Consider the following 70,752-nt stretch of genomic DNA (forward strand, 5'->3'; position numbering starts at 1 on the left):
TAAACTTTTACTCCCCAAAAAATCTACAAAGAAGAAATATTCAGGATCTTGACAATTTATTTATGACATTTTTTTATTACTAGTTCTGTTTATATTATCATTGTTAATATTATTATTAACATTAATAATATTTCTTCTTCGTAAAAATCTTCTTTCTGTTTTTTAATTTTTAATTCAGGAATGAAGATGGGCAAAACCAGCACAGCATGAACAGGAGGCAACTTCCAGTCCCTTCAAAAAGGAAAAGTAGGATTATCTTTGAAAAAAATCCAGTAACATAAAAAAAAACCCTCTAAAATGTTCCTAAATAAAATAAAAAAATTTGGGCCCTCCCAGGCCCTGGTACCCTGTTGTGTTGGAATTTCTCCTATTGCGCCTCCAGCTTATTCTTTACAAGTGGATTCATTTGGAATTTTATTCCTCTTTTTCCCCTTTTTTCCTTCTTAAAATTTTTTTTCCAGTTCCTTTGTGCTTGTTTCCACTGAGTTATCCTCATTTCCAGTGCTATATGGGATTTTTCCGGATCTGGATTGTGTCCTGCTCTCTCCTCCTGTCCCAGCCCCCTGAAATCCCCAAAAAATATCCCAAAAAACCTCAGAAGACTGAATCACCACATCAGCACTGTCATTAGAGTGTTCCTAGACAAATGGGCAGAAAATTTGGGATGAACATTCGCTATCCAGCAGAACCATGAATTCCTGCAACGTGGAGGTTGGAAAAGCTGCTAAAATCTGGATCTTGGCTTTCCAGGAGCATTTTTGAACCTGGTTTTATTCATTCTCTCGTTGATGTGCACAACAGGGGACCAAATTTGGCAGGGCCTTAGACACGACTTTGGTCCCTGACACACACATGCTCCTTGTCCCACTGCTGGCCTTCAGTGTGCTCAGCAAGATGTGGAACTGCACAGTGCTGTGGAGCTGCACCTTCAGCACAGGGACCTTTCCAGCCTGACCTGCCCCAGTTCCTCTGGGTCTGTGCACAAAACACGGCGTGGCAGAGAACGGCAGCAGGGGCCTGTGTGTCCCAGGGCCCCGGATTTGCTTCAGCTCCAGAGAGATGCAGGCAAAGTGAAGATGCCAAACTGTTTATTAATGAAAGGCGAAGCAAAGGGATGAGCTGGGAGGTAAGAAAAGGCAATGGGCAGGGTCTGAGGGCTGGAGGGAGGGAGCTGTCAACAGGCAGGGTGACGGCAGGAGCTACGGGAGCTTCTCACAGGCTCAGCTGTGCCAGTCATCAGCTGTGCCTGGAGCTCCAGTGGCAGTGGGAGATGGTTTGCTCTTCAGTGTCTCCTGGTGCTGTTCTTGGGAAACTGGTTCACCGGATCCTGAAGAGGCACCTAATTCTTCAGCTCTTCTGGCAAATTGGGTGTGAATATCCAGGTTACAGTGGGATGGACTAGTGTCTTTCCTTGGGACTTAAATGGCTGGAACAGAGAGGAAGAGAGCCACAGTCAGCACCCACGTCTGCAGGAATCCTAGGAGACGCTCCTGCCACTGTGTGCTGGGTTGTGCATCACAGACATGATGTTTTGGGAGAGGCTGCTGGCAGGTTCCTCCGTGTCTGATAGGAAACCAATCAAGGGTTGGTTTTGGGAATTGATAATCTGGAAAGCTGTACATGAAAGCCTCTGTGAAAAAAAAACATGCTACAAACAAAATAAACTTGGGAACTTTCTCTTTTCCCTTCTGGCTGACAAAGAGGTAACACAGCTGCCCCAGCCTAGGCCTGGCTGAGGTCAGTGAAGAAGTCAAGTCCCAGATGGGAGGGATGAGGAGATGCCTTTAGTTTTAGGCTGAAATCCTCTTGTAAATATAGGGAGAAGGACACTTTTTTCCCTTTAACACATGAAGGTATGATTCTATGACAAGTTTGAACAGAGACGGAGAGAAGAGTGATGAAGATCCTGTGCCCCCAGGAACAGAAGATCGCTCTTGCTAGAGATGGAAGATGATTTTAGAGATAGATAAAGAGAACCTTTGCCTTTGAACAGCTCATCTTTAGAACAGTACCCCATAAGTTGACACGGCACAGAAACACAGCTGTGGGAAAAGCTTGTGGAAAATGGGAGCGATTTCAGAATTGCAGATTTCCCTGCAGTGTGGCTGCTGTTCATGGAAATTGAGAGCCACGAGAGAACTGCTTTCTTGTGGAAAATCTCCATAACATTAACAAGAGGGACTTTTCTCCTTAAGTGAGCAGAAGAAAGACTATTCTAGAGGTAGTAAAGTGACTCAAAATGTTGGTTTTGTCCCTTTACATTGTCAGTGGGAAAGAAAAAGTTGTAGGGGGAGGAGAAGTGTTCTGAAGGTTTTGTTCTGATTCTTATTACTCCTTCTTTTAGTTACGGTTAATAAATTTTTCTTCATACCCTTTTAAAGTTTGGAGCCTGCTTTGCCTTTCTCCTAATCCTATCTCAAACAGAAAATTATTAACTACATTCTACTGGATGAACTGGTGATTAAACAGCACGGAACTTACCACACCAATTGGAACAGTGGCCAGGAAATCATCAATTAGCGAACCAAAACCACTACACAGGGGTGTCCCACTCAGCTCTCGCATCGGCCAGAAGAGAGGAGGGGGCAAACGGGATCAGCCGCAAGACGCTGGCCACGAATCCCCCCACCACTGTTCCTGACATCGCTCGCTGTGCTCTGCCCAGGCCACCCCTCATCCACACAGGGAGGGAAGGCAATGCAGCTCTCCCGGGCAGTCCCCGCTGTCAGCCCGGTGTCCTCACTCACCCTGACTGTGGGCCCGGAGCTCTTCCCTCTTCCCCCTGCGGCACCGCCCGGCGCTGCCTGTGAACACAGAGCCTGTCACGGCCCCAGCGGCACAGCTCCCTGCCGGCGGCGCTGCCGGGGCAGCAGGCGGGGCTGGGGCCGAGCTGCGGCGGGCCGGGCCGGGGAGGGAGCCCGGGCCCGGGGCTCACCGATGATCCTGACGGCCGCCTCCCGTACGGACTCCTGTGGGCTATCCAGGAACCGCAGGGCCCACTGCATGTGCTGGGCCGCTCTGTTCCTGTCCTCTGCCAGCTGCAGAGAGCGGCAGGAGCGAAGGGTTGGCGCGGGCCGGGCCGGGGCTCCATGGGCACCCGGCTGGGGCCCACGGGAGCCTGGAGCAGAGCCCGCGCGGCCTCTGGCTGCAGCAGCGGGCAGGGGCACAGCTGCCAGCCCCGCACACTGAGCACCGCCCTCAGGGGCCTTCTCCGGGCGGAGCCTGAGGCTTCCAGGCCCTTCTTACCAGGCACTCATCAATTTTCAATGTCTGCTCCGTCTTCAGCACCCTCTGGAGATCCGTCTTCTCCAAGAACCCGGCCGCATAATGCAGCGTTTCCCGAGAGGCCTGGAGAGCAGCAGAGACCCAGAGATGGCCCCACAGCCCAGGGCACCAGAATCACATCCCAGTGCCAAGGCCTGGAGGAGGCTGCAGTCCATGAGGTGCCAGGGCAGGAGGCAGCCAAGCCCCCTGCCAGGGATCCAGCAGCATCACAGAAAACCTCACCTCTGCCACGTGTTGGTTCTCCTCATGGCAGTGCAAGAAGAGGGGGAGCAGGCTCTGGTTCACAATTGTCTTCAAGGGCTTTTTTCCCTCATCCACTACCAACTCCATCATCTTGCGGAAGAGGTAAATGGAGAGCAACTGCACTTGGCTGTTGTCCTGGAGGAAAGGAGGAGGAAAATACTTAAGCATCAAATCTCCTGTACTCCTGGGCAAACAGCTGAAGATCCAGAGAGCACAAAATTTCTTGTCAGCAGCAAGTGCCCATGGCTGGGGGCACAGACTTACATTGTCAAAGAGTGGCAGGAGTGCCTCAGCCAGCTTTGGGGCAGAAGTGCTAGATATCACGAGATGTTTTTTCTGGAGCATCTTCTTGAACAGAGAGAGGGACATGCTGACCACCTCTCCATCTGCATCACCCAGAAGCTTCAGAAGGCTTCGAGACACGCTGCGTAGAGGTTTGGCCTGTGTGGAACACAAGGCAGTGCTGGGAAGCCATGGACGGCTGTACCGTCACCACTGCCCTGGCACTGCAAGGCCACCCTGCTGCTGCAGGGCCCACAGGCCAAAGGCCTGAGCCAAAGTACTGGGGCAGGTGAGGCAGGAGAGCTGGGAGCAGCTGCCTCAGCTCCTGAAGCCCTGCCAGCCCAAGGGGCAGCTTTCCACAGCACAGCTACAGCCGCTGCCCCCTACTCACCATTGAGGGATCCTTGCTGAGCACCATGAGGCCTCTGAGTGCCAGGCGACGCCGCTCCCTGCACTTGCTCTGCAGGCAACTTGACATGATCTTCACGACAGTGAGAGCACATTTCCTCAAGTCCAGGCACTGGAGGACCTGAAAGGCACAGGGCAGTGACAGGGGAGCCGGCCGGCAGGAGCCCAGAAGCGCACAGGGCTGGGCCCAGGCAGCAGCACAGGGCATGGGCACCGTCGCAGGCAGCTGTGGCTGTGAGAGGGCAGAGAGCTGGGAGGCAGCTCAGCCAGGCAGCGCTGGCCACCAGGCTCACCTCCACAAGGAATGCAAGCAAGGGCAGATCCCACCTTGTCTTTTCACTGCTGAGCAGCAGGAGAAGGCGATATGCGACATGGGAACACAGGGGGCTCAAGGCATAACGCATCTCCCTGGCAGGGGGAAAAAGGCACCAAGACCCTGAGGTGGGGGACAGACCTCTCCCAGGAGTGACTCACAGAGGTCTGGTCTTTCCCCAGCATCCCTGGAGGGCATGTGGGTGCTCTGGGAGGTGGCCCCTTCTGGGCACCCTCCTCTCCCAGCCTTTTCCAGTCTCCTTGGCCGTCCCTCAGTGACGAGGCTCTCTGGCCCATGACCACAGGGACTGAGTGGGGCACAGGGCACAAATGCCGGGGGCAATGGGGACAAGGGGGTCTCACCTGGCCAGCAGACCCATGGCATAGTGCTGGGTGTGAGCACACAGCAGCGTGTCCCAGCCACGCTTGCGCTCCATAGACATCACCTCATTGTCACAGCGCAGTCGGTAGAGCAGAGCCTTCATGGCCTGCACTGCAAACCTGTGTGCAGAGCAAAGCTCAGGTCAAACTGGGAGCACTGGCACTGGCCACAAGGGCATGGGAAGTACAGGAGGCCTGGGACCTGTTAAGCTTGCTGGGCAGGCAATGTTCCTCCTGGCATGCTCTCCAGAAGGTATCAACTTCCTCTGGTGGCATCTGCTGTGTGGTGATGGCAACATGAAAGAGCAGAGCCACAAACAGAGGGTAGAAAGAATGAATCATTGCTTCATGGTACTGAGGCACCTGGATAATCACCCAGATCACCAGAGTTGCCTGCAAAAGAAGCAGCCCAAGCCAGTGCTCAGTGCCGAGGTGTCCATGGGGCAGGGCCCAAGGGCAGATGCAGGAGGAGCAGCGGGCCTGGTGTCCCCTGAGCCTGCCCCTAGCCCAGGGTTCAGCCCAGCGCCTGAGGCATGGAGAGGATGGAGAGCTGCTGGGGAGGTGACTGAGGGGCAAGCGGAGGCCAAATCCAGAAACTCACAGCCAGGGCAAAAATGTCCCTGTCGTCCCCATCAGAGGTGCATGCGCTGTGCACAGGCCAATCCTCCATTACACTGACCAGTGTTGGCAGCACCTTCTCCATTGTTACTCGTGACGAGCCAATGATTCTCCACATCATTGTAGCAGCTCTGTGGGATGAGAGTTCTGTGTCAGGGGCATCTCAGTCACAGTACCATGCCCTGTGCAGCTGTGGGGGCCCAGCTGACAGAGCCCCAGTGCCCTGAGGGGCAGAGAGGGAGCATTGGCAGCAGGCTCAGAAAACAGAGGGGCCCCAGGGTCCTGGACCTCTGTGCCTGTCTGGCAGAGCCCATAGCACAGGCTGTGCAGGGCCATGGGCCCTAAAGGCTGGTGAGCCCTGAGCTGTGCAGGCACGTGGGCCCCGTACCTGTCACACGTTGGGGCACAGCGCAGGAGGGTCAGCACCACGTCCGCAGGGTGTTCTTCAGCCAGCCTCACAATGACACTTTTCAACCTGGCGTCCACAGAGACATGGGACACTAGACTGTGGTGGATGTTCCTTAAAATGGCTGGCACCTGGAGGAGGCATGGGGGAGTTTTTGAGTGCTGTCCAAGGCAGCAACTTGCCCAGCTTCTCCCAAGAAGTGCTTCCCTTCCTGCCACACTGTGCTGGCCTCAAAGGCTGAAGGAGCTGAGTGACCATGGCTTGAGGGGACACACGGTCCTGGCAGGCCTCCAGGCCTGGCCCCAGGCTGCTTACCTGCTGCTGAGAAGGAACAGCACTGTCCTCAAAAAAATCCTTAGTGGGAGCATGAATCATAATGGGAGTGGGCATGGTGCCAGTATTTGAGATGTCCTCAGTCTCTTCATTGTCAGTGTTTGTGATGGCCACATCCTCAGTCACTTCCTTGTCCACATTTGCCCTGTCCTCGTTCATTGCAGCCTCAGAGTCTTGTGAGCACTCAGCCAAATCTGGGCTGACATCAGGCTCTGCCTGGAGCTCGGTCAGGCCCGAGTCAGGCTCGGCTGGGCCCTCAGCTGCTGTGGTACCAGTTTTTCTACGCCGAATGTGCAGGAATTTCCGGAACCTCTGCAGCAGAACAAAGGACAGGGAAGGCAGGGACGTTGCATGGCATGCTCCAAGTGTGGTGCTGTGCTGAGCAGGGACAGCAGGCCCAGCCCAGGTGGGGGTGGCTGCAGGTACCTTCAGGGTTTTGCGGAAGCGGCCAGAGCCGGGTTCCTGCTCTCGTGTCTTGTCCAGGGCTGCACCTGGCAAAGAGCGAGCGCAGCCAGAGCTGAGGGGCTGCGGGAGAGGCCGGAGAACACAGCCCAGCCCTGCGCTCCCCAGGCAGGGAGAGCCCCGGGATGGCCCAGGGGATGGAGCACAGCCACTGCGGGGTGTCTGCCCAGCCCCTCTTCTTTCCATGGGCATGTCCCCAGGGCATGGGATGGGATGGGATGGGATGGGATGGGATGGGATGGGATGGGATGGGATGGGATGGGATGGGGCCAAGCTGGCTGTAGCCATCAGCCGTGTGGCTCAGCTCTGCTACTCACCATCCTGCAGTGTCTGGATCTGCTCCGGATCTTCAAGCTGTTGTGCTGGGGCAGCCCCAGGGTCATTCTTTTTTTTTCCCCTGAACACTTTGAACAAGCTGCGGAATCTGCCTGCCATGCTAGAGTCTGGCCTCGAGGGCACCTTAAAGAGAGATTGCTCCGGATATTGCCAAGTCAACAATTGCAGTTGTGCCTTCAAGGCACCTGCGAGAGGGAAGCCTCAAAAAGGCTGCAGGACAGCAAGTCCTGCACTCTGGTCTTGAGGACTCCTGCCAAAATCACAGGAGACTCCTCGTTAATGATTCAGGTGACCAAATCCCACGGTCTGGACTTGATGGCACTGGCCGCAAGAACGGGAGATGCCTCGGAAAAGCTCCGAGTCACCAAGGCCTGCAGTCTGGCCACGAGGTCACCTGTAGGAACAACGCCGCGGAAAAGCTGTGGGTGGGACACGAACGAGCGTGCTGTGCAGGGGCTCCTCACGGCACCGCTCTGTCCTGTCCTGTCCCGTCGCGTGCTTTGAGCACTGTGGCCTGCTCTTGTCACTGCCGGCTCCTATGTCACCACATGTCACAAAGGACACCATGTTCTGTTCCATGACACGGTCACCGGGCTGGAGCGTGTCACAAAGGGCCCTTGCACACACTGCTGCCTGCCCTGGGGCCACCCCCAGCCCAGCCAAAGTGGCCCAGGCTGGAAGGAATGCCTGGCCCCAGGTGTCTAAGGCAGCCCCACAGGATCTTTAGGAAGGGCTCAGAGCATCAGCAAACGCTGCCCTGCTCTGTGGGCTCAGGGCAGCGGAAGAATCCTCACTTAGGAAAGCTTTACTTCCCATTGCTCAGCTCAAGTAGTTCCAAAATTTGCAAACTTGTCAAATTAACAGCAATGGCCGGAGAATGGCCATTGGTTTTGAAGTTTGTTCCCATCTCAAAGCAGCAACACATACGCCTTAACATCATCCACTAGAAGTCACTTTACCAAACATAACACTACAGAGACCCAAAAAGAAGACCATTCTTTGGTTTGCAAATGGTTTTCGATGAAGGGATTACAATCTCCTAATTCTCTAAAGGAATAAAAGCTCTCAAGGAATGAAGACCACTCAGTGTTACAACAGTAACCCAACTAAATGAGGAGATGGCAAAAGGGCCGATCCTCCCCCAGTACAGATCTCTAAGTGGCCAATAAAGTACATCTCTCCCCTCTTGTTCCCTGCAGGAGAAACAGAACCAGTAAAAGAAATAGTCACAGATATTCCTTCTGCCCTCCAACACCAAAGCTGTGCCAAAGCACAGATGCTCCCTTCAAACTGACTCAAATTCCAGCCCAGACCTCTCACCTTCCAGACAACTCCTTCCCCAACACGCCCACCAACACCAACCTCCCAAACACCCCCACAGAAGCCCTCAACACCCCGCCAGGACCCCCAGCTGTGCCCGTCCCTCTGCAGAGCTTTCCCAGCCTCCAGCAGACGCCCTGGTTTCCTGCACGTGCCGTGGGATGGCACTCAGGAGGATCTGCTCCAAGGCCTTCCCTGGCAGCAAAGCCAGGCTGCCAGGCCTGTGCTTCCTGGATCATCCTTCCCAGCGAGCCTTCCTGTGCACGGCTGCTCCATTGGCACATCTGCGCTCAGCTCGGACTGCTCCACTCAGCCAGGGCTGCTGGGAAAGGATGCAGAGCAGCCTGGCCAGCTCTTTCTCCAGCTCCCTCTTCACTCCGGGGGGAGGCAGAACATCCCACAGGAAAGCAACTGGTGCCACAAGGAGTGGGTGGACTCAGGCAGCTCTGGGGAGGCCCCTCAGGACTGCTGTATCCTGAGGGAACGCTGCTGGCCATCCCCCGTGTGTATCTGCAAAAACTTCAAATCAGCTGCCTCAGCTTCCAGGGCCTCTCTTGGCCAGCATCCTGACGTGGGTGCAGGGCTGCTGCCAGGCACTGCTGGGACCCAGCGGGACAGGACCGGCTGCCTCGTGTCCATGGAGCAGCCCTGACACAGCCAGGGCCATCCCGAAAGCAGACAAACGCTCCCGGCTCAGCAGAGAGGAGCAAGGAGCACTGGGCTGCGCTCAGCGTATCTCAGCTGGGCTCACTCCACCACACGCCCCCATTTTAAGGCTGGCTGATGCCCAGCTGCCAGAAATGCCCACCTTGTTCTCTCCAAGATGCACAGGGAAGGGAGAGCCAATGAGCAGGACACCTTGGGAGGCCTTTTCTGAGGCCAGGGACACACCAAGATCAGCCAAGGCTCTCCACGCTGCCTGGCCCACACATCCCAGCTCTGTGCTGGCCCTGGGACACAGCAGCTGCCACCAAGCAGCAGGCAAATGCATATTGCCAAGAGTTGAAACACAGCAGACAGGAATGATGTGAAAAGTGTGTGTGTAAAGGCCTTTTAATTCACAGCTCGCACAGAGAGCTTTGGGGCTCACGGCTGGACACAGATGCTCCTGCTCACCCTCTGTCCAAAGGGGGTAACACATCCTGCTGCAGGTGCTTGGGTTGGTTTCCACAGGTCCAGGCAGATGCCAAACGTGCTCTTCACTGCCTTCTCCCTTCCCCTGCCCCTCTGCCAAGTGCAACAGGCCTCAAGGACTGAAAGGAGCACAGAGAGCCAAAGGTGACACAACTTCCTCACTGGGAGCTCCCTGGGCAGCACTTCCCTTGAGAAGCAAGCCCCTTTCCTCCAAAGGTGTTTCCCCAAATGTGTGGCTTTCCTGGGGAGCACCAACACACCCTTAGGAAACGCTGGCAAGGCTGAATGACTTCAGGTCCTTTCAGGACAGGCACTCCAGCTCTAGCTCCTATTGCCCCAAGTGAGTTTCCAGGTGCAGGTTCAGAGGTGCAGCCCCAGGCCCTCCACAAACACAAGCTGCCCGCTGCCTCTCCATCTGCCTCAACTCCTGCCTGCGCTCACGGCACCAAAACCAGGCTGTTCCTGGCCAGGGACCAGAGCCCTGTTCCTGCAGGATGCTCTTGCCAGCACCTTCCAGGACTCTCTGCTGTGCACACAGCGCTTTTTATGCCTGCTCCCAACAGGCTTTGGAACGCAGAGCCCAACCTGGCTGGCTCTGCCACCAGCACAGCCCAAACACAGGTGGAGGAAGAAGCTGCAGGGGCTGTTTTCCGGCCATGCCCAAGAGAGACTGGAAGGGTGCCCTCCCTCTGCTCTCCCTTGGTTGGCTTTCTGGCTGGCTCTGAGCCTTGGGCTGCCGTTCCTCACTTGTGGGGAGCAGAAGCACAGCCGGGATCCCGGCACTGCCTGGCAGCGCTGCGGGCACCGGCGCGGCCGCGTGTCCGAGTCTCGGGCACCGTGCTGCTGCTTCATTTGCCCTCAGGCACAGCCAGAGCTCCCTGCTAAGCCTGGATGCTCTCTGCTTCTGCCCTCTTCCTCATCCTGTGCAGGGATGGAGCGCTGCTGTGCTTTCAGGAAGCTATTCTTGAAAGCTTCCAGCATTCCAAGCTCCTTTGCCCTCCATGGATGCTTGCCATGGAATCCCTCTCAGCTGGCTTCAGAGCATACTCCGGTTGGCTCTTCCAAAATTCAGGGGCTCCAGGGTGCTCAGCAAGATGTGGAACTGCACAGTGCTGTGGAGCTGCACCTTCAGCACAGCAACCTTTCGAGCCTGACCTGCCCTCATTCCCCTTTGTCTGTGCACAAAACACGGCGTGGCAGAGAATGGCAGCAGGGGACTGTGTCCCAGGGCCCTGGATTTGCTTCAGCTCCACAGAGATGCAGGCAAAGTGAAGATGCCAAACTTTTATTAATATAAGGCAAAGCAAAGGGATGAGCTGGGAGGGAAAAAAGGGGACGGGCAGGGTCTGAGGGCTGGAGGGAGGGAGCTGTCTACAGGGAAGGAGAGGGGAGGGAGAAGAAGGTGATGGACAGGCTGAGGGCTGGTGGGGCAGAGCCACAGACAGAGAGGTATAGTGGAGAGAAAAACTGGGGATGGGCACTGTATGAGGGCTGGAGGGAGGGAGCCACCTACAGGGAGGAAGCGTGGAGGGACAAAATGGGGATGGACAGGCTGAGGGCTGGAGGGAGGGAGCTACCTACAGGGAGGGAGAGTGGAGGGAAAAAATGGGGATGGGCATTGTATGAGGGCTGGAGGGAGGGAGCTACCTACAGGGAGGGAGAATGGAGGGAAAAAATGGGGATGGACAGTGTCTGAGGGCTGGTGGGGCAGAGCTATCAACAGGCAGGGAGAGCGCTGAAGCCACGAGAACTGTGCCCAGCATCAGCTGTGCCAGGACTTCCAGCAGCGCTGGGAGGCGATGTCTTCTTGGGTGTCTCCTGGTGCTCTTCTTGGGACACTGGTTGAGTGGATCCAGAAGATGTCCCTAATTCTTGAGCTCTTGGGGGAAAGTCGGCTTGATTTTCCAGGTCACGGCAAGATGGGCTGGCACGTTGCCTCCAGGCTTGAAGGGCTGAAAGAGAGAGGAACAGAGCCGTGGCAACAGCCGGGGTCTGTGGGAATCCTACAAGACCTTCTGATCAGAACCATCCCACCCAGAAGGGAGTAGGAGACATTGGAATCAGCTGGGAGGTACTGGCCATGATTCCCCCACGTGTCCCTGAAATCTCTGTGTGCTCTGCCCACATCGCTCCTCGTCCGCACAGGGAGCAGAGCCCTCCAAAGCCGGGGCAGGGCCTGCAGCTCCTTCCCGCTGTCAGCCCCCTGCGCTCACTCACCCTGACAGATGTGCCGGAGCTCTTGCTGCTGCCTCCTCAGGCACCGCCCGGCCATGCCTGTGAACACAGAGCCTGTCAGGGCGCCAGCGGCACAGCTCCCTGCCGGCGGCGCTGCCGGCGCTGTGGCCACACGGGCTGCTGGCCCGGCAGGGCTCAGCCCGGCCCTTGCCGCACGCTGCCGCCCCAGGGCACGGCTGCCAGAGGGCGGCAGCAGCAATGCCCAGGCCGGGCGGGGCTCCACGGCGCCGGGCCCGGCTGGCGCTGCCGGTGCAGCAGGCGGGGCTGGGGCCGAGCTGCGGCGGGCCGGGCCGGGGAGGGAGCCCGGACTCGTGGCTCACCCATGATCCTAACGACCGCCTCTCGCAGGGGCTCCTGTGGGCTCCGCAGGTAGCGCAGGGCCCGGCGCAGGTGCTCGGCCGCTCTGCTCCTGTCCTCTGCCAGCTGCAGAGAGCGGCAGGAGGGAAGGGTTGGTGCGGGCTCAGCCCCCGGGCCGGGCGCTGCCTGCGCCCAGCCCCGGCCTCCCCTGGCCGCACAGGCCTGAGGCGCGGCCAGCAGCCGCTGGCCAAGGGCTCCCGAGGGCAGGGGGCAGAGGGCCGGCTGCTGCCCGGGGAGCCGCTGTGCCGGCCCGCAGCCCCGCCGGGCCGGGGCTCCATGGGCACCCGGCTGGAGCCCACAGGAGCCTGGAGAAGAGCCCGCGCGGCCTCTGGCTGCAGCAGCGGGCAGGGGCACAGCTGCCCAGCCCCGCACACTGAGCACCGCCCTCAGGGGCCTTCTCCAGGCTGAGCTTGGGGCTTCCAGGCCCTCCTTACCAGGCACTCATCGACCTTCAACGGCGGCTGCTCCTTCAACAGCTGTACGAGATTCCTCCTCTTCAGGAACTCGGCCACACGAAGCAGTGTTTCCCGAGCGGCCTGGAGAGCAACAGAGACCCAGAGATGGCCCCAGAGCCAAGGGCACGGGACCCACATCCCTGTGCCAAGGCCTGGAGGAGGTGACAGCCCGCAAGGCACCAGGGCAGGAGGCAACCAAGCCCCCTGCCAGAGATCCACCAGCATCACAGAAAATCTCACCTTTGCCACGTGTTGGTTCTCATCATGACAATAAATTACAAGTGCATACAGGCTCTTGTCCACAATTGTCTTCAGGGGCTTTTTTCCCTCATCCACTACCAATTCCACCACCTTGCTGAAGAGTTGAATGGAGAGCAGCTGCATGTGGCTGTTGTCCTAGAGGAAACAAAAAGACCTACATCAACTATTCCAGTCCCAGCTGGGCAAAGGCCTGCAAATCCAGAAGGCACAAAGTTTCTGGGAAGCACGCGATGCCTGTGGCTCAGGATGCAGAAGCTTACATGGTCAAAGAGCAGCAGGAGTGCCTGAGCCAGCTTTGGGGCAGTGGTGCTGGATACCAGGATGTCTTTGTGCTGCAGCACATTGGTGAAGACAGAGAGGGACATGCTGACCATCTCGCCATCTGCATCATCCAGAAGATCCACAAGCCGTTGAGACAAGATGCAAATTCTCCTGGCCTGTGTGGAACACAAGGCAGTGCTGGGAAGCCACGGACGGCTGCACTGCCACCACCGCCCTGGCACTGCAAGGCCACCCTGCTACTGCAGGGCCCACAGGCCAATGGCCTGAGCCAAAGCACTGGGGCAGGTGAGGCAGGAGAGCTGGGAGCAGCTGCCTCAGCTCCTGAAGCCCTGCCAGCCCAAGGGGCAGCTTTCCACAGTGCAGCTTCAGCTGCTGCCCCCTACTCACCATCAAGAGATCCTTGCTGACCACCACGAGGCCTTTGAGTGCCAGGCGACGCTGCTCACTGCACTTGCTGTGCAGGTACCTTGCCAAAACCTTCAGGACAGTGCCACCATATTTCGTCAAGTCCAGGCACTCGAGGACCTGCAAGGCACAGGGCAGTGACAGGGGAGCCGGCCAGCAGGAGCCCAGAACCACACAGGTCTGGGCCCAGGCAGCAGCGCAGGGCATGGGCACCGTCCTGGCAGCTGTGGCTGTGAGAGGGCAGAGAGCTGGGAGGCAGCTCAGCCAGGCAGCGCTGGCCTTGAGGCTCACCTCCACAAAGAATGCCAGGAAGGGCAGATCCCGGTATGGGTCCTGCCTGTTGAGCTGCCGGAGCAAGTGGAGCGCAATTCGAGAGCACAAAGGGACCAAGTTACGGCGCATCTCCCTGGCAGGGGGAAAAAGGCACCAAGACCCTGAGGTGGGGACAGACCTCTCCCAGGACTGACTCACAGAGGTCTGGTCTTTCCCCAGCATCCCTGGAGGGCATGTGAGTGCTCTGGGAGGTGGCCCCTTCTGGGCACCCTCCTCTCCCAGCCTTTTCCAGTCTCCTTGGCCGTCCCTCAGTGACGAGGCTCTCTGGCCCATGACCACAGGGACTGAGTGGGGCACAGGGCACAAATGCCGGGGGCAATGGGGACAAGGGGGTCTCACCTGGCCAGCAGACCCATGGCATAGTGCTGGGTGTGAGCACACAGCAGCGTGTCCCAGCCACGCTTGCGCTCCATAGACATCACCTCATTGTCACAGCGCAGTCGGTAGAGCAGAGCCTTCATGGCCTGCACTGCAAACCTGTGTGCAGAGCAAAGCCCAGGTCACACTTGGAGCGCTGGCGCTGGCCACAAGGGCATGGGAAGGACAGGAGGACTGGGACCTGTTGGACTTGCTGGGAAGGCGGTGTTCCTCCTGGCATGCTGTCCAGAAATGACCAGCTTCCACTGGTGGCATCTGCTGTGTGGTGATGACAATATGGAAGAGCAGAGCCACAAACAGGCGGGAGGAATAAAGGATCATGGCCTCATGGCACTCGGGCACCTGGACAATCACCCAGAGCACCAGAGTTGCCTGCAAAAGAAGTAGCCCAAGACAGCGCTCAGTGCCGAGGTGTCCATGGGGCAGGGCCCAAGGGCAGATGCAGGAGGAGCAGCGGGCCTGGTGTCCCCTGAGCCTGCCCCTAGCCCAGGGTTCAGCCCAGCGCCTGAGGCATGGAGAGGATGGAGAGCTGCTGGGGAGGTGACTGAGGGGCAAGCGGAGGCCAAATCCAGAAACTCACAGCCAGGGCAAAAATGTCGCTGTCGTCCCCATCAGAGGTGCATGCGCTGTGCACAGGCCAATCCTCCATCACACAGAGCAGTGTTGGCAGCACTTTCTCCACAGCTGGTTGCAGTGATCCTATAGTTCGCCACATCATTGCAGCAGCTCTGTAGGATCAGAGCTCTGTGTCAGGGGCATCTCAGTGCCAGTACCGTGCCCTGTGCAGCTGTGGGGGCCCAGGTGACAGAGCCCCGGTGCCCTGAGGGGCAGGGAGGGAGCATTGGCAGCAGGATCGGGAAACAGAGGGGCCCCAGGGTCCTGGACCTCTGTGCCTGTCTGGCAGAGCCCATAGCACAGGCTGTGCAGGGCCATGGGCCCCAAAGGCTGGTGAGCCCTGAGCTGTGCAGGCACGTGGGCCCCGTACCTGTCACACGTTGGGGCACAGCGCAGGAGGGTCAGCACCACGTCCGCAGGGTGTTTTTCAGCCAGCCTCACAATGTCAATTTGCAGCCTGGCATCCAGAGCGACATGGGACACCAGCCTCTGGTGAATGCTCCATACAATTGTTGGCACCTGGAGGAGCCATGGGGAAGACTTGGAGCGCTGTCCAAGGCAGCAACTTGCCCAGCTTCCCCCAAGAAGTGCTTCCTTTCCTGCCACACTGTGCTGGCCTCAAAGCCTGGCCCCAGGCTGCTTACCTGCTGCTGAGAAGGAACAGCACTGTCTTTGAAAAAATCCTTAGTGGGAGCAGGCATGTTGCCAGTATTTGTGATGCCCTGAGTCATTCTGCTGTCAGTGTTTCTGATGGCCTTGCTCTCAGTGATCGCCATGTGAACCGCCTTCACTCTTTGATAATTCATTGCATCGTTTCCTGAGTGTGCTCTCCATTCGGGGCTGGCGAGAGGCTTTGCCTGGAACTTGGTCAGACTGGAGTCACGCTCAGCTTGGACCTCAGCTGCTTTGGTTCTGGATTTTCTATGCCGAATGCGCAGAAACATCCGGATCATCTGCAGAACAAAGGACAGGGAAGGCAGGGACGTTGCATGGCATGCTCCAAGCATGGTGCTGGGCTGAGCAGGGACAGCAGGCCCAGCCCAGGTGGGGGTGGCTGCAGGTACCTTCAGGGTTTTGCGGAAGCGGCCAGGGCCGGGTTCCTGCTCTCGTGTCTTGTCCAGGGCTGCACCTGGCAAAGAGCGAGCGCAGCCAGAGCTGAGGGGCTGCGGGAGAGGCCGGAGAACACAGCCCGGCCCTGCGCTCCCCAGGCAGGGAGAGCCCCGGGATGGCCCAGGGGATGGAGCACGACCACTGCGGGGTGTCTGCCCAGCCCCTGTTCCATCCTGTCCGTGGGCATGTCCCCAGTGCATGGGATGGGATGGGATGGGATGGGATGGGATGGGATGGGATGGGATGGGATGGGATGGGATGGGATGGGATGGGGCCAAGCTGGCTGTAGCCATCAGCCCTGTGGCCCAGCTCTGTCGCTCACCATCCTTCAGTGGCTGTAACTGCTCCGGTTTTTCAGGCTGTTGTGCTGGGAAATCTTCAGGCCTTCTCTTTTTTTTCGGTCTGAAGACTTTGAAGAGGCTAAGGAATCTACCCGCCATTCCAGAGTCTCGTCTCAAGGGCACCTTCTCGAGAGATGGCTCCGGAAAGCTCTAAGTCCTCAAGGGCACCTGCAAAACACACCCCTCGGGAAGGCCACAGGCCACCAAGGCCCGCAGTCTTGCCACGAGGTCACCTGTAGGAACAATGCCACGGAAAAGCTCCGGGTGGGACACGAACGAGCGCGCTGTGCGGGGGCTCCTCACAGCACCACTCTGTCCTGTCCTGTCCCGTCGCCTGCTCCGAGCACTGTGGCCTGCTCCTGTCACTGCCAGCTCCTATGTCACCACGTGTCACAAAGGGCCCTTGGACACATGGTTCCGTTCCATGCCAGGGTCACCGTGCTGCACTGTGTCACAAAGGGCCCTTGCACACACTGCCACCTACCCCAGGCTATGAAGAGTAGTCCTGTTATCAGTCACTTTATCATTGACTCAGCGATACAACCCGTATGGCAAAAATAGCTATCTCTTTTGATGTATCACTACATGGAGAAAATTTTAATTACTTCTGACAATTCTCCATTATTGGGTGACTGTCTTGCTGCTTTAAAGGTAATGCGTGCCAGCAGAGGCTTATGCATAGCCACCGAAAAAATCCAAACTGAACCTCCCTGGAAACACCTGGGTTTCAAATTTTTGGAGACAACAGTCACCCCCCAGCCAGTGACCCTAAAAACCAATATACACACATTGAATGAGTTGGAAAGTTGTTAGGCACTATTCATTGGATCCACGCTTTATTGGGAATCACCACAAAGGAATTATCCCCCTTATTTCAACTCTTAAAAGGAGACCCAGATCTCCCTTCCCCATGGCACTTGACAAAAACTTTCTAAAAGGCTTTAGAGACTGTAAGTGATGAAATCAGTAACTCCTTTGCCACGCGTCGAAACCCAGATTTGCCTTTGCAAATGTTCGTGATTCTGCAATTGTGGGATTCACATTCTCTGAACCTGAGAGAAGCAGTGAGAGAAGCAGAAAAAAGAATGATCAAAACAATTCTTAGGTCATTTGCAGGGCCTGTGTTGTGCCAAAGTGGAATGCATAGTGGAAGATTGTTTACCTGAAGGCAGGTGGGGATTGGATTCTGGTGTGAGTGTTTGGATTAATTGGCCAATTGAATCCATGCGTGTGTGTCGGGACTGCCGGCTGACAGTCCCGAGATTCTGGGCAGTTGAGTTGAGTGCTTGGCAGATTCAGTTTAGATGTAATGTAATATAGGGTAATAGAATATAGAATAATATAGTATAATAAAGTAATTCATTAGCCTTCTGATAAGATGGAGTCCTCCTCGTCATTCCTCCTGGACGTTGGGCAAAAATATCACCAATATGCAATCTTTCCAACCCTACGCTCTTACTGGTCAATGGGATGTACAGGAGCATCCTCTCTGGATAGTAGAGTGTGTTTTTCTGCCACTCACCTTTTCAAAAACTATAACCATTCAACCTGAGATGCTTATTCAGCTGCTGTCGATGGGACGACTCCAATGCCCGAGCCTGACAGGATATGATCCAGCAGTAATGCATCTGCCAATTACTGCAGCAGAATTAGAGACTCTCTTCAGGGATTCACTGTTATTTCAAATTGCTCTTGCAGACTGTAATGGACAATTTTTTCACACGATGCCTCGGCATGCCCTGCTACAATCCTTCAAGGAACTCCCCTTTCAACAACGGCCACTATAAAAGAAAACTCCAATCCCTGATGCAAAAACTGTTTTCACTGACGCATCGGGAAAGACACACAAAGCGGTGACCCTGTGGAGAAATGATAAGGGACAGTGGGAACATTCGATAACCTTTCCACCTGGATCTGCCCAGCTAGTGAAACTGGCAGCTGTGGTAGAAGCATTTTGCCTTTTATCACAGGAACCTATTAACATTGTTCGTGATTCTCTTGATGTTACAGGAATCATGGAGAGAATTCAGCACTCATTCCTGAAGGAAGTCTCTAACAAAGTTCTTTTTCTGGTATTAACCTCTCTGTACAACTTTTCCCCTCACAGGTCTCAGCAATACAACCTTCTGCACCTTAGATCACACACCCCTCTGCCTGGACCTGTAGTGGAAGGGGATGTCAAGGCGGATGCCCTCGACATGACAGTCACTATACCACAAAAGTTAGGCAGGCCAAACTTTCTCATGATTTCTACCATCAAAATGCCTGAGCACTGGGAAAACAATTCCATCTGACGTTGCCACAAGCATGGGGATGTAGTGAATCCTTGCTCACAGTGTCAGCAGACTCCTTCTGCCACAAATGTTAGGTACAAACTCACAAGGGTTGAAACCTAATGACATCTGGCAAACAGATGTAACACACATTTCCAGCTTCGGGACTTTTAAATATGTCCATGTTTCTCCTGATACCTTTTCTGGATTCATAGTAGCAACAGCACACAAAGGGTGAGAAATCCTTGGAAATTTCTTGGGAATTTCCCATTCCATGGGAATTTGATAGGAATTTGGGACGGGAGCTGAAGGATTCTAAATGCCTGGAATGCTTTCATTCCTTGGGAATTTTGGAGGGGAACTGCAGGATTCAAAATTCCCAATGTCCAGAATGCCAGTATTCCATGGGAGTTCATGGGGAATTTGGGAAGGGAGCTGAAGCTTTTGAAATTCCTGATGCCCAGAATGCAATTATTCCATAGTTTTGGTGGGAATTTGGGAGGAGAACTGGAACATTCTAAATTCCCGACACCGAGAATACCCTTATTCCTTGGGAACTTGGGGGGGGAACTGAAGGATTCTAAATTCCCTGTCGTAGACATCTTCTGTGAAAATCCTTTTTTAGGATTTTTTCCCTTCTGAGAAGCTGAGAGGCCTCAGAAACAAAATGTAAACAATGGTTATCTGCTGCTGTGGAATGCAGCAGGTGGATCCGTGATTGGTCTCGTGTGGATGTTTGGATTTAGTGACCAGTCATGGCAGAGCTGGCTCTCTCTCTCTCTGTCTGAGCCAGCTGCCTTTGTTATCACTCCTTTCCATTCTATTCTTAGCTTACCTAGCCTTCTGAGATGAAACTTTCCCTTCTATTCTTTTTAGTATAGTTTTACTGTAATATATATATCATAAAATAATAAATCAAGCCTTCTGAACATGGAGTCAACATTCTCGTCTCTTCTCTCATCCAAGAACCCCTGTGAACACTGTCACAATTCCCAATGCCCAGAAGGCAATTATTCCATAGTTTGGGGGGAATTTTGCATGGGAACTGGAGGATTTGAAATTCCCAATGCCTGGAATGCAATTATTCCACGGGAATTTGGGAAGGGAACTGAAGGATTCAAACTTCCTGATGCCCAGAATGCCGTTTTTCCATGAGAATTTGGGAGGGGAGCTGGAGGATTTGGAAATTCCTGGTGCCCAGAATGCAGTCATTCTATTTTCCAGTTTTGGTGGGAATATGACAGTGGAGCTGGAGATTCAAACGTCCTGATACTCAGAATGCTGTTATTCCATGGGAATTTGGGAGGGGAATGGGAGATTTGAAATTCCTGACTCCCAGAATACTGTTATTCCATGGGAATTTGGTGGGAATTTGGGAGGGGAACTGGAGCATTCAAAATTTCCAATGCCCGGAATCCTGTTGTTGTATGGGAATTTGGGAGGGGAACTGGAGCATTCAAAATTTCCAATGCCCGGAATGCCATTATTCCATAGTTTTGGGGGGGGGGATTTTGGAGTAGAACTGGAAGATTTGAATTTCCTGACGCCTGGAAAGCCATTATTCCATGGGAATTGGGGAGAGCAGCTGGAGCATTCAAAATTCCCGATGCCTGGAATGCCGTTATTCCATGAGAATTTGGAAGGTAAATGGCAGGATTGAAAATTGCCAACATCTGTGCCTGTCATGTGCCTTTGCAGCTGCCAAAAGGTGCGGTTTTGATCTGTGCCGATCGTGCAACCATTGGCACCAGTGCTTGTGCATTTTGATGGAAAAAAGCTTGACTCAGTTGTGCTTGTTCAAAATGTTTGGCAAAGTGTTTGAAATAACCATTGTCAGTTTGTCTGCTCTCGCATTTCCTTCTGCCATGAATCCTGGAAGCGAGAAATGAGAGACAAAATCTTGGTTAGTTCTGAGTGTCAAAATTGTAGAAAGACAGGAAAGCCAACGATATAATTTGTAACATCCTTTAAAACTGATCCTTTTATTCTTTTAACAATACTAGCAACATAAGATAAATCTGCAATTAAATTCAAAAGTTCTGAAAAGAGCTGAAACGCCCTAAACTACTGCAGCCAGTTCAACAATCTGAGGAGAGCCCTCTCTTGTTTGAATATCTGACTCCCATGTTTTGGTTGTTTGATTTTGCCATACTTTTACTGATTTGTGTGTTTTCCCTGCTCCATCAGTGAAGAGAGTTATAGCACTTAAAGGCCCTTCACTCAGCATGGGATTTTCTCTAAAACTTAATTTTGCTTGTAACAATTTGTGGCTTGAATAATGAATAGAACAAACACCTGAATAATTTAACAATGCAATTTGCAAATCTTCTGAATTTTGAAAAGCCCAATCAACCCTTTTCACAGGTAAATAAATAATTACAAAATCTTGGCCTGCCGTAGATAGCAATCTGGCTCTAATTATGATTTCAGCTGTCATCTCCATGGCTGTAAAAACTGGTTTTGGAGACCTATAAGGGAGAAAAACCCACTGTGTGATTAACAAAGGATCTTTTTCAGAAGCGTTCTATTGAAAAATGAGACCAAAAAGTTGCATTTTTTTCTCCTAGCACTGCAAGGAAAAATTGCTCTTCTGGAGCACAACAATCTGCTTTATCTTTTTTGAAAAGCTTCAGTGACTTTTCAAGGGCTTTTTGAGCTTCAGGTGTTAAAGTTCTAGGAGATTTGATGTCAGTCTCCTCTCAAAAAGTAAAATGTGGAGCAAGTCCCACATCTGTGTGGAGTTCTACAAGATTCCCTCACTTTTATTTCTAGCTTTAAAAGAAAAGAGGAAGATGTGGGAGTCAACCCAAGTAAGACATAGGGTCAGCTGGATTACACACCAAACAAACCAAGTCTAATCTTCAAGGTCTGGGAAACATTAATCTAAATCAGGGCAAGCCTCAGATCTTATGCCAAGGGCCTTTGGAGTAGTTCTGATAATTAGTCCAAGTTCTACTCCCCTATTGGTTACATGTGTGCCATAGATGGTATTGTTTCTAGAATGTTCCACATCCAGGACTATAAATTGGTACCTCTCCCTTGTTTCTGGCTCTTGGAGCTTCTCCCTATATTGTGTTCTATTCCTCAGCATAGTTCCCATTTTTATTTCTCAATAAAAGTAATTTCCTTGTTGGGCACTCCATTGTTCCCTCTCCTTATCTCCTATTTTGCATCACGTTCACCCTGAAGTCAGGGGCCCCAAAGGTTTGCCACAGCCACCCTCACTGCAACAGCCAGTGCCCAGAACGCTGTCAGGCAGTGCCGGGATCCCGGCTGTGCTTCTGCTCCCCACAACTGAGGAACGGCAGCCCCAGGTCAGAGCCAGCCAGAAAGCCAACCAAGGCAGAGCAGAGGGAGGGCACCCTTCCAGTCTCTCTCGGGCATGGCTGCAAAACACTTGGCAGAGGGGCAGGAGAAGGGAGAAGGCAGTGAAGAATGAGAAAATAATTCCAGCATGGAGTAAGAGCTTTGGACATAGACCGAGTGTTGCCAGCAGTTGCTCCAGGTGCTCCGGCCATCAGCCCCCAATGCAGGTGGGCTTTGGCTCCCTGTGGCACAGAAGCCCCCCAGGGGCACAGGTCTCTGGGGCAGGAGACGGGCACCAGCGCTGCCAGGGCTCGGGGGGTGGCAGCTCTGCTTGGGCGGGGACTCTGCCACAGCTGCTGCTGTCAGCGCTGCCTGGGCCCCAGGGCTCAGAGCAGCATTCGTGCCCGGGCCCACACGTTCCCTGTGCGTGTCACACCCGCGGGTTTAGGATGGCCACGGGCCGGGACGTGTCCCAAGGAGGCCGTGCCAGCTTCCCTGGAAGGCCCCGTGCCCTTCCCGGCGCGGCTGCGTGGGCAGCCCTGGGGGCTCCTTCTGCTGCCCTGAGCCCGCAGAGCAGGGCAGCGTTTGCTGATGCTCTGAGCCCTTCCTAAAGATCCTGTGGGGCTGCCTTAGACACCTGGGGCCAGGCATTCCTTCCAGCCTGGGCCACTTTGGCTGGGCTGGGGGCGGCCCCAGGGCAGGCGGCAGTGTGTGCAAGGGCCCTTTGTGACACAGTGCAGCACGGTCACCGTGTCATGGAATGGGACAGGGTGTCCTTTGTGACACAGTGCAGCATGGACACCGTGTCATGGAACGGAACTCGGTGTCCAAGGGCCCTTTGTGACGTGTGGTGACAAAGGAGCCGGCGGTGACAAGAACAGGCCACAGTGCTCGGAGCACGCAACGGGACAGGACGGGACAGAGCGGTGCTGTGAGGAGCCCCCGCACAGCGCGCTCGTTCATGTCCCATCCAGAGCTTTTCCGAGGCATTATTCTGGGAGGTGACCTTGGGGCCCGTCCACAGGACTTGGTGACCCGTGGCCTTCCAGAGGCATTTGTCTTGCCATTAGCCATTATTTCAATCCATGACATGGAGCAGAGACCCCCAAGACTGCCTAAGTTTGCCTGGGTGGAGAAAGAGGAAGAATACCCTGAAACTGACCTAGAACTGCAGACCAAGGAGGTTGTGCCTGTCCAGCTGCTGCAGGAGGGTGAGTGGCAGAGCTTGGCCACAGGCCTGGAACCTGCAGCCAGCTTGGCCCCATCCCATCGCATCCCCTAGGGACATGCCCATGGACAGAACCAAACAGGGATGGCAAGATCATTGAGCAGAGACCCCCGAGAGTTCCCAAGCTGGCCTGGGTGGGGGAGGAGGAAGAAGAGCCTGATCCTGACCCAGAAGTGGAGACCGAGGAGGTTGTCCCGATCCAGCTTCTGCCGGAGGGTGAGTGGCAGTGCTGAGCCACAGGGCTGGTGCCTGCAGCACCATCCCATCCCATCCCATCCCATCCCATCCCATCCCATCCCATCCCATCCCATCCCATCATTTCATCCCCTACCTGGGGATGTGGCCATGGACAGAGTGGAAGAGAGAAGGGAAAGACATGGAGCAGAAATCTCCAAGAGTTCCCAAGCTGGACTGGGTGGAGGAGGAGGAAGAAGAGCCTGAACCTGACCCAGAACTGGAGACCGAGGAGGTTGTGCTGATCCAGCTTCTGCAGGAGGGTGAGTGGCAGAGCTTGGCCACAGGGCTGGTGCTTGCAGCCAACTTGGCCCCATCCCATCCCATCCCATCCCATCCCATCCCATCCCATCCCATCCCACTGGGACATTCCCATGGACAGAACCAAACAGGGATGGCAAGATCATTGAGCAGAGACCCCCGAGAGTTCCCAAGCTGGCCTGGGTGGGGGAGGAGGAAGAAGAGCCTGAACCTGACGCAGCACTGGTGACTGAGGAGGTTGTGCCGATCCAGCTGCTGCAGGAGGGTGAGTGGCAGAGCTTGGCCACAGGGCTGGTGCCTGCAGCCATCCCATCCTGTCCTGTCCTATCCCATCCCATCCCATCCCTGGGAATGTGTCCATGGACAGAATGGGAGAGAGATGGAAAACACATGGAGCAGAGACCTCCAAGTGTGCCCAAGCTTGACCTGCATGGAGGAGGAGGAGGAGGAAGAAGAGCCTGGAGCTGCCCCAGCAGAGGAGACCAAAGAGGTGGTGCCATTCGAGCCACTGCAGGAGGGTGAGTGGCAGATCTGGGCCACAGGGCTGATGGCTGCAGCCAGCTTGGCCCCATCCCATCCCATCCCATCCCATCCCATCCCATCCCATCCCATCCCATCCCATCCCATCCCATCCCATCCCATCCCATCCCGTCCCATCCCTTCCCATCCCTGGTGGTCAAAGTTTGAATTTGAAAGAGTTTGGACTTGAAGGTCCAAAGTTGGATTTGGTGGTGAACAGTTGGATTTATTGGTTAAAATTTGGATTGCATTTGGTGGGCAACACTGGAATACCGTGGAATAACAGCATTCTAGGGCTTGGGAGTTTAGAGTCATTTGCTTCCCCTCACAACTTCCCATCAACATTGGCAATTCATACATTAACAGCATTCCGGGCATGGGGAATTTGGAATCCTCCAGTTCCCCTCACAAATTCCCATGGAATCATGTCATTCTAGGCGTTGGGAATTTATAAAAATGGCACCTTTGGTGCTCCAAAACGGACACATGTGTGATGGCATTGGATACTACAGGTGGGAAGGAAAACTGGGAATGGCTCCGGCAGCTCCACAATCTCCACCAAGCTCAGCATCCTGTCCGGAGAACTCTACAACTCAGGACTGCACCAAAAAACATGGAAAAATCAAGGCACTCAGGCACACATTGGAAACAAAGTGTAACTGTTCTTTTTTTGCTTGCTTTTTATATTTTTAAGAGATGTCCCCCTTGTTTTTTACTTTTTTCCTAACTTTTCCCCCTTTTTTTCTTTTCTCCCCCTTTTGAAAAAATTTTCAACCAGAAAAATTCCCAGCAACTTAAGGGAAGAAACCCAAACAACCCAAGAAACCAAAGCAGTTTTTATCTCCAGGATAACACATAGCAAAATAACATCTTTTAAATAGTAAAATAAAACACTAAACTTTTACTCCCCAAAAAATCTACAAAGAAGAAATATTCAGGATCTTGACAATTTATTTATGACATTTTTTTATTACTAGTTCTGTTTATATTATCATTATTAATATTATTATTAACATTAATAATATTTCTTCTTCGTAAAAATCTTCTTTCTGTTTTTTAATTTTTAATTCAGGAATGAAGATGGGCAAAACCAGCACAGCATGAACAGGAGGCAACTTCCAGTCCCTTCAAAAAGGAAAAGTAGGATTATCTTTGAAAAAAATCCAGTAACATTAAAAAAAAACCTCTAAAATGTTCCTAAATAAAATAAAAAAATTTGGGCCCTCCCAGGCCCTGGTACCCTGTTGTGTTGGAATTTCTCCTATTGCGCCTCCAGCTTATTCTTTACAAGTGGATTCATTTGGAATTTTATTCTTCTTTTTCCCCTTTTTTCCTTCTTAAAATTTTTTTCCAGTTCCTTTGTGCTTGTTTCCACTGAGTTCTCCTCATTTCCAGTGCTATATGGGATTTTTCCAGATCTGGATTGTGTCCTGCTCTCTCCTCCTGTCCCAGCCCCCTGAAATCCCCAAAAAATATCCCAAAAAACCTCAGAAGACTGAATCACCACATCAGCACTGTCATTAGAGTGTTCCTAGACAAATGGGCAGAAAATTTGGGATGAACATTCCCTATCCAGCAGAACCATGAATTCCTGCAACGTGGAGGTGGGAAAAGCTGCTAAAATCTGGATCTTGCCTTTCCAGGAGCATTTTTGAACCTGGGTTTATTCATTCTCTCGTTGATGTGCACAACAGGGGACCAAATTTGGCAGGGCCTTAGACACGACTTTGGTCCCTGACACACACAGGCTCCTTGTCCCACTGCTGGCCTTCAGTGTGCTCAGCAAGATGTGGAACTGCACGGTGCTGTGGAGCTGCACCTTCAGCACAGGGACCTTTCCAGCCTGACCTGCCCCAGTTCCTCTGGGTCTGTGCACAAAACACGGCGTGGCAGAGAACGGCAGCAGGGGCCTGTGTGTCCCAGGGCCCCGGATTTGCTTCAGCTCCAGAGAGATGCAGGCAAAGTGAAGATGCCAAACTGTTTATTAATGAAAGGCGAAGCAAAGGGATGAGCTGGGAGGTAAGAAAAGGCAATGGGCAGGGTCTGAGGGCTGGAGGGAGGGAGCTGTCAACAGGCAGGGTGACGGCAGGAGCTACGGGAGCTTCTCACAGGCTCAGCTGTGCCAGTCATCAGCTGTGCCTGGAGCTCCAGTGGCAGTGGGAGATGGTTTGCTCTTCAGTGTCTCCTGGTGCTGTTCTTGGGAAACTGGTTCACCGGATCCTGAAGAGGCACCTAATTCTTCAGCTCTTCTGGCAAATTGGGTGTGAATATCCAGGTTACAGTGGGATGGACTAGTGTCTTTCCTTGGGACTTAAATGGCTGGAACAGAGAGGAAGAGAGCCACAGTCAGCACCCACGTCTGCAGGAATCCTAGGAGACGCTCCTGCCACTGTGTGCTGGGTTGTGCATCACAGACATGATGTTTTGGGAGAGGCTGCTGGCAGGTTCCTCCGTGTCTGATAGGAAACCAATCAAGGGTTGGTTTTGGGAATTGATAATCTGGAAAGCTGTACATGAAAGCCTCTGTGAAAAAAAAAACATGTTACAAACAAAATAAACTTGGGAACTTTCTCTTTTCCCTTCTGGCTGACAAAGAGGTAACACAGCTGCCCCAGCCTAGGCCTGGCTGAGGTCAGTGAAGAAGTCAAGTCCCAGATGGGAGGGATGAGGAGATGCCTTTAGTTTTAGGCTGAAATCCTCTTGTAAATATAGGGAGAAGGACACTTTTTTCCCTTTAACACATGAAGGTATGATTCTATGACAAGTTTGAACAGAGACGGAGAGAAGAGTGATGAAGATCCTGTGCCCCCAGGAACAGAAGATCGCTCTTGCTAGAGATGGAAGATGATTTTAGAGATAGATAAAGAGAACCTTTGCCTTTGAACAGCTCATCTTTAGAACAGTACCCCATAAGTTGACACGGCACAGAAACACAGCTGTGGGAAAAGCTTGTGGAAAATGGGAGCGATTTCAGAATTGCAGATTTCCCTGCAGTGTGGCTGCTGTTCATGGAAATTGAGAGCCACGAGAGAACTGCTTTCTTGTGGAAAATCTCCATAACATTAACAAGAGGGACTTTTCTCCTTAAGTGAGCAGAAGAAAGACTATTCTAGAGGTAGTAAAGTGACTCAAAATGTTGGTTTTGTCCCTTTACATTGTCAGTGGGAAAGAAAAAGTTGTAGGGGGAGGAGAAGTGTTCTGAAGGTTTTGTTCTGATTCTTATTACTCCTTCTTTTAGTTACGGTTAATAAATTTTTCTTCATACCCTTTTAAAGTTTGGAGCCGGCTTTGCCTTTCTCCTAATCCTATCTCAAACAGAAAATTATTAACTACATTCTACTGGATGAACTGGTGATTAAACAGCACGGAACTTACCACACCAATTGGAACAGTGGCCAGGAAATCATCAATTAGCGAACCAAAACCACTACACAGGGGTGTCCCACTCAGCTCTCGCATCGGCCAGAAGAGAGGAGGGGGCAAACGGGATCAGCCGCAAGACGCTGGCCACGAATCCCCCCACCACTGTCCCTGACATCGCTCGCTGTGCTCTGCCCAGGCCACCCCTCATCCACACAGGGAGGGAAGGCCGCCGCAGCCGGGACAGCGACTGCAGCTCCGTGCCGGGGCAATGCAGCTCTCCCGGGCAGTCCCCGCTGTCAGCCCGGTGTCCTCACTCACCCTGACTGTGGGCCCGGAGCTCTTCCCTCTTCCCCCTGCGGCACCGCCCGGCGCTGCCTGTGAACACAGAGCCTGTCACGGCCCCAGCGGCACAGCTCCCGGCCGGCGGCGCTGCCGGGGCAGCAGGCGGGGCTGGGGCCGAGCTGCGGCGGGCCGGGCCGGGGAGGGAGCCCGGGCCCGGGGCTCACCGATGATCCTGACGGCCGCCTCCCTTACGGACTCCTGTGGGCTATCCAGGAACCGCAGGGCCCACTGCATGTGCTGGGCCGCTCTGTTCCTGTCCTCTGCCAGCTGCAGAGAGCGGCAGGAGCGAAGGGTTGGCGCGGGCCGGGCCGGGGCTCCATGGGCACCAGGCTGGGGCCCACGGGAGCCTGGAGCAGAGCCCGCGCGGCCTCTGGCCGCAGCAGCGGGCAGGGGCACAGCTGCCAGCCCCGCACACTGAGCACCGCCCTCAGGGGCCTTCTCCGGGCTGAGCCTGGGGCTTCCAGGCCCTCCTTACCAGGCACTCATCAATTTTCAATGTCTGCTCCGTCTTCAGCACCCTCTGGAGATCCGTCTTCTCCAAGAACCCGGCCGCACAATGCAGCGTTTCCCGAGAGGCCTGGAGAGCAGCAGAGACCCAGAGATGGCCCCACAGCCCAGGGCACCAGAATCACATCCCAGTGCCAAGGCCTGGAGGAGGCTGCAGTCCATGAGGTGCCAGGGCAGGAGGCAGCCAAGCCCCCTGCCAGGGATCCAGCAGCATCACAGAAAACCTCACCTCTGCCACGTGTTGGTTCTCCTCATGGCAGTGCAAGAAGAGGGGGAGCAGGCTCTGGTTCACAATTGTCTTCAAGGGCTTTTTTCCCTCATCCACTACCAACTCCATCATCTTGCGGAAGAGGTAAATGGAGAGCAACTGCACTTGGCTGTTGTCCTGGAGGAAAAGAGGAGGAAAATACTTAAGCATCAAATCTCCTGTACTCCTGGGCAAACAGCTGAAGATCCAGAGAGCACAAAATTTCTTGTCAGCAGCAAGTGCCCATGGCTGGGGGCACAGAGCCTTACATTGTCAAAGAGTGGCAGGAGTGCCTCAGCCAGCTTTGGGGCAGAAGTGCTAGATATCACGAGATGTTTTTTCTGGAGCATCTTCTTGAACAGAGAGAGGGACATGCTGACCACCTCTCCATCTGCATCACCCAGAAGCTTCAGAAGGCTTCGAGACACGCTGCGTAGAGGTTTGGCCTGTGTGGAACACAAGGCAGTGCTGGGAAGCCACGGACGGCTGCACCGCCACCACCGCCCTGGCACTGCAAGGCCACCCTGCTGCTGCAGGGCCCACAGGCCAAAGGCCTGAGCCAAAGCACTGGGGCAGGTGAGGCAGGAGAGCTGGGAGCAGCTGCCTCAGCTCCTGAAGCCCTGCCAGCCCAAGGGGCAGCTTTCCACAGTGCAGCTACAGCCGCTGCCCCCTACTCACCATCAAGGGATCCTTGCTGAGCACCACGAGGCCTCTGAGTGCCAGGCGACGCCGCTCCCTGCACTTGCTCTGCAGGCAACTTGACATGATCTTCGCGACAGTGAGAGCACATTTCCTCAAGTCCAGGCACTGGAAGACCTGAAAGGCACAGGGCAGTGACAGGGGAGCCGGCCGGCAGGAGCCCAGAACCGCACAGGTCTGGGCCCAGGCAGCAGCACAGGGCGTGGGCACCGTCCTGGGCAGCTGTGGCTGTGAGAGGGCAGAGAGCTGGGAGGCAGCTCAGCCAGGCAGCGCTGGCCACCAGGCTCACCTCCACAAGGAATGCAAGCAAGGGCAGATCCCACCTTGTCTTTTCACTGCTGAGCAGCAGGAGAAGGCGATATGCGACATGGGAACACAGGGGGCTCAAGGCATAACGCATCTCCCTGGCAGGGGGAAAAAGGCACCAAGACCCTGAGGTGGGGGACAGACCTCTCCCAGGACTGACTCACAGAGGTCTGGTCTTTCCCCAGCATCCCTGGAGGGCATGTGGGTGCTCTGGGAGGTGGCCCCTTCTGGGCACCCTCCTCTCCCAGGCTTTTCCAGTCTCCTTGGCCGTCCCTCAGTGACGAGGCTCTCTGGCCCATGACCACAGGGAATGAGTGGGGCACAGGGAACAAATGCCGGGGGCAATGGGGACAAGGGGGTCTCACCTGGCCAGCAGACCCATGGCATAGTGCTGGGTGTGAGCACACAGCAGCGTGTCCCAGCCACGCTTGCGCTCCATAGACATCACCTCATTGTCACAGCGCAGTCGGTAGAGCAGAGCCTTCATGGCCTGCACTGCAAACCTGTGTGCAGAGCAAAGCTCAGGTCAAACTGGGAGCACTGGCACTGGCCACAAGGGCATGGGAAGTACAGGAGACCTGGGACCTGTTAAGCTTGCTGGGCAGGCAATGTTCCTCCTGGCATGCTCTCCAGAAGGTATCAACTTCCTCTGGTGGCATCTGCTGTGTGGTGATGGCAACATGAAAGAGCAGAGCCACAAACAGAGGGTAGAAAGAATGAATCGGTACTTCATGGTACTGAGGCACCTGGATAATCACCCAGATCACCAGAGTTGCCTGCAAAAGAAGCAGCCCAAGCCAGCGCTCAGTGCCGAGGTGTCCATGGGGCAGGGCCCAAGGGCAGATGCAGGAGGAGCAGCGGGCCTGGTGTCCCCTGAGCCTGCCCCTAGCCCAGGGTTCAGCCCAGCGCCTGAGGCATGGAGAGGATGGAGAGCTGCTGGGGAGGTGACTGAGGGGCAAGCGGAGGCCAAATCCAGTAACTCACAGCCAGGGCAAAAATGTCGCTGTCGTCCCCATCAGAGGTGCATGCGCTGTGCACAGGCCAATCCTCCATTACACTGACCAGTGTTGGCAGCACCTTCTCCATTGTTACTCGTGACGAGCCAATGATTCTCCACATCATTGTAGCAGCTCTGTGGGATGAGAGTTCTGTGTCAGGGGCATCTCAGTCACAGTACCATGCCCTGTGCAGCTGTGGGGGCCCAGGTGACAGAGCCCCAGTGCCCTGAGGGGCAGAGAGGGAGCATTGGCAGCAAGCTCAGAAAACAGAGGGGCCCCAGGGTCCTGGACCTCTGTGCCTGTCTGGCAGAGCCCATAGCACAGGCTCTGCAGGGCCATGGGCCCTAAAGGCTGGTGAGCCCTGAGCTGTGCAGGCACGTGGGCCCCGTACCTGTCACACGTTGGGGCACAGCGCAGGAGGGTCAGCACCACGTCCGCAGGGTGTTCTTCAGCCAGCCTCACAATGACACTTTTCAACCTGGCGTCCACAGAGACATGGGACACTAGACTGTGGTGGATGTTCCTTAAAATGGCTGGCACCTGGAGGAGGCATGGGGGAGTTTTTGAGTGCTGTCCAAGGCAGCAACTTGCCCAGCTTCCCCCAAGAAGTGCTTCCCTTCCTGCCACACTGTGCTGGCCTCAAAGGCTGAAGGAGCCGAGTGACCATGGCTTGAGGGGACACACGGTCCTGGCAGGCCTCCAGGCCTGGCCCCAGGCTGCTTACCTGCTGCTGAGAAGGAACAGCACTGTCCTCAAAAAAATCCTTAGTGGGAGCATGAATCATAATGGGAGTGGGCATGGTGCCAGTATTTGAGATGTCCTCAGTCTCTTCATTGTCAGTGTTTGTGATGGCCACATCCTCAGTCACTTCCTTGTCCACATTTGCCCTGTCCTCGTTCATTGCAGCCTCAGAGTCTTGTGAGCACTCAGCCAAATCTGGGCTGACATCAGGCTCTGCCTGGAGCTCGGTCAGGCCCGAGTCAGGCTCGGCTGGGCCCTCAGCTACTGTGGTGCCAGTTTTTCTACGCCGAATGCGCAGGAATTTCCGGAACCTCTGCAGCAGAACAAAGGACAGGGAAGGCAGGGACGTTGCATGGCATGCTCCAAGTGTGGTGCTGGGCTGAGCAGGGACAGCAGGCCCAGCCCAGGTGGGGGTGGCTGCAGGTACCTTCAGGGTTTTGCGGAAGCGGCCAGGGCCGGGTTCCTGCTCTCGTGTCTTGTCCAGGGCTGCACCTGGCAAAGAGCGAGCGCAGCCAGAGCTGAGGGGCTGCGGGAGAGGCCGGAGAACACAGCCCGGCCCTGCGCTCCCCAGGCAGGGAGAGCCCCGGGATGGCCCAGGGGATGGAGCACGGCCACTGCGGGGTGTCTGCCCAGCCCCTCTTCTTTCCATGGGCATGTCCCCAGGGCATGGGATGGGATGGGATGGGATGGGATGGGATGGGGCCAAGCTGGCTGCAGCCATCAGCCCTGTGGCTCAGCTCTGCTACTCACCATCCTGCAGTGTCTGGATCTGCTCCGGATCTTCAAGCTGTTGTGCTGGGGCAGCCCCAGGGTCATTCTTTTTTTTTCCCCTGAACACTTTGAACAAGCTGCGGAATCTGCCTGCCATGCTAGAGTCTGGCCTCGAGGGCACCTTAAAGAGAGATTGCTCCGGATATTGCCAAGTCAACAATTGCAGTTGTGCCTTCAAGGCACCTGCGAGAGGGAAGCCTCAAAAAGGCTGCAGGACAGCAAGTCCTGCACTCTGGTCTTGAGGACTCCTGCCAAAATCACAGGAGACTCCTCGTTAATGATTCAGGTGACCAAATCCCACGGTCTGGACTTGATGGCACTGGCCGCAAGAACGGGAGATGCCTCGGAAAAGCTCCGAGTCACCAAGGCCTGCAGTCTGGCCACGAGGTCACCTGTAGGAACAACGCCGCGGAAAAGCTGCGGGTGGGACACGAACGAGCGTGCTGTGCAGGGGCTCCTCACGGCACCGCTCTGTCCTGTCCTGTCCCGTCGCGTGCTTTGAGCACTGTGGCCTGCTCTTGTCACTGCCGGCTCCTATGTCACCACACGTCACAAAGGACACCATGTTCTGTTCCATGACACGGTCACCGGGCTGGAGCGTGTCACAAAGGGCCCTTGCACACACTGCTGCCTGCCCTGGGGCCACCCCTAGCCCAGCCAAAGTGGCCCAGGCTGGAAGGAATGCCTGGCCCCAGGTGTCTAAGGCAGCCCCACAGGATCTTTAGGAAGGGCTCAGAGCATCAGCAAACGCTGCCCTGCTCTGTGGGCTCAGGGCATTTAAGAATCCTCACTTAGGAAAGCTTTACTTCCCATTGCTCAGCTCAAGTAGTTCCAAAATTTGCAAACTTGTCAAATTAACAGCAATGGCCGGAGAATGGCCATTGGTTTTGAAGTTTGTTCCCATCTCAAAGCAGCAACACATACGCCTTAACATCATCCACTAGAAGTCACTTTACCAAACATAACACTACAGAGACCCAAAAAGAAGACCATTCTTTGGTTTGCAAATGGTTTTCGATGAAGGGATTACAATCTCCTAATTCTCTAAAGGAATAAAAGCTCTCAAGGAATGAAGACCACTCAGTGTTACAACAGTAACCCAACTAAATGAGGAGATGGCAAAAGGGCCGATCCTCCCCCAGTACAGATCTCTAAGTGGCCAATAAAGTACATCTCTCCCCTCTTGTTCCCTGCAGGAGAAACAGAACCAGTAAAAGAAATAGTCACAGATATTCCTTCTGCCCTCCAACACCAAAGCTGTGCCAAAGCACAGATGCTCCCTTCAAACTGACTCAAATTCCAGCCCAGACCTCTCACCTTCCAGACAACTCCTTCCCCAACACGCCCACCAACACCAACCTCCCAAACACCCCCACAGAAGCCCTCAACACCCCGCCAGGACCCCCAGCTGTGCCCGTCCCTCTGCAGAGCTTTCCCAGCCTCCAGCAGACGCCCTGGTTTCCTGCACGTGCCCTGGGATGGCACTCAGGAGGATCTGCTCCAAGGCCTTCCCTGGCAGCAAAGTCAGGCTGCCAGGCCTGTGCTTCCTGGATCATCCTTCCCAGCGAGCCTTCCTGTGCACGGCTGCTCCATTGGCACATCTGCGCTCAGCTCGGACTGCTCCACTCAGCCAGGGCTGCTGGGAAAGGATGCAGAGCAGCCTGGCCAGCTCTTTCTCCAGCTCCCTCTTCACTCCGGGGGGAGGCAGAACATCCCACAGGAAAGCAACTGGTGCCACAAGGAGTGGGTGGACTCAGGCAGCTCTGGGGAGGCCCCTCAGGACTGCTGTATCCTGAGGGAACGCTGCTGGCCATCCCCCGTGTGTATCTGCAAAAGCTTCAAATCAGCTGCCTCAGCTTCCAGGGCCTCTCTTGGCCAGCATCCTGACGTGGGTGCAGGGCTGCTGCCAGGCACTGCTGGGACCCAGCGGGACAGGACCGGCTGCCTCGTGTCCATGGAGCAGCCCTGACACAGCCAGGGCCATCCCGAAAGCAGACAAACGCTCCCGGCTCAGCAGAGAGGAGCAAGGAGCACTGGGCTGCGCTCAGCGTATCTCAGCTGGGCTCACTCCACCACACGCCCCCATTTTAAGGCTGGCTGATGCCCAGCTGCCAGAAATGCCCACTTTGTTCTCTCCAAGATGCACAGGGAAGGGAGAGCCAATGAGCAGGACACCTTGGGAGGCCTTTTCTGAGGCCAGGGACACACCAAGATCAGCCAAGGCTCTCCACGCTGCCTGGCCCACACATCCCAGCTCTGTGCTGGCCCTGGGACACAGCAGCTGCCACCAAGCAGCAGGCAAATGCATATTGCCAAGAGTTGAAACACAGCAGACAGGAATGATGTGAAAAGTGTGTGTGTAAAGGCCTTTTAATTCACAGCTCGCACAGAGAGCTTTGGGGCTCACGGCTGGACACAGATGCTCCTGCTCACCCTCTGTCCAAAGGGGGTAACACATCCTGCTGCAGGTGCTTGGGTTGGTTTCCACAGGTCCAGGCAGATGCCAAACGTGCTCTTCACTGCCTTCTCCCTTCCCCTGCCCCTCTGCCAAGTGCAACAGGCCTCAAGGACTGAAAGGAGCACAGAGAGCCAAAGGTGACACAACTTCCTCACTGGGAGCTCCCTGGGCAGCACTTCCCTTGAGAAGCAAGCCCCTTTCCTCCAAAGGTGTTTCCCCAAATGTGTGGCTTTCCTGGGGAGCACCAACACACCCTTAGGAAACGCTGGCAAGGCTGAATGACTTCAGGTCCTTTCAGGACAGCCACTCCAGCTCTAGCTCCTATTGCCCCAAGTGAGTTTCCAGGTGCAGGTTCAGAGGTGCAGCCCCAGGCCCTCCACAAACACAAGCTGCCCGCTGCCTCTCCATCTGCCTCAACTCCTGCCTGCGCTCACGGCACCAAAACCAGGCTGTTCCTGGCCAGGGACCAGAGCCCTGTTCCTGCAGGATGCTCTTGCCAGCACCTTCCAGGACTCTCTGCTGCGCACACAGCGCTTTTTATGCCTGCTCCCAACAGGCTTTGGAACGCAGAGCCCAACCTGGCTGGCTCTGCCACCAGCACAGCCCAAACACAGGTGGAGGAAGAAGCTGCAGGGGCTGTTTTCCGGCCATGCCCAAGAGAGACTGGAAGGGTGCCCTCCCTCTGCTCTCCCTTGGTTGGCTTTCTGGCTGGCTCTGAGCCTGGGGCTGCCGTTCCTCACTTGTGGGGAGCAGAAGCACAGCCGGGATCCCGGCACTGCCTGGCAGCGCTGCGGGCACCGGCGCGGCCGCGTGTCCGAGTCTCGGGCACCGTGCTGCTGCTTCATTTGCCCTCAGGCACAGCCAGAGCTCCCTGCTAAGCCTGGATGCTCTCTGCTTCTGCCCTCTTCCTCATCCTGTGCAGGGATGGAGCGCTGCTGTGCTTTCAGGAAGCTATTCTTGAAAGCTTCCAGCATTCCAAGCTCCTTTGCCCTCCATGGATGCTTGCCATGGAATCCCTCTCAGCTGGCTTCAGAGCATACTCCGGTTGGCTCTTCCAAAATTCAGGGGCTCCAGGGTGCTCAGCAAGATGTGGAACTGCACAGTGCTGTGGAGCTGCACCTTCAGCACAGCAACCTTTCGAGCCTGACCTGCCCTCATTCCCCTTTGTCTGTGCACAAAACACGGCGTGGCAGAGAATGGCAGCAGGGGACTGTGTCCCAGGGCCCTGGATTTGCTTCAGCTCCACAGAGATGCAGGCAAAGTGAAGATGCCAAACTTTTATTAATATAAGGCAAAGCAAAGGGATGAGCTGGGAGGGAAAAAAGGGGACGGGCAGGGTCTGAGGGCTGGAGGGAGGGAGCTGTCTACAGGGAAGGAGAGGGGAGGGAGAAGAAGGTGATGGACAGGCTGAGGGCTGGTGGGGCAGAGCCACAGACAGAGAGGTATAGTGGAGAGAAAAACTGGGGATGGGCACTGTATGAGGGCTGGAGGGAGGGAGCCACCTACAGGGAGGAAGCGTGGAGGGACAAAATGGGGATGGACAGGCTGAGGGCTGGAGGGAGGGAGCTACCTACAGGGAGGGAGAGTGGAGGGAAAAAATGGGGATGGGCATTGTATGAGGGCTGGAGGGAGGGAGCTACCTACAGGGAGGGAGAATGGAGGGAAAAAATGGGGATGGACAGTGTCTGAGGGCTGGTGGGGCAGAGCTATCAACAGGCAGGGAGAGCGCTGAAGCCACGAGAACTGTGCCCAGCATCAGCTGTGCCAGGACTTCCAGCAGCGCTGGGAGGCGATGTCTTCTTGGGTGTCTCCTGGTGCTCTTCTTGGGACACTGGTTGAGTGGATCCAGAAGATGTCCCTAATTCTTGAGCTCTTGGGGGAAAGTCGGCTTGATTTTCCAGGTCACGGCAAGATGGGCTGGCACGTTGCCTCCAGGCTTGAAGGGCTGAAAGAGAGAGGAACAGAGCCGTGGCAACAGCCGGGGTCTGTGGGAATCCTACAAGACCTTCTGATCAGAACCATCCCACCCAGAAGGGAGTAGGAGACATTGGAATCAGCTGGGAGGTACTGGCCATGATTCCCCCACGTGTCCCTGAAATCTCTGTGTGCTCTGCCCACATCGCTCCTCGTCCGCACAGGGAGCAGAGCCCTCCAAAGCCGGGGCAGGGCCTGCAGCTCCTTCCCGCTGTCAGCCCCCTGCGCTCACTCACCCTGACAGATGTGCCGGAGCTCTTGCTGCTGCCTCCTCAGGCACCGCCCGGCCATGCCTGTGAACACAGAGCCTGTCAGGGCGCCAGCGGCACAGCTCCCTGCCGGCGGCGCTGCCGGCGCTGTGGCCACACGGGCTGCTGGCCCGGCAGGGCTCAGCCCGGCCCTTGCCGCACGCTGCCGCCCCAGGGCACGGCTGCCAGAGGGCGGCAGCAGCAATGCCCAGGCCGGGCGGGGCTCCACGGCGCCGGGCCCGGCTGGCGCTGCCGGGGCAGCAGGCGGGGCTGGGGCCGAGCTGCGGCGGGCCGGGCCGGGGAGGGAGCCCGGGCTCGGGGCTCACCCATGATCCTGACGACCACCTCTCGCAGGGGCTCCTGTGGGCTCCGCAGGTAGCGCAGGGCCCGGCGCAGGTGCTCGGCCGCTCTGCTCCTGTCCTCTGCCAGCTGCAGAGAGCGGCAGGAGGGAAGGGTTGGTGCGGGCTCAGCCCCCGGGCCGGGCGCTGCCTGCGCCCAGCCCTGGCCTCCCCTGGCCGCACAGGCCTGAGGCGCGGCCAGCAGCCGCTGGCCAAGGGCTCCCGAGGGCAGGGGGCAGAGGGCCGGCTGCTGCCCGGGGAGCCGCGGTGCCGGCCCGCAGCCCCGCCGGGCCGGGGCTCCATGGGCACCCGGCTGGAGCCCACAGGAGCCTGGAGAAGAGCCCGCGCGGCCTCTGGCTGCAGCAGCGGGCAGGGGCACAGCTGCCCAGCCCCGCACACTGAGCACCGCCCTCAGGGGCCTTCTCCAGGCTGAGCTTGGGGCTTCCAGGCCCTCCTTACCAGGCACTCATCGACCTTCAACGGCGGCTGCTCCTTCAACAGCTGTACGAGATTCCTCCTCTTCAGGAACTCGGCCACACGAAGCAGTGTTTCCCGAGCGGCCTGGAGAGCAACAGAGACCCAGAGATGGCCCCAGAGCCAAGGGCACGGGACCCACATCCCTGTGCCAAGGCCTGGAGGAGGTGACAGCCCGCAAGGCACCAGGGCAGGAGGCAACCAAGCCCCCTGCCAGAGATCCACCAGCATCACAGAAAATCTCACCTTTGCCACGTGTTGGTTCTCATCATGACAATAAATTACAAGTGCATACAGGCTCTTGTCCACAATTGTCTTCAGGGGCTTTTTTCCCTCATCAACTACCAATTCCACCACCTTGCTGAAGAGTTGAATGGAGAGCAGCTGCATGTGGCTGTTGTCCTAGAGGAAACAAAAAGACCTACATCAACTATTCCAGTCCCAGCTGGGCAAAGGCCTGCAAATCCAGAAGGCACAAAGTTTCTGGGAAGCACGCGATGCCTGTGGCTCAGGATGCAGAAGCTTACATGGTCAAAGAGCAGCAGGAGTGCCTGAGCCAGCTTTGGGGCAGTGGTGCTGGATACCAGGATGTCTTTGTGCTGCAGCACATTGGTGAAGACAGAGAGGGACATGCTGACCATCTCGCCATCTGCATCATCCAGAAGATCCACAAGCCGTTGAGACAAGATGCAAATTCTCCTGGCCTGTGTGGAACACAAGGCAGTGCTGGGAAGCCACGGACGGCTGCACTGCCACCACCGCCCTGGCACTGCAAGGCCACCCTGCTGCTGCAGGGCCCACAGGCCAATGGCCTGAGCCAAAGCACTGGGGCAGGTGAGGCAGGAGAGCTGGGAGCAGCTGCCTCAGCTCCTGAAGCCCTGCCAGCCCAAGGGGCAGCTTTCCACAGTGCAGCTTCAGCTGCTGCCCCCTACTCACCATCAAGAGATCCTTGCTGACCACCACGAGGCCTTTGAGTGCCAGGCGACGCTGCTCACTGCACTTGCTGTGCAGGTACCTTGCCAAAACCTTCAGGACAGTGCCACCATATTTCGTCAAGTCCAGGCACTCGAGGACCTGCAAGGCACAGGGCAGTGACAGGGGAGCCGGCCAGCAGGAGCCCAGAACCACACAGGTCTGGGCCCAGGCAGCAGCGCAGGGCATGGGCACCGTCCTGGCAGCTGTGGCTGTGAGAGGGCAGAGAGCTGGGAGGCAGCTCAGCCAGGCAGCGCTGGCCTTGAGGCTCACCTCCACAAAGAATGCCAGGAAGGGCAGATCCCGGTATGGGTCCTGCCTGTTGAGCTGCCGGAGCAAGTGGAGCGCGATTCGAGAGCACAAAGGGACCAAGTTACGGCGCATCTCCCTGGCAGGGGGAAAAAGGCACCAAGACCCTGAGGTGGGGACAGACCTCTCCCAGGACTGACTCACAGAGGTCTGGTCTTTCCCCAGCATCCCTGGAGGGCATGTGAGTGCTCTGGGAGATGGCCCCTTCTGGGCACCCTCCTCTCCCAGCCTTTTCCAGTCTCCTTGGCCGTCCCTCAGTGACGAGGCTCTCTGGCCCATGACCACAGGGACTGAGTGGGGCACAGGGCACAAATGCCGGGGGCAATGGGGACAAGGGGGTCTCACCTGGCCAGCAGACCCATGGCATAGTGCTGGGTGTGAGCACACAGCAGCGTGTCCCAGCCACGCTTGCGCTCCATAGACATCACCTCATTGTCACAGCGCAGTCGGTAGAGCAGAGCCTTCATGGCCTGCACTGCAAACCTGTGTGCAGAGCAAAGCCCAGGTCACACTTGGAGCGCTGGCGCTGGCCACAAGGGCATGGGAAGGACAGGAGGACTGGGACCTGTTGGACTTGCTGGGAAGGCGGTGTTCCTCCTGGCATGCTGTCCAGAAATGACCAGCTTCCACTGGTGGCATCTGCTGTGTGGTGATGACAATATGGAAGAGCAGAGCCACAAACAGGCGGGAGGAATAAAGGATCATGGCCTCATGGCACTCGGGCACCTGGATAATCACCCAGATCACCAGAGTTGCCTGCAAAAGAAGTAGCCCAAGACAGCGCTCAGTGCCGAGGTGTCCATGGGGCAGGGCCCAAGGGCAGATGCAGGAGGAGCAGCGGGCCTGGTGTCCCCTGAGCCTGCCCCTAGCCCAGGGTTCAGCCCAGCGCCTGAGGCATGGAGAGGATGGAGAGCTGCTGGGGAGGTGACTGAGGGGCAAGCGGAGGCCAAATCCAGAAACTCACAGCCAGGGCAAAAATGTCGCTGTCGTCCCCATCAGAGGTGCATGCGCTGTGCACAGGCCAATCCTCCATCACACAGAGCAGTGTTGGCAGCACTTTCTCCACAGCTGGTTGCAGTGATCCTATAGTTCGCCACATCATTGCAGCAGCTCTGTAGGATCAGAGCTCTGTGTCAGGGGCATCTCAGTGCCAGTACCGTGCCCTGTGCAGCTGTGGGGGCCCAGGTGACAGAGCCCCGGTGCCCTGAGGGGCAGGGAGGGAGCATTGGCAGCAGGATCGGGAAACAGAGGGGCCCCAGGGTCCTGGACCTCTGTGCCTGTCTGGCAGAGCCCATAGCACAGGCTGTGCAGGGCCATGGGCCCCAAAGGCTGGTGAGCCCTGAGCTGTGCAGGCACGTGGGCCCCGTACCTGTCACACGTTGGGGCACAGCGCAGGAGGGTCAGCACCACGTCCGCAGGGTGTTCTTCAGCCAGCCTCACAATGTCAATTTGCAGCCTGGCATCCAGAGCGACATGGGACACCAGCCTCTGGTGAATGCTCCATACAATTGTTGGCACCTGGAGGAGCCATGGGGAAGACTTGGAGCGCTGTCCAAGGCAGCAACTTGCCCAGCTTCCCCCAAGAAGTGCTTCCTTTCCTGCCACACTGTGCTGGCCTCAAAGCCTGGCCCCAGGCTGCTTACCTGCTGCTGAGAAGGAACAGCACTGTCTTTGAAAAAATCCTTAGTGGGAGCAGGCATGTTGCCAGTATTTGTGATGCCCTGAGTCATTCTGCTGTCAGTGTTTCTGATGGCCTTGCTCTCAGTCATCGCCATGTGAACCGCCTTCACTCTTTGATAATTCATTGCATCGTTTCCTGAGTGTGCTCTCCATTCGGGGCTGGCGAGAGGCTTTGCCTGGAACTTGGTCAGACTGGAGTCACGCTCAGCTTGGACCTCAGCTGCTTTGGTTCTGGATTTTCTATGCCGAATGCGCAGAAACATCCGGATCATCTGCAGAACAAAGGACAGGGAAGGCAGGGACGTTGCATGGCATGCTCCAAGCATGGTGCTGGGCTGAGCAGGGACAGCAGGCCCAGCCCAGGTGGGGGTGGCTGCAGGTACCTTCAGGGTTTTGCGGAAGCGGCCAGGGCCGGGTTCCTGCTCTCGTGTCTTGTCCAGGGCTGCACCTGGCAAAGAGCGAGCGCAGCCAGAGCTGAGGGGCTGCGGGAGAGGCCGGAGAACACAGCCCGGCCCTGCGCTCCCCAGGCAGGGAGAGCCCCGGGATGGCCCAGGGGATGGAGCACGGCCACTGCGGGGTGTCTGCCCAGCCGCTGTTCCATCCTGTCTGTGGGCATGTCCCCAGTGCATGGGATGGGATGGGATGGGATGGGATGGGATGGGATGGGATGGGATGGGATGGGATGGGATGGGATGGGATGGGATGGGATGGGGCCAAGCTGGCTGTAGCCATCAGCCGTGTGGCTCAGCTCTGCTACTCACCATCCTGCAGTGTCTGGATCTGCTCCGGATCTTCAAGCTGTTGTGCTGGGGCAGCCCCAGGGTCATTCTTTTTTTTTCCCCTGAACACTTTGAACAAGCTGCGGAATCTGCCTGCCATGCTAGAGTCTGGCCTCGAGGGCACCTTAAAGAGAGATTGCTCCGGATATTGCCAAGTCAACAATTGCAGTTGTGCCTTCAAGGCACCTGCGAGAGGGAAGCCTCAAAAAGGCTGCAGGACAGCAAGTCCTGCACTCTGGTCTTGAGGACTCCTGCCAAAATCACAGGAGACTCCTCGTTAATGATTCAGGTGACCAAATCCCACGGTCTGGACTTGATGGCACTGGCCGCAAGAACGGGAGATGCCTCGGAAAAGCTCCGAGTCACCAAAGCCTGCAGTCTGGCCACGAGGTCACCTGTAGGAACAACGCCGCGGAAAAGCTGCGGGTGGGACACGAACGAGCGTGCTGTGCAGGGGCTCCTCACGGCACCGCTCTGTCCTGTCCTGTCCCGTCGCGTGCTTTGAGCACTGTGGCCTGCTCTTGTCACTGCCGGCTCCTATGTCACCACACGTCACAAAGGACACCATGTTCTGTTCCATGACACGGTCACCGGGCTGGAGCGTGTCACAAAGGGCCCTTGCACACACTGCTGCCTGCCCTGGGGCCACCCCTAGCCCAGCCAAAGTGGCCCAGGCTGGAAGGAATGCCTGGCCCCAGGTGTCTAAGGCAGCCCCACAGGATCTTTAGGAAGGGCTCAGAGCATCAGCAAACGCTGCCCTGCTCTGTGGGCTCAGGGCATTTAAGAATCCTCACTTAGGAAAGCTTTACTTCCCATTGCTCAGCTCAAGTAGTTCCAAAATTTGCAAACTTGTCAAATTAACAGCAATGGCCGGAGAATGGCCATTGGTTTTGAAGTTTGTTCCCATCTCAAAGCAGCAACACATACGCCTTAACATCATCCACTAGAAGTCACTTTACCAAACATAACACTACAGAGACCCAAAAAGAAGACCATTCTTTGGTTTGCAAATGGTTTTCGATGAAGGGATTACAATCTCCTAATTCTCTAAAGGAATAAAAGCTCTCAAGGAATGAAGACCACTCAGTGTTACAACAGTAACCCAACTAAATGAGGAGATGGCAAAAGGGCCGATCCTCCCCCAGTACAGATCTCTAAGTGGCCAATAAAGTACATCTCTCCCCTCTTGTTCCCTGCAGGAGAAACAGAACCAGTAAAAGAAATAGTCACAGATATTCCTTCTGCCCTCCAACACCAAAGCTGTGCCAAAGCACAGATGCTCCCTTCAAACTGACTCAAATTCCAGCCCAGACCTCTCACCTTCCAGACAACTCCTTCCCCAACACGCCCACCAACACCAACCTCCCAAACACCCCCACAGAAGCCCTCAACACCCCGCCAGGACCCCCAGCTGTGCCCGTCCCTCTGCAGAGCTTTCCCAGCCTCCAGCAGACGCCCTGGTTTCCTGCACGTGCCCTGGGATGGCACTCAGGAGGATCTGCTCCAAGGCCTTCCCTGGCAGCAAAGTCAGGCTGCCAGGCCTGTGCTTCCTGGATCATCCTTCCCAGCGAGCCTTCCTGTGCACGGCTGCTCCATTGGCACATCTGCGCTCAGCTCGGACTGCTCCACTCAGCCAGGGCTGCTGGGAAAGGATGCAGAGCAGCCTGGCCAGCTCTTTCTCCAGCTCCCTCTTCACTCCGGGGGGAGGCAGAACATCCCACAGGAAAGCAACTGGTGCCACAAGGAGTGGGTGGACTCAGGCAGCTCTGGGGAGGCCCCTCAGGACTGCTGTATCCTGAGGGAACGCTGCTGGCCATCCCCCGTGTGTATCTGCAAAAGCTTCAAATCAGCTGCCTCAGCTTCCAGGGCCTCTCTTGGCCAGCATCCTGACGTGGGTGCAGGGCTGCTGCCAGGCACTGCTGGGACCCAGCGGGACAGGACCGGCTGCCTCGTGTCCATGGAGCAGCCCTGACACAGCCAGGGCCATCCCGAAAGCAGACAAACGCTCCCGGCTCAGCAGAGAGGAGCAAGGAGCACTGGGCTGCGCTCAGCGTATCTCAGCTGGGCTCACTCCACCACACGCCCCCATTTTAAGGCTGGCTGATGCCCAGCTGCCAGAAATGCCCACTTTGTTCTCTCCAAGATGCACAGGGAAGGGAGAGCCAATGAGCAGGACACCTTGGGAGGCCTTTTCTGAGGCCAGGGACACACCAAGATCAGCCAAGGCTCTCCACGCTGCCTGGCCCACACATCCCAGCTCTGTGCTGGCCCTGGGACACAGCAGCTGCCACCAAGCAGCAGGCAAATGCATATTGCCAAGAGTTGAAACACAGCAGACAGGAATGATGTGAAAAGTGTGTGTGTAAAGGCCTTTTAATTCACAGCTCGCACAGAGAGCTTTGGGGCTCACGGCTGGACACAGATGCTCCTGCTCACCCTCTGTCCAAAGGGGGTAACACATCCTGCTGCAGGTGCTTGGGTTGGTTTCCACAGGTCCAGGCAGATGCCAAACGTGCTCTTCACTGCCTTCTCCCTTCCCCTGCCCCTCTGCCAAGTGCAACAGGCCTCAAGGACTGAAAGGAGCACAGAGAGCCAAAGGTGACACAACTTCCTCACTGGGAGCTCCCTGGGCAGCACTTCCCTTGAGAAGCAAGCCCCTTTCCTCCAAAGGTGTTTCCCCAAATGTGTGGCTTTCCTGGGGAGCACCAACACACCCTTAGGAAACGCTGGCAAGGCTGAATGACTTCAGGTCCTTTCAGGACAGCCACTCCAGCTCTAGCTCCTATTGCCCCAAGTGAGTTTCCAGGTGCAGGTTCAGAGGTGCAGCCCCAGGCCCTCCACAAACACAAGCTGCCCGCTGCCTCTCCATCTGCCTCAACTCCTGCCTGCGCTCACGGCACCAAAACCAGGCTGTTCCTGGCCAGGGACCAGAGCCCTGTTCCTGCAGGATGCTCTTGCCAGCACCTTCCAGGACTCTCTGCTGCGCACACAGCGCTTTTTATGCCTGCTCCCAACAGGCTTTGGAACGCAGAGCCCAACCTGGCTGGCTCTGCCACCAGCACAGCCCAAACACAGGTGGAGGAAGAAGCTGCAGGGGCTGTTTTCCGGCCATGCCCAAGAGAGACTGGAAGGGTGCCCTCCCTCTGCTCTCCCTTGGTTGGCTTTCTGGCTGGCTCTGAGCCTGGGGCTGCCGTTCCTCACTTGTGGGGAGCAGAAGCACAGCCGGGATCCCGGCACTGCCTGGCAGCGCTGCGGGCACCGGCGCGGCCGCGTGTCCGAGTCTCGGGCACCGTGCTGCTGCTTCATTTGCCCTCAGGCACAGCCAGAGCTCCCTGCTAAGCCTGGATGCTCTCTGCTTCTGCCCTCTTCCTCATCCTGTGCAGGGATGGAGCGCTGCTGTGCTTTCAGGAAGCTATTCTTGAAAGCTTCCAGCATTCCAAGCTCCTTTGCCCTCCATGGATGCTTGCCATGGAATCCCTCTCAGCTGGCTTCAGAGCATACTCCGGTTGGCTCTTCCAAAATTCAGGGGCTCCAGGGTGCTCAGCAAGATGTGGAACTGCACAGTGCTGTGGAGCTGCACCTTCAGCACAGCAACCTTTCGAGCCTGACCTGCCCTCATTCCCCTTTGTCTGTGCACAAAACACGGCGTGGCAGAGAATGGCAGCAGGGGACTGTGTCCCAGGGCCCTGGATTTGCTTCAGCTCCACAGAGATGCAGGCAAAGTGAAGATGCCAAACTTTTATTAATATAAGGCAAAGCAAAGGGATGAGCTGGGAGGGAAAAAAGGGGACGGGCAGGGTCTGAGGGCTGGAGGGAGGGAGCTGTCTACAGGGAAGGAGAGGGGAGGGAGAAGAAGGTGATGGACAGGCTGAGGGCTGGTGGGGCAGAGCCACAGACAGAGAGGTATAGTGGAGAGAAAAACTGGGGATGGGCACTGTATGAGGGCTGGAGGGAGGGAGCCACCTACAGGGAGGAAGCGTGGAGGGACAAAATGGGGATGGACAGGCTGAGGGCTGGAGGGAGGGAGCTACCTACAGGGAGGGAGAGTGGAGGGAAAAAATGGGGATGGGCATTGTATGAGGGCTGGAGGGAGGGAGCTACCTACAGGGAGGGAGAATGGAGGGAAAAAATGGGGATGGACAGTGTCTGAGGGCTGGTGGGGCAGAGCTATCAACAGGCAGGGAGAGCGCTGAAGCCACGAGAACTGTGCCCAGCATCAGCTGTGCCAGGACTTCCAGCAGCGCTGGGAGGCGATGTCTTCTTGGGTGTCTCCTGGTGCTCTTCTTGGGACACTGGTTGAGTGGATCCAGAAGATGTCCCTAATTCTTGAGCTCTTGGGGGAAAGTCGGCTTGATTTTCCAGGTCACGGCAAGATGGGCTGGCACGTTGCCTCCAGGCTTGAAGGGCTGAAAGAGAGAGGAACAGAGCCGTGGCAACAGCCGGGGTCTGTGGGAATCCTACAAGACCTTCTGATCAGAACCATCCCACCCAGAAGGGAGTAGGAGACATTGGAATCAGCTGGGAGGTACTGGCCATGATTCCCCCACGTGTCCCTGAAATCTCTGTGTGCTCTGCCCACATCGCTCCTCGTCCGCACAGGGAGCAGAGCCCTCCAAAGCCGGGGCAGGGCCTGCAGCTCCTTCCCGCTGTCAGCCCCCTGCGCTCACTCACCCTGACAGATGTGCCGGAGCTCTTGCTGCTGCCTCCTCAGGCACCGCCCGGCCATGCCTGTGAACACAGAGCCTGTCAGGGCGCCAGCGGCACAGCTCCCTGCCGGCGGCGCTGCCGGCGCTGTGGCCACACGGGCTGCTGGCCCGGCAGGGCTCAGCCCGGCCCTTGCCGCACGCTGCCGCCCCAGGGCACGGCTGCCAGAGGGCGGCAGCAGCAATGCCCAGGCCGGGCGGGGCTCCACGGCGCCGGGCCCGGCTGGCGCTGCCGGGGCAGCAGGCGGGGCTGGGGCCGAGCTGCGGCGGGCCGGGCCGGGGAGGGAGCCCGGGCTCGGGGCTCACCCATGATCCTGACGACCGCCTCTTGCAGGGGCTCCTGTGGGCTCCGCAGGTAGCGCAGGGCCCGGCGCAGGTGCTCGGCCGCTCTGCTCCTGTCCTCTGCCAGCTGCAGAGAGCGGCAGGAGGGAAGGGTTGGTGCGGGCTCAGCCCCCGGGCCGGGCGCTGCCTGCGCCCAGCCCTGGCCTCCCCTGGCCGCACAGGCCTGAGGCGCGGCCAGCAGCCGCTGGCCAAGGGCTCCCGAGGGCAGGGGGCAGAGGGCCGGCTGCTGCCCGGGGAGCCGCGGTGCCGGCCCGCAGCCCCGCCGGGCCGGGGCTCCATGGGCACCCGGCTGGAGCCCACAGGAGCCTGGAGAAGAGCCCGCGCGGCCTCTGGCTGCAGCAGCGGGCAGGGGCACAGCTGCCCAGCCCCGCACACTGAGCACCGCCCTCAGGGGCCTTCTCCAGGCTGAGCTTGGGGCTTCCAGGCCCTCCTTACCAGGCACTCATCGACCTTCAACGGCGGCTGCTCCTTCAACAGCTGTACGAGATTCCTCCTCTTCAGGAACTCGGCCACACGAAGCAGTGTTTCCCGAGCGGCCTGGAGAGCAACAGAGACCCAGAGATGGCCCCAGAGCCAAGGGCACGGGACCCACATCCCTGTGCCAAGGCCTGGAGGAGGTGACAGCCCGCAAGGCACCAGGGCAGGAGGCAACCAAGCCCCCTGCCAGAGATCCACCAGCATCACAGAAAATCTCACCTTTGCCACGTGTTGGTTCTCATCATGACAATAAATTACAAGTGCATACAGGCTCTTGTCCACAATTGTCTTCAGGGGCTTTTTTCCCTCATCAACTACCAATTCCACCACCTTGCTGAAGAGTTGAATGGAGAGCAGCTGCATGTGGCTGTTGTCCTAGAGGAAACAAAAAGACCTACATCAACTATTCCAGTCCCAGCTGGGCAAAGGCCTGCAAATCCAGAAGGCACAAAGTTTCTGGGAAGCACGCGATGCCTGTGGCTCAGGATGCAGAAGCTTACATGGTCAAAGAGCAGCAGGAGTGCCTGAGCCAGCTTTGGGGCAGTGGTGCTGGATACCAGGATGTCTTTGTGCTGCAGCACATTGGTGAAGACAGAGAGGGACATGCTGACCATCTCGCCATCTGCATCATCCAGAAGATCCACAAGCCGTTGAGACAAGATGCAAATTCTCCTGGCCTGTGTGGAACACAAGGCAGTGCTGGGAAGCCACGGACGGCTGCACTGCCACCACCGCCCTGGCACTGCAAGGCCACCCTGCTGCTGCAGGGCCCACAGGCCAATGGCCTGAGCCAAAGCACTGGGGCAGGTGAGGCAGGAGAGCTGGGAGCAGCTGCCTCAGCTCCTGAAGCCCTGCCAGCCCAAGGGGCAGCTTTCCACAGTGCAGCTTCAGCTGCTGCCCCCTACTCACCATCAAGAGATCCTTGCTGACCACCACGAGGCCTTTGAGTGCCAGGCGACGCTGCTCACTGCACTTGCTGTGCAGGTACCTTGCCAAAACCTTCAGGACAGTGCCACCATATTTCGTCAAGTCCAGGCACTCGAGGACCTGCAAGGCACAGGGCAGTGACAGGGGAGCCGGCCAGCAGGAGCCCAGAACCACACAGGTCTGGGCCCAGGCAGCAGCGCAGGGCATGGGCACCGTCCTGGCAGCTGTGGCTGTGAGAGGGCAGAGAGCTGGGAGGCAGCTCAGCCAGGCAGCGCTGGCCTTGAGGCTCACCTCCACAAAGAATGCCAGGAAGGGCAGATCCCGGTATGGGTCCTGCCTGTTGAGCTGCCGGAGCAAGTGGAGCGCGATTCGAGAGCACAAAGGGACCAAGTTACGGCGCATCTCCCTGGCAGGGGGAAAAAGGCACCAAGACCCTGAGGTGGGGACAGACCTCTCCCAGGACTGACTCACAGAGGTCTGGTCTTTCCCCAGCATCCCTGGAGGGCATGTGAGTGCTCTGGGAGGTGGCCCCTTCTGGGCACCCTCCTCTCCCAGCCTTTTCCAGTCTCCTTGGCCGTCCCTCAGTGACGAGGCTCTCTGGCCCATGACCACAGGGACTGAGTGGGGCACAGGGCACAAATGCCGGGGGCAATGGGGACAAGGGGGTCTCACCTGGCCAGCAGACCCATGGCATAGTGCTGGGTGTGAGCACACAGCAGCGTGTCCCAGCCACGCTTGCGCTCCATAGACATCACCTCATTGTCACAGCGCAGTCGGTAGAGCAGAGCCTTCATGGCCTGCACTGCAAACCTGTGTGCAGAGCAAAGCCCAGGTCACACTTGGAGCGCTGGCGCTGGCCACAAGGGCATGGGAAGGACAGGAGGACTGGGACCTGTTGGACTTGCTGGGAAGGCGGTGTTCCTCCTGGCATGCTGTCCAGAAATGACCAGCTTCCACTGGTGGCATCTGCTGTGTGGTGATGACAATATGGAAGAGCAGAGCCACAAACAGGCGGGAGGAATAAAGGATCATGGCCTCATGGCACTCGGGCACCTGGATAATCACCCAGATCACCAGAGTTGCCTGCAAAAGAAGTAGCCCAAGACAGCGCTCAGTGCCGAGGTGTCCATGGGGCAGGGCCCAAGGGCAGATGCAGGAGGAGCAGCGGGCCTGGTGTCCCCTGAGCCTGCCCCTAGCCCAGGGTTCAGCCCAGCGCCTGAGGCATGGAGAGGATGGAGAGCTGCTGGGGAGGTGACTGAGGGGCAAGCGGAGGCCAAATCCAGAAACTCACAGCCAGGGCAAAAATGTCGCTGTCGTCCCCATCAGAGGTGCATGCGCTGTGCACAGGCCAATCCTCCATCACACAGAGCAGTGTTGGCAGCACTTTCTCCACAGCTGGTTGCAGTGATCCTATAGTTCGCCACATCATTGCAGCAGCTCTGTAGGATCAGAGCTCTGTGTCAGGGGCATCTCAGTGCCAGTACCGTGCCCTGTGCAGCTGTGGGGGCCCAGGTGACAGAGCCCCGGTGCCCTGAGGGGCAGGGAGGGAGCATTGGCAGCAGGATCGGGAAACAGAGGGGCCCCAGGGTCCTGGACCTCTGTGCCTGTCTGGCAGAGCCCATAGCACAGGCTGTGCAGGGCCATGGGCCCCAAAGGCTGGTGAGCCCTGAGCTGTGCAGGCACGTGGGCCCCGTACCTGTCACACGTTGGGGCACAGCGCAGGAGGGTCAGCACCACGTCCGCAGGGTGTTTTTCAGCCAGCCTCACAATGTCAATTTGCAGCCTGGCATCCAGAGCGACATGGGACACCAGCCTCTGGTGAATGCTCCATACAATTGTTGGCACCTGGAGGAGCCATGGGGAAGACTTGGAGCGCTGTCCAAGGCAGCAACTTGCCCAGCTTCCCCCAAGAAGTGCTTCCTTTCCTGCCACACTGTGCTGGCCTCAAAGCCTGGCCCCAGGCTGCTTACCTGCTGCTGAGAAGGAACAGCACTGTCTTTGAAAAAATCCTTAGTGGGAGCAGGCATGTTGCCAGTATTTGTGATGCCCTGAGTCATTCTGCTGTCAGTGTTTCTGATGGCCTTGCTCTCAGTCATCGCCATGTGAACCGCCTTCACTCTTTGATAATTCATTGCATCGTTTCCTGAGTGTGCTCTCCATTCGGGGCTGGCGAGAGGCTTTGCCTGGAACTTGGTCAGACTGGAGTCACGCTCAGCTTGGACCTCAGCTGCTTTGGTTCTGGATTTTCTATGCCGAATGCGCAGAAACATCCGGATCATCTGCAGAACAAAGGACAGGGAAGGCAGGGACGTTGCATGGCATGCTCCAAGCATGGTGCTGGGCTGAGCAGGGACAGCAGGCCCAGCCCAGGTGGGGGTGGCTGCAGGTACCTTCAGGGTTTTGCGGAAGCGGCCAGGGCCGGGTTCCTGCTCTCGTGTCTTGTCCAGGGCTGCACCTGGCAAAGAGCGAGCGCAGCCAGAACTGAGGGGCTGCGGGAGAGGCCGGAGAACACAGCCCGGCCCTGCGCTCCCTAGGCAGGGAGAGCCCCGGGATGGCCCAGGGGATGGAGCACAGCCACTGCGGGGTGTCTGCCCAGCCGCTGTTCCATCCTGTCCGTGGGCATGTCCCCAGGGCATGGGATGGGATGGGATGGGATGGGATGGGATGGGATGGGATGGGATGGGATGGGATGGGATGGGATGGGATGGGGCCAAGCTGGCTGTAGCCATCAGCCCTGTGGCCCAGCTCTGTCGCTCACCATCCTTCAGTGGCTGTAACTGCTCCGGTTTTTCAGGCTGTTGTGCTGGGAAATCTTCAGGCCTTCTCTTTTTTTTCGGTCTGAAGACTTTGAAGAGGCTAAGGAATCTACCCGCCATTCCAGAGTCTCGTCTCAAGGGCACCTTCTCGAGAGATGGCTCCGGAAAGCTCCAAGTCCTCAAGGGCACCTGCAAAACACACCCCTCGGGAAGGCCACAGGCCACCAAGGCCCGCAGTCTTGCCACGAGGTCACCTGTAGGAACAATGCCACGGAAAAGCTCCGGGTGGGACACGAATGAGCGCACTGTGCGGGGGCTCCTCACAGCACCACTCTGTCCTGTCCCGTCGCCTGCTCCGAGCACTGTGGCCTGCTCCTGTCACTGCCAGCTCCTATGTCACCACGTGTCACAAAGGGCCCTTGGACACATGGTTCCGTTCCATGCCAGGGTCACCGTGCTGCACTGTGTCACAAAGGGCCCTTGCACACACTGCCACCTACCCCAGGCTATGAAGAGTAGTCCTGTTATCAGTCACTTTATCATTGACTCAGCGATACAACCCGTATGGCAAAAATAGCTATCTCTTTTGATGTATCACTACATGGAGAAAATTTTAATTACTTCTGACAATTCTCCATTATTGGGTGACTGTCTTGCTGCTTTAAAGGTAATGCGTGCCAGCAGAGGCTTATGCATAGCCACTGAAAAAATCCAAACTGAACCTCCCTGGAAACACATGGGTTTCAAATTTTTGGAGACAACAGTCACCCCCCAGCCAGTGACCCTAAAAACCAATATACACACATTGAATGAGTTGGAAAGTTGTTAGGCACTATTCATTGGATCCACGCTTTATTGGGAATCACCACAAAGGAATTATCCCCCTTATTTCAACTCTTAAAAGGAGACCCAGATCTCCCTTCCCCATGGCACTTGACAAAAACTTTCTAAAAGGCTTTAGAGACTGTAAGTGATGAAATCAGTAACTCCTTTGCCACGCGTCGAAACCCAGATTTGCCTTTGCAAATGTTCGTGATTCTGCAATTGTGGGATTCACATTCTCTGAACCTGAGAGAAGCAGTGAGAGAAGCAGAAAAAAGAATGATCAAAACAATTCTTAGGTCATTTGCAGGGCCTGTGTTGTGCCAAAGTGGAATGCATAGTGGAAGATTGTTTACCTGAAGGCAGGTGGGGATTGGATTCTGGTGTGAGTGTTTGGATTAATTGGCCAATTGAATCCATGCGTGTGTGTCGGGACTGCCGGCTGACAGTCCCGAGATTCTGGGCAGTTGAGTTGAGTGCTTGGCAGATTCAGTTTAGATGTAATGTAATATAGGGTAATAGAATATAGAATAATATAGTATAATAAAGTAATTCATTAGCCTTCTGATAAGATGGAGTCCTCCTCGTCATTCCTCCTGGACGTTGGGCAAAAATATCACCAATATGCAATCTTTCCAACCCTACGCTCTTACTGGTCAATGGGATGTACAGGAGCATCCTCTCTGGATAGTAGAGTGTGTTTTTCTGCCACTCACCTTTTCAAAAACTATAACCATTCAACCTGAGATGCTTATTCAGCTGCTGTCGATGGGACGACTCCAATGCCCGAGCCTGACAGGATATGATCCAGCAGTAATGCATCTGCCAATTACTGCAGCAGAATTAGAGACTCTCTTCAGGGATTCACTGTTATTTCAAATTGCTCTTGCAGACTGTAATGGACAATTTTTTCACACGATGCCTCGGCATGCCCTGCTACAATCCTTCAAGGAACTCCCCTTTCAACAACGGCCACTATAAAAGAAAACTCCAATCCCTGATGCAAAAACTGTTTTCACTGACGCATCGGGAAAGACACACAAAGCGGTGACCCTGTGGAGAAATGATAAGGGACAGTGGGAACATTCGATAACCTTTCCACCTGGATCTGCCCAGCTAGTGAAACTGGCAGCTGTGGTAGAAGCATTTTGCCTTTTATCACAGGAACCTATTAACATTGTTCGTGATTCTCTTGATGTTACAGGAATCATGGAGAGAATTCAGCACTCATTCCTGAAGGAAGTCTCTAACAAAGTTCTTTTTCTGGTATTAACCTCTCTGTACAACTTTTCCCCTCACAGGTCTCAGCAATACAACCTTCTGCACCTTAGATCACACACCCCTCTGCCTGGACCTGTAGTGGAAGGGGATGTCAAGGCGGATGCCCTCGACATGACAGTCACTATACCACAAAAGTTAGGCAGGCCAAACTTTCTCATGATTTCTACCATCAAAATGCCTGAGCACTGGGAAAACAATTCCATCTGACGTTGCCACAAGCATGGGGATGTAGTGAATCCTTGCTCACAGTGTCAGCAGACTCCTTCTGCCACAAATGTTAGGTACAAACTCACAAGGGTTGAAACCTAATGACATCTGGCAAACAGATGTAACACACATTTCCAGCTTCGGGACTTTTAAATATGTCCATGTTTCTCCTGATACCTTTTCTGGATTCATAGTAGCAACAGCACACAAAGGGTGAGAAATCCTTGGAAATTTCTTGGGAATTTCCCATTCCATGGGAATTTGATAGGAATTTGGGACGGGAGCTGAAGGATTCTAAATGCCTGGAATGCTTTCATTCCTTGGGAATTTTGGAGGGGAACTGCAGGATTCAAAATTCCCAATGTCCAGAATGCCAGTATTCCATGGGAGTTCATGGGGAATTTGGGAAGGGAGCTGAAGCTTTTGAAATTCCTGATGCCCAGAATGCAATTATTCCATAGTTTTGGTGGGAATTTGGGAGGAGAACTGGAACATTCTAAATTCCCGACACCGAGAATACCCTTATTCCTTGGGAACTTGGGGGGGGAACTGAAGGATTCTAAATTCCCTGTCGTAGACATCTTCTGTGAAAATCCTTTTTTAGGATTTTTTCCCTTCTGAGAAGCTGAGAGGCCTCAGAAACAAAATGTAAACAATGGTTATCTGCTGCTGTGGAATGCAGCAGGTGGATCCGTGATTGGTCTCGTGTGGATGTTTGGATTTAGTGACCAGTCATGGCAGAGCTGGCTCTCTCTCTCTCTGTCTGAGCCAGCTGCCTTTGTTATCACTCCTTTCCATTCTATTCTTAGCTTACCTAGCCTTCTGAGATGAAACTTTCCCTTCTATTCTTTTTAGTATAGTTTTACTGTAATATATATATCATAAAATAATAAATCAAGCCTTCTGAACATGGAGTCAACATTCTCGTCTCTTCTCTCATCCAAGAACCCCTGTGAACACTGTCACAATTCCCAATGCCCAGAAGGCAATTATTCCATAGTTTGGGGGGAATTTTGCATGGGAACTGGAGGATTTGAAATTCCCAATGCCTGGAATGCAATTATTCCACGGGAATTTGGGAAGGGAACTGAAGGATTCAAACTTCCTGATGCCCAGAATGCCGTTTTTCCATGAGAATTTGGGAGGGGAGCTGGAGGATTTGGAAATTCCTGGTGCCCAGAATGCAGTCATTCTATTTTCCAGTTTTGGTGGGAATATGACAGTGGAGCTGGAGATTCAAACGTCCTGATACTCAGAATGCTGTTATTCCATGGGAATTTGGGAGGGGAATGGGGGATTTGAAATTCCTGACTCCCAGAATACTGTTATTCCATGGGAATTTGGTGGGAATTTGGGAGGGGAACTGGAGCATTCAAAATTTCCAATGCCCGGAATCCTGTTGTTGTATGGGAATTTGGGAGGGGAACTGGAGCATTCAAAATTTCCAATGCCCGGAATGCCATTATTCCATAGTTTTGGGGGGGGGGATTTTGGAGTAGAACTGGAAGATTTGAATTTCCTGACGCCTGGAAAGCCATTATTCCATGGGAATTGGGGAGAGCAGCTGGAGCATTCAAAATTCCCGATGCCTGGAATGCCGTTATTCCATGAGAATTTGGAAGGTAAATGGCAGGATTGAAAATTGCCAACATCTGTGCCTGTCATGTGCCTTTGCAGCTGCCAAAAGGTGCGGTTTTGATCTGTGCCGATCGTGCAACCATTGGCACCAGTGCTTGTGCATTTTGATGGAAAAAAGCTTGACTCAGTTGTGCTTGTTCAAAATGTTTGGCAAAGTGTTTGAAATAACCATTGTCAGTTTGTCTGCTCTCGCATTTCCTTCTGCCATGAATCCTGGAAGCGAGAAATGAGAGACAAAATCTTGGTTAGTTCTGAGTGTCAAAATTGTAGAAAGACAGGAAAGCCAACGATATAATTTGTAACATCCTTTAAAACTGATCCTTTTATTCTTTTAACAATACTAGCAACATAAGATAAATCTGCAATTAAATTCAAAAGTTCTGAAAAGAGCTGAAACGCCCTAAACTACTGCAGCCAGTTCAACAATCTGAGGAGAGCCCTCTCTTGTTTGAATATCTGACTCCCATGTTTTGGTTGTTTGATTTTGCCATACTTTTACTGATTTGTGTGTTTTCCCTGCTCCATCAGTGAAGAGAGTTATAGCACTTAAAGGCCCTTCACTCAGCATGGGATTTTCTCTAAAACTTAATTTTGCTTGTAACAATTTGTGGCTTGAATAATGAATAGAACAAACACCTGAATAATTTAACAATGCAATTTGCAAATCTTCTGAATTTTGAAAAGCCCAATCAACCCTTTTCACAGGTAAATAAATAATTACAAAATCTTGGCCTGCCGTAGATAGCAATCTGGCTCTAATTATGATTTCAGCTGTCATCTCCATGGCTGTAAAAACTGGTTTTGGAGACCTATAAGGGAGAAAAACCCACTGTGTGATTAACAAAGGATCTTTTTCAGAAGCGTTCTATTGAAAAATGAGACCAAAAACTTGCATTTTTTTCTCCTAGCACTGCAAGGAAAAATTGCTCTTCTGGAGCACAACAATCTGCTTTGTCTTTTTTGAAAAGCTTCAGTGACTTTTCAAGGGCTTTTTGAGCTTCAGGTGTTAAAGTTCTAGGAGATTTGATGTCAGTCTCCTCTCAAAAAGTAAAATGTGGAGCAAGTCCCACATCTGTGTGGAGTTCTACAAGATTCCCTCACTTTTATTTCTAGCTTTAAAAGAAAAGAGGAAGATGTGGGAGTCAACCCAAGTAAGACATAGGGTCAGCTGGATTACACACCAAACAAACCAAGTCTAATCTTCAAGGTCTGGGAAACATTAATCTAAATCAGGGCAAGCCTCAGATCTTATGCCAAGGGCCTTTGGAGTAGTTCTGATAATTAGTCCAAGTTCTACTCCCCTATTGGTTACATGTGTGCCATAGATGGTATTGTTTCTAGAATGTTCCACATCCAGGACTATAAATTGGTACCTCTCCCTTGTTTCTGGCTCTTGGAGCTTCTCCCTATATTGTGTTCTATTCCTCAGCATAGTTCCCATTTTTATTTCTCAATAAAAGTAATTTCCTTGTTGGGCACTCCATTGTTCCCTCTCCTTATCTCCTATTTTGCATCACGTTCACCCTGAAGTCAGGGGCCCCAAAGGTTTGCCACAGCCACCCTCACTGCAACAGCCAGTGCCCAGAACGCTGTCAGGCAGTGCCGGGATCCCGGCTGTGCTTCTGCTCCCCACAACTGAGGAACGGCAGCCCCAGGTCAGAGCCAGCCAGAAAGCCAACCAAGGCAGAGCAGAGGGAGGGCACCCTTCCAGTCTCTCTCGGGCATGGCTGCAAAACACTTGGCAGAGGGGCAGGAGAAGGGAGAAGGCAGTGAAGAATGAGAAAATAATTCCAGCATGGAGTAAGAGCTTTGGACATAGACCGAGTGTTGCCAGCAGTTGCTCCAGGTGCTCCGGCCATCAGCCCCCAATGCAGGTGGGCTTTGGCTCCCTGTGGCACAGAAGCCCCCCAGGGGCACAGGTCTCTGGGGCAGGAGACGGGCACCAGCGCTGCCAGGGCTCGGGGGTGGCAGCTCTGCTTGGGCGGGGACTCTGCCACAGCTGCTGCTGTCAGCGCTGCCTGGGCCCCAGGGCTCAGAGCAGCATTCGTGCCCGGGCCCACACGTTCCCTGTGCGTGTCAGACCCGCGGGTTTAGGATGGCCACGAGCCAGGACGTGTCCCAAGGAGGCCGTGCCAGCTTCCCTGGAAGGCCCCGTGCCCTTCCCGGCGCGGCTGCGTGGGCAGCCCTGGGGGCTCCTTCTGCTGCCCTGAGCCCGCAGAGCAGGGCAGCGTTTGCTGATGCTCTGAGCCCTTCCTAAAGATCCTGTGGGGCTGCCTTAGACACCTGGGGCCAGGCATTCCTTCCAGCCTGGGCCACTTTGGCTGGGCTGGGGGCGGCCCCAGGGCAGGCGGCAGTGTGTGCAAGGGCCCTTTGTGACACAGTGCAGCACGGTCACCGTGTCATGGAATGGGACAGGGTGTCCTTTGTGACACAGTGCAGCATGGACACCGTGTCATGGAACGGAACTCGGTGTCCAAGGGCCCTTTGTGACGTGTGGTGACAAAGGAGCCGGCGGTGACAAGAACAGGCCACAGTGCTCGGAGCACGCAACGGGACAGGACGGGACAGAGCGGTGCTGTGAGGAGCCCCCGCACAGCGCGCTCGTTCATGTCCCATCCAGAGCTTTTCCGAGGCATTATTCTGGGAGGTGACTTTGGGGCCCGTCCACAGGACTTGGTGACCCGTGGCCTTCCAGAGGCATTTGTCTTGCCATTAGCCATTATTTCAATCCATGACATGGAGCAGAGACCCCCAAGACTGCCTAAGTTTGCCTGGGTGGAGAAAGAGGAAGAATACCCTGAAACTGACCTAGAACTGCAGACCAAGGAGGTTGTGCCTGTCCAGCTGCTGCAGGAGGGTGAGTGGCAGAGCTTGGCCACAGGCCTGGAACCTGCAGCCAGCTTGGCCCCATCCCATCGCATCCCCTAGGGACATGCCCATGGACAGAACCAAACAGGGATGGCAAGATCATTGAGCAGAGACCCCCGAGAGTTCCCAAGCTGGCCTGGGTGGGGGAGGAGGAAGAAGAGCCTGATCCTGACCCAGAAGTGGAGACCGAGGAGGTTGTCCCGATCCAGCTTCTGCCGGAGGGTGAGTGGCAGTGCTGAGCCACAGGGCTGGTGCCTGCAGCACCATCCCATCCCATCCCATCCCATCCCATCCCATCATTTCATCCCCTACCTGGGGATGTGGCCATGGACAGAGTGGAAGAGAGAAGGGAAAGACATGGAGCAGAAATCTCCAAGAGTTCCCAAGCTGGACTGGGTGGAGGAGGAGGAAGAAGAGCCTGAACCTGACCCAGAACTGGAGACCGAGGAGGTTGTGCTGATCCAGCTTCTGCAGGAGGGTGAGTGGCAGAGCTTGGCCACAGGGCTGGTGCTTGCAGCCAGCTTGGCCCCATCCCATCCCATCCCATCCCATCCCATCCCATCCCATCCCATCCCATCCCATCCCATCCCATCCCATCCCACTGGGACATTCCCATGGACAGAACCAAACAGGGATGGCAAGATCATTGAGCAGAGACCCCCAAGAGTACCCAAGCTGGCCTGGGTGGGGGAGGAGGAAGAAGAGCCTGAACCTGACGCAGCACTGGTGACTGAGGAGGTTGTGCCGATCCAGCTGCTGCAGGAGGGTGAGTGGCAGAGCTTGGCCACAGGGCTGGTGCCTGCAGCCATCCCATCCTGTCCTGTCCTATCCCATCCCATCCCATCCCTGGGAATGTGTCCATGGACAGAATGGGAGAGAGATGGAAAACACATGGAGCAGAGACCTCCAAGTGTGCCCAAGCTTGACCTGCATGGAGGAGGAGGAGGAGGAAGAAGAGCCTGGAGCTGCCCCAGCAGAGGAGACCAAAGAGGTGGTGCCATTCGAGCCACTGCAGGAGGGTGAGTGGCAGATCTGGGCCACAGGGCTGATGGCTGCAGCCAGCTTGGCCCCATCCCATCCCATCCCATCCCATCCCATCCCATCCCATCCCATCCCATCCCGTCCCATCCCTTCCCATCCCTGGTGGTCAAAGTTTGAATTTGAAAGAGTTTGGACTTGAAGGTCCAAAGTTGGATTTGGTGGTGAACAGTTGGATTTATTGGTTAAAATTTGGATTGCATTTGGTGGGCAACACTGGAATACCGTGGAATAACAGCATTCTAGGGCTTGGGAGTTTAGAGTCATTTGCTTCCCCTCACAACTTCCCATCAACATTGGCAATTCATACATTAACAGCATTCCGGGCATGGGGAATTTGGAATCCTCCAGTTCCCCTCACAAATTCCCATGGAATCATGTCATTCTGGGCGTTGGGAATTTATAAAAATGGCACCTTTGGTGCTCCAAAACGGACACATGTGTGATGGCATTGGATACTACAGGTGGGAAGGAAAACTGGGAATGGCTCCGGCAGCTCCACAATCTCCACCAAGCTCAGCATCCTGTCCGGAGAACTCTACAACTCAGGACTGCACCAAAAAACATGGAAAAATCAAGGCACTCAGGCACACATTGGAAACAAAGTGTAACTGTTCTTTTTTTGCTTGCTTTTTATATTTTTAAGAGATGTCCCCCTTGTTTTTTACTTTTTTCCTAACTTTTCCCCCTTTTTTTCTTTTCTCCCCCTTTTGAAAAAATTTTCAACCAGAAAAATTCCCAGCAACTTAAGGGAAGAAACCCAAACAACCCAAGAAACCAAAGCAGTTTTTATCTCCAGGATAACACATAGCAAAATAACATCTTTTAAATAGTAAAATAAAACACTAAACTTTTACTCCCCAAAAAATCTACAAAGAAGAAATATTCAGGATCTTGACAATTTATTTATGACTTTTTTTATTACTAGTTCTGTTTATATTATCAATATTATTATTAATATTAATAATATTTCTTCTTCGTAAAAATCTTCTTTCTGTTTTTTAATTTTTAATTCAGGAATGAAGATGGGCAAAACCAGCACAGCATGAACAGGAGGCAACTTCCAGTCCCTTCAAAAAGGAAAAGTAGGATTATCTTTGAAAAAAATCCAGTAACATTAAAAAAAAACCTCTAAAATGTTCCTAAATAAAATAAAAAAATTTGGGTCCTCCCAGGCCCTGGTACCCTGTTGTGTTGGAATTTCTCCTATTGCGCCTCCAGCTTATTCTTTACAAGTGGATTCATTTGGAATTTTATTCTTCTTTTTCCCCTTTTTTCCTTCTTAAAATTTTTTTCCAGTTCCTTTGTGCTTGTTTCCACTGAGTTCTCCTCATTTCCAGTGCTATATGGGATTTTTCCAGATCTGGATTGTGTCCTGCTCTCTCCTCCTGTCCCAGCCCCCTGAAATCCCCAAAAAATATCCCAAAAAACCTCAGAAGACTGAATCACCACATCAGCACTGTCATTAGAGTGTTCCTAGACAAATGGGCAGAAAATTTGGGATGAACATTCCCTATCCAGCAGAACCATGAATTCCTGCAACGTGGAGGTGGGAAAAGCTGCTAAAATCTGGATCTTGCCTTTCCAGGAGCATTTTTGAACCTGGGTTTATTCATTCTCTCGTTGATGTGCACAACAGGGGACCAAATTTGGCAGGGCCTTAGACACGACTTTGGTCCCTGACACACACAGGCTCCTTGTCCCACTGCTGGCCTTCAGTGTGCTCAGCAAGATGTGGAACTGCACGGTGCTGTGGAGCTGCACCTTCAGCACAGGGACCTTTCCAGCCTGACCTGCCCCAGTTCCTCTGGGTCTGTGCACAAAACACGGCGTGGCAGAGAACGGCAGCAGGGGCCTGTGTGTCCCAGGGCCCCGGATTTGCTTCAGCTCCACAGAGATGCAGGCAAAGTGAAGATGCCAAACTGTTTATTAATGAAAGGCGAAGCAAAGGGATGAGCTGGGAGGTAAGAAAAGGCAATGGGCAGGGTCTGAGGGCTGGAGGGAGGGAGCTGTCAACAGGCAGGGTGACGGCAGGAGCTACGGGAGCTTCTCACAGGCTCAGCTGTGCCAGTCATCAGCTGTGCCTGGAGCTCCAGTGGCAGTGGGAGATGGTTTGCTCTTCAGTGTCTCCTGGTGCTGTTCTTGGGAAACTGGTTCACCGGATCCTGAAGAGGCACCTAATTCTTCAGCTCTTCTGGCAAATTGGGTGTGAATATCCAGGTTACAGTGGGATGGACTAGTGTCTTTCCTTGGGACTTAAATGGCTGGAACAGAGAGGAAGAGAGCCACAGTCAGCACCCACGTCTGCAGGAATCCTAGGAGACGCTCCTGCCACTGTGTGCTGGGTTGTGCATCACAGACATGATGTTTTGGGAGAGGCTGCTGGCAGGTTCCTCCGTGTCTGATAGGAAACCAATCAAGGGTTGGTTTTGGGAATTGATAATCTGGAAAGCTGTACATGAAAGCCTCTGTGAAAAAAAAACATGTTACAAACAAAATAAACTTGGGAACTTTCTCTTTTCCCTTCTGGCTGACAAAGAGGTAACACAGCTGCCCCAGCCTAGGCCTGGCTGAGGTCAGTGAAGAAGTCAAGTCCCAGATGGGAGGGATGAGGAGATGCCTTTAGTTTTAGGCTGAAATCCTCTTGTAAATATAGGGAGAAGGACACTTTTTTCCCTTTAACACATGAAGGTATGATTCTAGGACAAGTTTGAACAGAGACGGAGAGAAGAGTGATGAAGATCCTGTGCCCCCAGGAACAGAAGATCGCTCTTGCTAGAGATGGAAGATGATTTTAGAGATAGATAAAGAGAACCTTTGCCTTTGAACAGCTCATCTTTAGAACAGTACCCCATAAGTTGACACGGCACAGAAACACAGCTGTGGGAAAAGCTTGTGGAAAATGGGAGCGATTTCAGAATTGCAGATTTCCCTGCAGTGTGGCTGCTGTTCATGGAAATTGAGAGCCACGAGAGAACTGCTTTCTTGTGGAAAATCTCCATAACATTAACAAGAGGGACTTTTCTCCTTAAGTGAGCAGAAGAAAGACTATTCTAGAGGTAGTAAAGTGACTCAAAATGTTGGTTTTGTCCCTTTACATTGTCAGTGGGAAAGAAAAAGTTGTAGGGGGAGGAGAAGTGTTCTGAAGGTTTTGTTCTGATTCTTATTACTCCTTCTTTTAGTTACGGTTAATAAATTTTTCTTCATACCCTTTTAAAGTTTGGAGCCGGCTTTGCCTTTCTCCTAATCCTATCTGAAACAGAAAATTATTAACTACATTCTAGTGGATGAACTGGTGATTAAACAGCACGGAACTTACCACACCAATTGGAACAGTGGCCAGGAAATCATCAATTAGCGAACCAAAACCACTACACAGGGGTGTCCCACTCAGTTCTCGCATCGGCCAGAAGAGAGGAGGGGGCAAACGGGATCAGCCGCAAGACGCTGGCCACGAATCCCCCCACCACTGTTCCTGACATCGCTCGCTGTGCTCTGCCCAGGCCACCCCTCATCCACACAAGGAGGGAAGGCCGCCGCAGCCGGGACAGCGACTGCAGCTCCGTGCCGGGGCAATGCAGCTCTCCCGGGCAGTCCCCGCTGTCAGCCCGGTGTCCTCACTCACCCTGACTGTGGGCCCGGAGCTCTTCCCTCTTCCCCCTGCGGCACCGCCCGGCGCTGCCTGTGAACACAGAGCCTGTCACGGCCCCAGCGGCACAGCTCCCGGCCGGCGGCGCTGCCGGGGCAGCAGGCGGGGCTGGGGCCGAGCTGCGGCGGGCCGGGCCGGGGAGGGAGCCCGGACCCGGGGCTCACCGATGATCCTGACGGCCGCCTCCCGTACGGACTCCTGTGGGCTATCCAGGAACCGCAGGGCCCACTGCATGTGCTGGGCCGCTCTGTTCCTGTCCTCTGCCAGCTGCAGAGAGCGGCAGGAGCGAAGGGTTGGCGCGGGCCGGGCCGGGGCTCCATGGGCACCCTGCTGGAGCCCACGGGAGCCTGGAGCAGAGCCCGCGCGGCCTCTGGCTGCAGCAGCGGGCAGGGGCACAGCTGCCAGCCCCGCACACTGAGCACCGCCCTCAGGGGCCTTCTCCGGGCTGAGCCTGAGGCTTCCAGGCTCTTCTTACCAGGCACTCATCAATTTTCAATGTCTGCTCCGTCTTCAGCACCCTCTGGAGATCCGTCTTCTCCAAGAACCCGGCCGCACAATGCAGCGTTTCCCGAGAGGCCTGGAGAGCAGCAGAGACCCAGAGATGGCCCCACAGCCCAGGGCACCAGAATCACATCCCAGTGCCAAGGCCTGGAGGAGGCTGCAGTCCATGAGGTGCCAGGGCAGGAGGCAGCCAAGCCCCCTGCCAGGGATCCAGCAGCATCCCAGAAAACCTCACCTCTGCCACGTGTTGGTTCTCCTCATGGCAGTGCAAGAAGAGGGGGAGCAGGCTCTGGTTCACAATTGTCTTCAAGGGCTTTTTTCCCTCATCCACTACCAACTCCATCATCTTGCGGAAGAGGTAAATGGAGAGCAACTGCACTTGGCTGTTGTCCTGGAGGAAAGGAGGAGGAAAATACTTAAGCATCAAATCTCCTGTACTCCTGGGCAAACAGCTGAAGATCCAGAGAGCACAAAATTTCTTGTCAGCAGCAAGTGCCCATGGCTGGGGGCACAGAGCCTTACATTGTCAAAGAGTGGCAGGAGTGCCTGAGCCAGCTTTGGGGCAGAAGTGCTAGATATCACGAGATGTTTTTTCTGGAGCATCTTCTTGAACAGAGAGAGGGACATGCTGACCACCTCTCCATCTGCATCACCCAGAAGCTTCAGAAGGCTTCGAGACACGCTGCGTAGAGGTTTGGCCTGTGTGGAACACAAGGCAGTGCTGGGAAGCCATGGACGGCTGTACCGTCACCACTGCCCTGGCACTGCAAGGCCACCCTGCTGCTGCAGGGCCCACAGGCCAAAGGCCTGAGCCAAAGTACTGGGGCAGGTGAGGCAGGAGAGCTGGGAGCAGCTGCCTCAGCTCCTGAAGCCCTGCCAGCCCAAGGGGCAGCTTTCCACAGCACAGCTACAGCCGCTGCCCCCTACTCACCATCGAGGGATCCTTGCTGAGCACCATGAGGCCTCTGAGTGCCAGGCGACGCCGCTCCCTGCACTTGCTCTGCAGGCAACTTGACATGATCTTCACGACAGTGAGAGCACATTTCCTCAAGTCCAGGCACTGGAGGACCTGAAAGGCACAGGGCAGTGACAGGGGAGCCGGCCAGCAGGAGCCCAGAAGCGCACAGGGCTGGGCCCAGGCAGCAGCACAGGGCGTGGGCACCGTCCTGGCAGCTGTGGCTGTGAGAGGGCAGAGAGCTGGGAGGCAGCTCAGCCAGGCAGCGCTGGCCACCAGGCTCACCTCCACAAGGAATGCAAGCAAGGGCAGATCCCACCTTGTCTTTTCACTGCTGAGCAGCAGGAGAAGGCGATATGCGACATGGGAACACAGGGGGGTCAAGGCATAACGCATCTCCCTGGCAGGGGGAAAAAGGCACCAAGACCCTGAGGTGGGGGACAGACCTCTCCCAGGAGTGACTCACAGAGGTCTGGTCTTTCCCCAGCATCCCTGGAGGGCATGTGGGTGCTCTGGGAGGTGGCCCCTTCTGGGCACCCTCCTCTCCCAGCCTTTTCCAGTCTCCTTGGCCGTCCCTCAGTGACGAGGCTCTCTGGCCCATGACCACAGGGACTGAGTGGGGCACAGGGCACAAATGCCGGGGGCAATGGGGACAAGGGGGTCTCACCTGGCCAGCAGACCCATGGCATAGTGCTGGGTGTGAGCACACAGCAGCGTGTCCCAGCCACGCTTGCGCTCCATAGACATCACCTCATTGTCACAGCGCAGTCGGTAGAGCAGAGCCTTCATGGCCTGCACTGCAAACCTGTGTGCAGAGCAAAGCTCAGGTCAAACTGGGAGCACTGGCACTGGCCACAAGGGCATGGGAAGTACAGGAGGCCTGGGACCTGTTAAGCTTGCTGGGCAGGCAATGTTCCTCCTGGCATGCTCTCCAGAAGGTATCAACTTCCTCTGGTGGCATCTGCTGTGTGGTGATGGCAACATGAAAGAGCAGAGCCACAAACAGAGGGTAGAAAGAATGAATCATTGCTTCATGGTACTGAGGCACCTGGATAATCACCCAGAGCACCAGAGTTGCCTGCAAAAGAAGTAGCCCAAGACAGTGCTCAGTGCCGAGGTGTCCATGGGGCAGGGCCCAAGGGCAGATGCAGGAGGAGCAGCGGGCCTGGTGTCCCCTGAGCCTGCCCCTAGCCCAGGGTTCAGCCCAGCGCCTGAGGCATGGAGAGGATGGAGAGCTGCTGGGGAGGTGACTGAGGGGCAAGCGGAGGCCAAATCCAGTAACTCACAGCCAGGGCAAAAATGTCCCTGTCGTCCCCATCAGAGGTGCATGCGCTGTGCACAGGCCAATCCTCCATTACACTGACCAGTGTTGGCAGCACCTTCTCCATTGTTACTCGTGACGAGCCAATGATTCTCCACATCATTGTAGCAGCTCTGTGGGATGAGAGTTCTGTGTCAGGGGCATCTCAGTGCCAGTACCGTGCCCTGTGCAGCTGTGGGGGCCCAGGTGACAGAGCCCCAGTGCCCTGAGGGGCAGAGAGGGAGCATTGGCAGCAGGCTCAGAAAACAGAGGGGCCCCAGGGTCCTGGACCTCTGTGCCTGTCTGGCAGAGCCCATAGCACAGGCTGTGCAGGGCCATGGGCCCTAAAGGCTGGTGAGCCCTGAGCTGTGCAGGCACGTGGGCCCCGTACCTGTCACACGTTGGGGCACAGCGCAGGAGGGTCAGCACCACGTCCGCAGGGTGTTCTTCAGCCAGCCTCACAATGTCACTTTTCAACCTGGCGTCCACAGAGACATGGGACACTAGACTGTGGTGGATGTTCCTTAAAATGGCTGGCACCTGGAGGAGGCATGGGGGAGTTTTTGAGTGCTGTCCAAGGCAGCAACTTGCCCAGCTTCTCCCAAGAAGTGCTTCCCTTCCTGCCACACTGTGCTGGCCTCAAAGGCTGAAGGAGCTGAGTGACCATGGCTTGAGGGGACACACGGTCCTGGCAGGCCTCCAGGCCTGGCCCCAGGCTGCTTACCTGCTGCTGAGAAGGAACAGCACTGTCCTCAAAAAAATCCTTAGTGGGAGCATGAATCATAATGGGAGTGGGCATGGTGCCAGTATTTGAGATGTCCTCAGTCTCTTCATTGTCAGTGTTTGTGATGGCCACATCCTCAGTCACTTCCTTGTCCACATTTGCCCTGTCCTCGTTCATTGCAGCCTCAGAGTCTTGTGAGCACTCAGCCAAATCTGGGCTGACATCAGGCTCTGCCTGGAGCTCGGTCAGGCCCGAGTCAGGCTCGGCTGGGCCCTCAGCTGCTGTGGTACCAGTTTTTCTACGCCGAATGCGCAGGAATTTCCGGAACCTCTGCAGCAGAACAAAGGACAGGGAAGGCAGGGACGTTGCATGGCGTGCTCCAAGTGTGGTGCTGGGCTGAGCAGGGACAGCAGGCCCAGCCCAGGTGGGGGTGGCTGCAGGTACCTTCAGGGTTTTGCGGAAGCGGCCAGGGCCGGGTTCCTGCTCTCGTGTCTTGTCCAGGGCTGCACCTGGCAAAGAGCGAGCGCAGCCAGAGCTGAGGGGCTGCGGGAGAGGCCGGAGAACACAGCCCAGCCCTGCGCTCCCCAGGCAGGGAGAGCCCCGGGATGGCCCAGGGGATGGAGCACGGCCACTGCGGGGTGTCTGCCCAGCCCCTCTTCTTTCCATGGGCATGTCCCCAGGGCATGGGATGGGATGGGATGGGATGGGATGGGATGGGATGGGATGGGATGGGATGGGGCCAAGCTGGCTGTAGCCATCAGCCCTGTGGCTCAGCTCTGCTACTCACCATCCTGCAGTGTCTGGATCTGCTCCGGATCTTCAAGCTGTTGTGCTGGGGCAGCCCCAGGGTCATTCTTTTTTTTTCCCCTGAACACTTTGAACAAGCTGCGGAATCTGCCTGCCATGCTAGAGTCTGGCCTCGAGGGCACCTTAAAGAGAGATTGCTCCGGATATTGCCAAGTCAACAATTGCAGTTGTGCCTTCAAGGCACCTGCGAGAGGGAAGCCTCAAAAAGGCTGCAGGACAGCAAGTCCTGCACTCTGGTCTTGAGGACTCCTGCCAAAATCACAGGAGACTCCTCGTTAATGATTCAGGTGACCAAATCCCACGGTCTGGACTTGATGGCACTGGCCGCAAGAACGGGAGATGCCTCGGAAAAGCTCCGAGTCACCAAGGCCTGCAGTCTGGCCACGAGGTCACCTGTAGGAACAACGCCGCGGAAAAGCTGCGGGTGGGACACGAACGAGCGTGCTGTGCAGGGGCTCCTCACGGCACCGCTCTGTCCTGTCCTGTCCCGTCGCGTGCTTTGAGCACTGTGGCCTGCTCTTGTCACTGCCGGCTCCTATGTCACCACACGTCACAAAGGACACCATGTTCTGTTCCATGACACGGTCACCGGGCTGGAGCGTGTCACAAAGGGCCCTTGCACACACTGCTGCCTGCCCTGGGGCCACCCCCAGCCCAGCCAAAGTGGCCCAGGCTGGAAGGAATGCCTGGCCCCAGGTGTCTAAGGCAGCCCCACAGGATCTTTAGGAAGGGCTCAGAGCATCAGCAAACGCTGCCCTGCTCTGTGGGCTCAGGGCATTTAAGAATCCTCACTTAGGAAAGCTTTACTTCCCATTGCTCAGCTCAAGTAGTTCCAAAATTTGCAAACTTGTCAAATTAACAGCAATGGCCGGAGAATGGCCATTGGTTTTGAAGTTTGTTCCCATCTCAAAGCAGCAACACATACGCCTTAACATCATCCACTAGAAGTCACTTTACCAAACATAACACTACAGAGACCCAAAAAGAAGACCATTCTTTGGTTTGCAAATGGTTTTCGATGAAGGGATTACAATCTCCTAATTCTCTAAAGGAATAAAAGCTCTCAAGGAATGAAGACCACTCAGTGTTACAACAGTAACCCAACTAAATGAGGAGATGGCAAAAGGGCCGATCCTCCCCCAGTACAGATCTCTAAGTGGCCAATAAAGTACATCTCTCCCCTCTTGTTCCCTGCAGGAGAAACAGAACCAGTAAAAGAAATAGTCACAGATATTCCTTCTGCCCTCCAACACCAAAGCTGTGCCAAAGCACAGATGCTCCCTTCAAACTGACTCAAATTCCAGCCCAGACCTCTCACCTTCCAGACAACTCCTTCCCCAACACGCCCACCAACACCAACCTCCCAAACACCCCCACAGAAGCCCTCAACACCCCGCCAGGACCCCCAGCTGTGCCCGTCCCTCTGCAGAGCTTTCCCAGCCTCCAGCAGACGCCCTGGTTTCCTGCACGTGCCGTGGGATGGCACTCAGGAGGATCTGCTCCAAGGCCTTCCCTGGCAGCAAAGCCAGGCTGCCAGGCCTGTGGTTCCTGGATCATCCTTCCCAGCGAGCCTTCCTGTGCACGGCTGCTCCATTGGCACATCTGCGCTCAGCTCGGACTGCTCCACTCAGCCAGGGCTGCTGGGAAAGGATGCAGAGCAGCCTGGCCAGCTCTTTCTCCAGCTCCCTCTTCACTCCGGGGGGAGGCAGAACATCCCACAGGAAAGCAACTGGTGCCACAAGGAGTGGGTGGACTCAGGCAGCTCTGGGGAGGCCCCTCAGGACTGCTGTATCCTGAGGGAACGCTGCTGGCCATCCCCCGTGTGTATCTGCAAAAGCTTCAAATCAGCTGCCTCAGCTTCCAGGGCCTCTCTTGGCCAGCATCCTGACGTGGGTGCAGGGCTGCTGCCAGGCACTGCTGGGACCCAGCGGGACAGGACCGGCTGCCTCGTGTCCATGGAGCAGCCCTGACACAGCCAGGGCCATCCCAAAAGCAGACAAACGCTCCCGGCTCAGCAGAGAGGAGCAAGGAGCACTGGGCTGCGCTCAGCGTATCTCAGCTGGGCTCACTCCACCACACGCCCCCATTTTAAGGCTGGCTGATGCCCAGCTGCCAGAAATGCCCACTTTGTTCTCTCCAAGATGCACAGGGAAGGGAGAGCCAATGAGCAGGACACCTTGGGAGGCCTTTTCTGAGGCCAGGGACACACCAAGATCAGCCAAGGCTCTCCACGCTGCCTGGCCCACACATCCCAGCTCTGTGCTGGCCCTGGGACACAGCAGCTGCCACCAAGCAGCAGGCAAATGCATATTGCCAAGAGTTGAAACACAGCAGACAGGAATGATGTGAAAAGTGTGTGTGTAAAGGCCTTTTAATTCACAGCTCGCACAGAGAGCTTTGGGGCTCACGGCTGGACACAGATGCTCCTGCTCACCCTCTGTCCAAAGGGGGTAACACATCCTGCTGCAGGTGCTTGGGTTGGTTTCCACAGGTCCAGGCAGATGCCAAACGTGCTCTTCACTGCCTTCTCCCTTCCCCTGCCCCTCTGCCAAGTGCAACAGGCCTCAAGGACTGAAAGGAGCACAGAGAGCCAAAGGTGACACAACTTCCTCACTGGGAGCTCCCTGGGCAGCACTTCCCTTGAGAAGCAAGCCCCTTTCCTCCAAAGGTGTTTCCCCAAATGTGTGGCTTTCCTGGGGAGCACCAACACACCCTTAGGAAACGCTGGCAAGGCTGAATGACTTCAGGTCCTTTCAGGACAGCCACTCCAGCTCTAGCTCCTATTGCCCCAAGTGAGTTTCCAGGTGCAGGTTCAGAGGTGCAGCCCCAGGCCCTCCACAAACACAAGCTGCCCGCTGCCTCTCCATCTGCCTCAACTCCTGCCTGCGCTCACGGCACCAAAACCAGGCTGTTCCTGGCCAGGGACCAGAGCCCTGTTCCTGCAGGATGCTCTTGCCAGCACCTTCCAGGACTCTCTGCTGTGCACACAGCGCTTTTTATGCCTGCTCCCAACAGGCTTTGGAACGCAGAGCCCAACCTGGCTGGCTCTGCCACCAGCACAGCCCAAACACAGGTGGAGGAAGAAGCTGCAGGGGCTGTTTTCCGGCCATGCCCAAGAGAGACTGGAAGGGTGCCCTCCCTCTGCTCTCCCTTGGTTGGCTTTCTGGCTGGCTCTGAGCCTTGGGCTGCCGTTCCTCACTTGTGGGGAGCAGAAGCACAGCCGGGATCCCGGCACTGCCTGGCAGCGCTGCGGGCACCGGCGCGGCCGCGTGTCCGAGTCTCGGGCACCGTGCTGCTGCTTCATTTGCCCTCAGGCACAGCCAGAGCTCCCTGCTAAGCCTGGATGCTCTCTGCTTCTGCCCTCTTCCTCATCCTGTGCAGGGATGGAGCGCTGCTGTGCTTTCAGGAAGCTATTCTTGAAAGCTTCCAGCATTCCAAGCTCCTTTGCCCTCCATGGATGCTTGCCATGGAATCCCTCTCAGCTGGCTTCAGAGCATACTCCGGTTGGCTCTTCCAAAATTCAGGGGCTCCAGGGTGCTCAGCAAGATGTGGAACTGCACAGTGCTGTGGAGCTGCACCTTCAGCACAGCAACCTTTCGAGCCTGACCTGCCCTCATTCCCCTTTGTCTGTGCACAAAACACGGCGTGGCAGAGAATGGCAGCAGGGGACTGTGTCCCAGGGCCCTGGATTTGCTTCAGCTCCACAGAGATGCAGGCAAAGTGAAGATGCCAAACTTTTATTAATATAAGGCAAAGCAAAGGGATGAGCTGGGAGGGAAAAAAGGGGACGGGCAGGGTCTGAGGGCTGGAGGGAGGGAGCTGTCTACAGGGAAGGAGAGGGGAGGGAGAAGAAGGTGATGGACAGGCTGAGGGCTGGTGGGGCAGAGCCACAGACAGAGAGGTATAGTGGAGAGAAAAACTGGGGATGGGCACTGTATGAGGGCTGGAGGGAGGGAGCCACCTACAGGGAGGAAGCGTGGAGGGACAAAATGGGGATGGACAGGCTGAGGGCTGGAGGGAGGGAGCTACCTACAGGGAGGGAGAGTGGAGGGAAAAAATGGGGATGGGCATTGTATGAGGGCTGGAGGGAGGGAGCTACCTACAGGGAGGGAGAATGGAGGGAAAAAATGGGGATGGACAGTGTCTGAGGGCTGGTGGGGCAGAGCTATCAACAGGCAGGGAGAGCGCTGAAGCCACGAGAACTGTGCCCAGCATCAGCTGTGCCAGGACTTCCAGCAGCGCTGGGAGGCGATGTCTTCTTGGGTGTCTCCTGGTGCTCTTCTTGGGACACTGGTTGAGTGGATCCAGAAGATGTCCCTAATTCTTGAGCTCTTGGGGGAAAGTCGGCTTGATTTTCCAGGTCACGGCAAGATGGGCTGGCACGTTGCCTCCAGGCTTGAAGGGCTGAAAGAGAGAGGAACAGAGCCGTGGCAACAGC

The sequence above is a fragment of the Molothrus aeneus genome, chromosome 7 (genome assembly GCF_037042795.1).
Source record: "Molothrus aeneus isolate 106 chromosome 7, BPBGC_Maene_1.0, whole genome shotgun sequence".
Taxonomy (NCBI): Eukaryota; Metazoa; Chordata; class Aves; order Passeriformes; family Icteridae; genus Molothrus; species Molothrus aeneus.